Source organism: Emys orbicularis, chromosome 1, assembly GCF_028017835.1.
Source record: "Emys orbicularis isolate rEmyOrb1 chromosome 1, rEmyOrb1.hap1, whole genome shotgun sequence".
NCBI lineage: Eukaryota > Metazoa > Chordata > Testudines > Emydidae > Emys > Emys orbicularis.
This window is the reverse complement of record NC_088683.1, coordinates 341598412-341670500: the sequence shown is the minus strand read 5'-3', so window position 1 is coordinate 341670500 and position 72089 is coordinate 341598412. Positions and strand designations below refer to the sequence as shown.

General features: G+C 45.0%; 1 protein-coding gene across 2 annotated transcripts; it reads right to left on the bottom strand.

The window, feature by feature from the left end:
* Positions 1–39083: 39083 nt before the first annotated feature.
* CWC15 (CWC15 spliceosome associated protein homolog) lies at positions 39084–69341 on the bottom strand. Of its 2 annotated transcripts, none has more exons than XM_065412635.1 (7): positions 69299–69341; positions 67348–67486; positions 64844–64956; positions 63917–64005; positions 62795–62905; positions 44322–44440; positions 39084–39596 (listed from the first exon to the last, which is right to left on the bottom strand). In XM_065412635.1, exons 2-7 carry the CDS (start codon positions 67476–67478, stop codon positions 39467–39469), a joined length of 693 nt encoding a protein of 230 aa, XP_065268707.1. In that variant the 5' UTR covers positions 67479–67486; positions 69299–69341; the 3' UTR covers positions 39084–39466. The 2 variants fall into 2 exon arrangements, with proteins under 2 accessions (XP_065268707.1, XP_065268697.1); XM_065412625.1 differs by lacking the exon at positions 69299–69341 and adding an exon at positions 68824–68927 and having other exon boundaries at positions 39086–39596.
* Positions 69342–72089: the final 2748 nt, after the last annotated feature.

The following is a 72089-nucleotide window of genomic DNA, read 5'->3' as shown; positions in this document are numbered from 1 at the left end:
TGGTGCTGCCAGGGTAATGGGTTTAACGTGCCTCTGTACAGGAAACAGCTAATGAAAGTTTCAGCATAGTTCTACTTGGGATCCAAATTATAACTGCTTGCAGCCATGGAAATAAAAACCACTGGAGATAGATGATGGCACAAAAAGTTCCTCCTCGCCCCCTACAGAGAGTAATTTGACACAGTAATGAAGTAGCAGATGGATATCCATTAATATCTAGGTACCACAACATTTGGCCTGAACGGACCCTAACACCTCAAAGCCTCTTGTATGCAGGGGGAGGGGGAGAGGAAAAGGGGAGTGGGGATTACCACCCCCGGAAAAGAAATATTGTAGGGGATGAACTATGCTTCTGCCCCTGTGCATCAAGCTGGGTAGGGAGCAGGTAGGAGTTGGAGTGAGTGGGCCCCTGGTGCCAGTGCACAGTGTGGGGAGCTGGTCCTTAGCCAGGCAGTCCCTGTCCCTCTGTGGAGCATCCTCCAGCGAGTACCAGTGTCAGGCCCAGGTGGGTCAGCATGTAGGAATCCAGGGAAGCTGCAGCTGGGACCAGGCAGAGGAGCATGAGGGGCCAGAGCTGCCAGGAGTCTGGTCGGAGCCAGATCCGGATGATGTTGGGAGCCGAGTAGCGATACCACCCAGACCATGTAGCATGCTGAGGGGGAGCAGGAGCTGAGCACAGATCGGGGGAGTCAGGGATGGGACAGTCACTCCCTGCTCCTCTGGCTCTCCCCCCTCACTGCCCTTATCTTTCTCTCAGCCACCCGCTGCTTCCCCCCACGGCTTCCCACTCTCTGAGTATGCACCTTAGCCCCCCCCCCCCCACACACACACACCCTTCAAAGCTAGCTTCTGTCACCTCTGCATGTGTGTGTTTGTTCTGACAGACCATGGGAATTATGAAGGGCAGTTTTAAGTCTGGCAGGAAGGGAGCGATGAAGTGAGCAAGGAGGAGAGCAGAAGATGACAAGAGAGAGTTAACCTGGATCCAGGTCCTACCAGGTCTTGAAGGAGAGGATGAGGCGCGTAAATGGGATTCAGAGATGGGGCGGAGGGGAAACCAGTGAAGGGATTTGCAAAGGAGCCAGAAGAGTGTCATTCAAGCAAGATGATTTTGGTAGCAGCTTTCTGGATGGTTTAACTGGGGATGAGGCAGGCGCTGTGGAGGCCAGCGAAGATGAAGTCATAGCAATCCAGGTGACTGGACAAGGGTCTCAGAAAAGGAAGGGGCAGATTTTTGGAGAGGTTGTGAAGGAAAGACTGGCAAGATTTTGTGATAGTATCAATCTGGGGGAGAAGAAGAAGAAAATACCAAGGATGTGGGCCCACTGGGCAGAGAGGACCAAGAGCTGCCAACAGTGATAGGAAGGGAGGGAGGCGGGACAGTTTGGAAGGAAAGAGAAGCGCTCAGTTTTAGCCAAGTTAAGTTTTAGTTGGCAGTAGGACACCGGAGATCACATGTACGAGGAGCTGTCAAGATCCATGTTCTCTCTCCTCAGTGGGAGTGACCAGAGGCACAAGCCTGGATGGAGCAGAAGAGGTCAGGCGCAGAGAGGTAGATAATCAGCGTAGAGGTGGTAGCTGAAGCTGTGTGACCCAGGGCTAGAACCGTTGGTAGAAAAGGCCTAGATCCCACATACAAAGGAGGCTTAGTCCTGCTTAGTGCACAGATAGGAGCGCTCCAAAGAATCCCCCCACCCAGGTGCTACAGGAAGTGGTGCTGTGATTCAGAACAGAGCCTCAGTGTGATGCTGGAGGGGCTCACTTTTGCCTGAGGTGTAAAACTGGGTTCCTGAGCACTTAGCGTCATTAAAGGGATCCCAGTGACTTTTACAGGAGTAGGGGTATCTGCTCCAGTGTCCTGACAGACAGGGTTAATACCAGGTGCCTTTCTGAATTCACATGCTGTGGAAAGCTGGCAAAGGAGTTGGATGCAATTGTAGAGCCGGAATAAAAAATTTTATCCAAATAAATCCCCACAAACACTGTTGATTCAGAACCAGGGCCTAAACCTCCTTAGATTTCTATGGCTATTCTCTGCTTCTATCCTGCGGAGCAGAGCAAAAGCTAGAGCAGAGTTCAGGCTGCCTGCTATTCAGTGCTGTGTCTTAATCCTTGCCTGCCAAAGACTATAGAAGGATAGGAACAACCATGCCACTTTGCTGGGATTCTGGGATTGTCAAGTTTCAGTTGTATGGTGGCCTTAAAGGGACACACCATTACAAGAACCCAGGCAATGCACATTCTTACTATACAGACTGGTCCCCAAAGAAAGGGACAGTCGTGTGAAATCTTGGTAGCAAGAGATCCCCTCTTCACCTCTTTCCGCAATGTGAAAAACTTGAGGCTGTCATGAGCCTCTCCTTCCAATTACAACAGGGATTTCATCTGAGTGTCTCTTTTATTCTGCTCTCTAGTAACAGGGGTCAGGACGAGCCTCTGGGATTTGCTGTTCTTAGTGAAAAGACCATGAGAAAGCACTTTCCTGCAGCATTTCCAGATGTACACACCCAGCCCCCTTTTGGAACTATCCTGAGAAAGTGCTTTTCAGTGGAATTTCAAACAGTACACAGTCCAGCAGCAAGCGGCTGGGAAATCCACTGGGGAATGGGAGGGGATGTTAGGGCTGAATGGAAGGATAGGAATTGGCAACAAACACAGTTACGGAGGAAATGCAACCAAAAAAAAAAAAGTAGATGATTTTCTTTAATACTTTAAAATTGGCTTCTCCCTCCCTTTGAAGAACAAACAGTTCATTAATAATAATACTGTAACACACTGGTAGTGTATGTGCATAATTCGGCCCTCTAGTTACTGGAATCTGAACAGCTCAATTGCATGGAGCAGGCCCTATACTGCTAACTAGTAATGGCGATTCTCCTTTGTTAAAGAGGTATGTGATTGTGCTTCTGAGAACTGAGATCTTCCCCCACTCCTCCTGGGAAGATTCACATGGTGCACAGCATCATGACAAACATGAAATCCAAGGTGATAGTGGATTTGTTATCTGACTTCATACTTAGAATCAGAGATGGTCCAAAGCAGGTGACTGAAGCTAGACCCCAGAATCTTTGGAAAAAGTCACATCCAGATCTGAACCTTGCAGCTCAGCCTCATCTCTGGAAGATGGATCTAAGCCAGGAAACAAGATCTGAATTCACTCAAAATGTGCAGGTGGTTTTGGATCTAAACTTCTTAGTGAAGGCTCATCTTTACTTATAGAAGTTCTTTCATGTGCAGCTCTCAATGCACAGTACAAACACTAATAAACTAAGTGTCTCAAAGTAGGTATCATTATACCCATACTAAAGATGGGTAAACTGAGATATAAAGAGATGATTGAGGAATTGGCTTAAAGTCCCATGGGCCATCAGAAACAGAGTGAGAATTGGAGCCCAGGAGTCCATTGGCCCAGTCCATTGCTCTAACTACTAGATAACACTACTAGACCTCACTGCTTTAGATAGAGAGCTAGTTCTGAAACAAGGTCTAAGATGCTTGTGGAGCTGATTATTCTCCATATAGGCATCCCCACCAGAACTGACTCAGGTGGGAGTAGAATTGTCTTATTCCAGAGCAATCATATATGGCACTGTCCCTTCCATTTTGTAGTGTAATGGAAATATTAAATAATAATACAAAATAGTTATTAATTATTATAGCAGCACCTGAGGGCCCCAATGAGTTTGGGCCCCCACTGTACTAGGTGCTGTACAAACATACAGAGAGACGGTCCCTGTCTTGAACTTATAGTCTAAATCTTACAAGAGTCACATTAACACTGTAACATGCTTATGTTACATGCCACTGTGCAATGACCTAAAGAACAATAAAACTATTCATCCTATTCATACAGCCTAGGCCCTGCTAACTACTGTAAAATGGGGAAATATAATTATTAGGGTAGTGTATTTACTAGTGGATTGAACTGGGAGTCAGGAGACCTAGCTTCTCTTCTGATTCAACAACTGACCTGCTGTATAATCTTGGACCAGCCATTTCACTTTGTTGTGCCTCTGTTTCCCCATCTGTAAAATGGGCCTTATGATACATTTTTTTTAAAAAGTCCTTTGTGATGTATAGTTGGAAAGTGCTATAAAAGGCCAAAGTAATTGTGTTATTATAGCACAATGCAAAAACAATGGCCAGGATTTTTCAGAAGTGACTAGTGATTTTAAGTGCTGCAAAATTTGGGGTGCCCAACTTGAGATACTTGAAGGGGGCTGATTTTCAGAAAGGTGCATCCTAGAGGAAAAACAGGCCCCTTAAAGGTATGTCCAAGTGGTCACTCAGAAATAAAAGGCACCCAAAATCACTAGTCACTTTGGAAAAGCTTGGCAAATCTGTATATTGTGCCAAAATCCATGATATGCACATTGTGTACCAATAGTGCAAGCTGGTGAGCATGAAACTCAATTTGTGCCACTGAACCCATGAGAATAACAGCAAAAAAAAATATACTGGAAGTCTCATCACATTTTACATTATATGATTGTCCTAAAGCTGGGAGTGGACAAGATGGGACAGATCACTCAATGATTACCTGTTCTGTTCATTCCCTCTGAAGTACCTGGCATTGGCCACTGTCAGAAGACAGGATACTGGGCTAGATGGACCATTGGTCTGACTCAGTCTGTCCATCCTTATGTTCCTATGTTCAGTGTATACTGACACTTTTCATCACTTCCTCCAGCAGTAAAGACTCTACATTGGTGCTGAAGGCTTCTTCCCACAAGAGCCCTGCCAAGAAAAACAATCGCTTAAGCAATGGAAGCTAAATCAAATCTGCTATGACCTCCCTCCCATCGCCCCAGTCTATTGCATCCCCTCTCTTGCCCACCTAGCAGCAACTTGGAAGCTGCTCCTTCAGCTTGCTGAGCTACCATCCAGGTGCATGGGGCGTTAGAATCACCTATCCTAGGAGCACAAAACCAACAAGAGCTATGGCAGCAAAGAAAAGAAAATCATTCTATCATCTCTCTGCAAGCAAGCTGTTCCTTTTCTCAGTTCTTGTTATTTTCAATAGGGAGATGTTGCTATAGGCAACATGGCAATATGACTGCCTTCTGGCAATGCTGAATTAAGAAGGGAATTGCAAATTCGTCATAATATTAAGCACTTCCACAGCAGGGTCCATCCAAGGATCTCATAAGCGTTAATTTAGCACCCTGCTGAGGCAGATACATATGAATATCCCCTTTTGACAGATGGGGTAATGGAAGCACAAAGGGTCTGGACAACATTTTCCAACGGGGATGCCGGAAGTTAAGCCCTGAAATCCGCATTAAGGCTCCTAGATGAATGGCCTGATTTTCAGGTGTGCTGAGCCAGCCACAGCCCCCACTGCCACCCAAACTGTGGGGGCCGTTCAGCGCCTCTGAAAAGCAAGATACTTATTTGCCAAAATGGGGATTTAGTTGCCTACATTTAAGTGCGCAAGTTTAGAAAGTTTGTCTGAAGTGACTTACCCCAGATCATACAACGAATCAGTGGCAGAGCGGAGCATGAACTCAGGTCTCTGCCTCTCGGTCCTGGGCCATCTTTTACTTTTTTTTTTTTTTTTTAAATACGTGTGTCAAGGCTGTATCCCCACTTTGAACTTTAGGGTACAAGTGTGGGGGCCTGCATGAGGACTTCTAAGCTTAACTACCAGCTTAGTTCTGGTCCGCTGCCACCATTCCCTTCCCTGGGAAGCTTTGAGAAATCTTTCACCAATTCCCTGGTGAATACAGATCCAAATCCCTTGGATCTTAAAACAAGGAGAAATTGACCCTTCCCCCCTCCTTCCTTTCACCAACTCCTGGTGAATACAGATCCAACTCCCTTGGATCTAAAAACAAAGAAAAATCAATCAGGTTCTTAAAAAGAAGGCTTTTAATTAAAGAAAAAGGTAAAAATCATCTCTGTAAAATCAGTATGGAAAATAACTTTACAGGGTAATCAAACTAAAAGAGCTCAGAGGACCCCCCTCTAGCCCAGGTTCAAAGTATAGCAAACAAAGATAAACACTCTAGTAAAAGGTACATTTACAAGTTGAGAAAACAAAGTAAAACTAAGACGCCTTGCCTGGCTTTTTACTTACAAGTTTGAAATATGAGAGACTTGTTTAGAAAGATAGGGAGAACCTGGATTGATGTCTGGTCCCTCTCAGTCCCAAGAGCGAACAACCCCTTAAACAAAGAGCACACACAAAAGCCTTTCCCCCCCCAAGATTTGAAAGTATCTTGTCCCCTTATTGGTCCTTTGGGTCAGGTGTCAGCCAGGTTACCCGAGCTTCTTAACCCTTTACAGGTAAAAGGATTTTGGAGTCTCTGGCCAGGAGGGATTTTATAGTACTGTACACAGGAGAGCTGTTACCCTTCCCTTTATAGTTATGACAACGTGATTATTTCCTTGCAGGTTAAAACAGAATCATAAAAGTGTTGAAAACATTTGGAGATGTTCACGTTTTAGGAACCTGCTGTTCATTCTTAGGCATGTTACTTTTTATGCATAGCAATATTTGGTGCTCCGATTGCTGCTTTATATCTCAATCCATAGGTGTAAGTACCTTGGACTCCGAGCCTCAAAGATATTTAGGTGCCTAACTCCCATAGGGCCTAAATATCTTTGGGGATCTGGGCCTAAACACATGCATCCTTTTAAGCAGGTGAGTAATCCCATACGTAGGTATTAAATGGGGGCAATAATATGTGACTATATGATAGTCTATTAAGCTATAGTGACAGGATTTTGCGCACTATAGGAGAGCCCCAGAATAACCACCTCAGTTTAGAGTGAGATAGAAGGTTGTGTCTGAACACTATTGTCACTATATAAGTGACATGTTTGTGATGTATCTTTACATGTCTATGCATATCAGTACTTGGCTTCATTTGCCTAGGCTGCGAGAAACGTTCTGAGTGAGCTTGCATCTCAACACTAGGAGACAGAGCATTACAGTAAGTGCGACCCAACGAGATGAGAATTACAAACTGGGTTGCAGATGAAGGAAGATTACTGTGTCTGACATGGGATGAGCCAGGAACAGCATTAGAGGCTAGTCCAACACAAAAGGGAATGGCTTAGAGTGCAGACAATATGAAATAAAGAGGAGCAGAATTACAGCGCATTCCATGTAATGGCAATAGGCGCTAAAAAGTGTTTTCCCCCCAAAGGAGGTATAAAATTATATGGGAAATGATGTTAAAGTCGATCAGAAAGAAGCCATTGAAATATGCACTATAATGTGTGCACTACTAGGTGTCACTTGATTTACTGAGCTAATTTATTTCCTGACTACAGCCAGGCAAGACATTAGCTGAAACACCCACACATCTTTCCTAGCATGCTATAGGAATGGGCTAGGATTTTTCCATGTCCTCTGTGACTACTTCTCTAATGAATGCTATAAAATATTTTTTGAGTGCTGTACATTTACACACTGCTTTAGAAACACAAGGCCGAACAACTGCTGTCTTTACTTGGCCCAGCAGCCAAGAAAGAAAGTGAAGACTGAAGAAGACCTCAGGATTTAGTCCATACACGCGAGCTTCCAATCTAAGTGATGAGAAGACAGATAAATGCAAGCCAAGACATGACAGCAACTCAGGAAAGGGAGGCTGTGGAGTTACTGAAGTAGAGAAAGGAGAAGGCAGTAGTTAGATGGGGTCAATTTTTAAGAAGGGATTTGAAGTCAGAGAGGGAGCAGCTGAGGGCCTGGGCACTTCGCTCGTTGCAGGGGCCACCATGAAATAAGACTGGGAAAAGCAACAAAGGGAAGAACATAAGGAGTGAGTCGACTAGGGGGAAATCAGGGCAGAGACATAGTAGGCACAAGTGTGCAGGTGAGGATGAGGAGCATGAACTGGATGGATAAGAGGCAGGAAGATAATGCAGGGATTTGAGGGCGATGATGGGATCTGAGGAGGAGGAATGGAAGACTACTTTAGCAACAGTATTTTGGACATCCGGCTCCTATTAAACATATTTCATTTCTAGGTCGGCTTCCAAGACCAGAGGTATCTCAGAAATGCATCCTAGGCCACGTCAGCAGGACACCTTCCATTGACCCCACTGGGCTTTGAATCAGACCCATTGATCCTAATCATCCTTGCCAAAAAATGAATGGCTAAACCATGAAGTATATAGTAAGAGATATACATTAACATTTTCCATTTTGCATGTGCTGATGCAAGGCAGCTCTTGTTCATCGCCTACCAATGATAAAACAGGCTGTTTGTCTTAATGGTGGTATTAGAAACCATGTTACCCAAGTAAAGGGATGTCTAGTCAACATGCAACATGACATGGTGCTTATTCAGGCTAGCAGCTGTACTGTGTGATCTGAACAGTTGCATGTGCATTGGCCAAGAAAGATACTGAAGAACGTTGCTTGAGCTGGCAACAGACACTGGGTAGCTGCTGTATTATACATTGGAGTCCTTTGTTGAAGGCCATTCCACCAACGGTTTCTAAATATCTACAGAAAATATTGCATGAGTTTTTTTTCCTTAACAGCAGGGAAGACATGATTGCTCCCTTACATTGTACTGCAGCTGCTTGTGAAGTTAGAAATGGAGGGCAAATTAGCAATCTGAATGAGTCTCAAGATACTGAATTTTACCATTAAAGAGTTTAATACTTTGAGATATAGTCAAGGTATCAAACATTTGCTGCCCAATTAAACCAAGCTTTATTTGCTTTTACAACATTAACATCCAAGCTGCAGCATATGGAGAATACCCTGGTTGCAAGGAAGGAGACTGTGTGGCCTGTTGAATAGAGCAGTGGCTCTCAACCTTTCCAGAGTACTGTACCCCTTTCAGGAATTTGATTTGTCTTGTGTACCCCAAGTTACACCTCACTTAAAAACTATTTGCTTACAAAATCAGACATAAAAATACAAAAGTGTCACAGCACACTGTTACTGACAAATTGCTTCCTTTCTCATTGTTACCATATAATTATAAAATAAAGCAATTGGAATATAAATATCGTACTTACATTTCAGTGTATAGTATACAGAGCAGTATAAACAAGTCATTGTCTGTATGAGATTTTAGTTTGTACTGAATTTACTTGTGCTGTTTATGTAGCCTGTTGAAAACTAGGCAAATATCTAGATGAGTTGATGTACCCCCTGGAAGACCTCTGTATACCCCCAGGGGTACATGTATCCTTGGCTGAAAACCACTGGAATAGAGCTCTGGACTGGAACTCAGGGGAGAACTATAATTCTTTAATATATGGTAACAGAGGGTTATTGTTTTTTTGCAGGGCCTCATCTTCATTCAGTGCACAAGTTGAATGGTGAAGAAGGCGGGTTTGGCTAGCGAGCAAAGCATAGATCCAGAGGGTCTGCTTCATTTATCTGTGGCAGTTGGATGGTGTGCTCTGAGGGAAGCAGAGGACACACACTGGAGAGGATAAGCAATAACTAAACTGGTCACAATTTTTTTGGAAGGGGGGGGGAAAGATTTATAATTTTTTCCCCCAAAAAGCCATTTTCAAATATGATTTTCCCTGAAATTTTGTAGGCGGTATACAAATATCTTGTTTTTCCACCAAAAAATTTAGACTTTTTAAAGTTAAAAATGACTTTCATTTATGAAAACTTGGGATTTCAGTAATAATGACTTTTTAAATAATGTTTTTGCACAAATATTTCAATTAAAAAATCTTTAAAAAGGTGTTTTTTAAAAAAAAAGCAAAAACAACCAAACAAACCAAAACAAAAAATGGGTCTCTTTCTAACTCTCTAAAATGAATACGACTTGGAAATTACTAAAATTTTCACTTTTACCACTGCTTCATTCTTCTACCAGCTCTCGAAAAGACCCTTAGTAAGAGGAAAACTTTCCATGACAAGGCAACAGATTAAACCCAAAGGCGCAGAGAGCTCTGGAGCTGTATGGAATTCAGAAGGGCAAGAGGCTGACGCAGAGTTCCCTTGGGTCTCTTTTTTTATAGAGTGATTTGTTCAACTGTTTTAAAAAGAAAAATAAGCAGAAATAATGTGTTTAAACAAAGTATAAAAAATTGATGCTGTTCTTCATTTTTAAGAGGAGTTGTTCCATACAAGATAAAACAGTGCTGCGCAGAGAAGAGTTGGGAGCGTAATATGTAAATTAAAGCAGGGACAAGAAAACACATATAGTTTATAAATCAGCTTGTTTTCATTTCTCTCACCTGGGATCTCTAGCCTTTGCTTTACCCTTTTAGCTGTTGCACTGCTGTTTTTTATAGTCCACAATATGCAAGATCCCCTGATGCTAAACAATAAAGGGGGCCATTGTAAAAGGCAAACGCGACCCTCATGCAAGATTGTCTTCTCCTCCCCTCTCCCCCTATCTTCTGAGAACATACGTGGGGAAGATCTAATATAGAAACATCAAAGATCACAGCTGAACAGGGCCAAGTCTTGGCTTTAGACTTGAATTCTGACAGGTAATGCTACAAAGAAGCTAAAATGTTTTGGCTGTTTACATGAAAGCCTCCAGCCACTCATCCTGGAGTTGAGAAGAGGGACAATGTTATATTTCCAATTAGGTTTTCACATTCCCAGCTGTTCCGGGACTATGCTTATGACGCGAATCATGGAGGGAATAGCTTTTAGTTGATGGAATCGTGGTTACTCATCTTGGGGGCAATGGCTTTGAAAATAGCTGAGGTACTGGCAGATGTGGGAGGACAAATTACAAATAAAACACAAGGATGTGGGAGGACAAATTACAAATAAAAACTTGTTAAAACTCCCTAAACAGCTAGAAACAACAACAAAATTTAAAGCCAACATGTTGAAAATCAGTTTCTCTCTCAGTTTTCTGCCCATACCTACTTTCAGGCCCTTGGGCCCAGATCCTCAAAGATATTTGAGTAATAACTCCTATTGAAGCCAATGGGAGTTAGGCACCTAAGGGCTAGATTCACAAAGGGAATCATGTGCCCCAACTGTCTCTTTAGGTGCTTAAGTCCAACACTTTGGCACCACTGACATTCACAAAATCCCTGTTCAGCTGCCACTTAACACTGGAGGCACCTAAATTCCCTCAGCTCCTATGTTTCCACTGTTAAAGGCCCTGAGGAGCCTAAATTTCAATGGCTGGGCATGCACACAGCCACTTAAGTCCTGACCCCACTAAGCTGCTTGGCATTTACCTCACACCTGAGTCCCTGAGGGATTCACAGACTAGGTGTTCACGTCTGACCTGATCTGGTAGATGTTCTGAGAGCACAGCTACACCCACAGAAAATGGCTGCAGGAAGTGGGGGCAGTGGTTGGATCCCAGTGATTAAGGCACTCACTCAGGAGTGCTGGCTTCTGTGGATCCTGTTCAGAGGCACCTAGTTGGGCTGTGAATTGCACTATGTGGCAGGGCATCGAGGAGATAGTCATTGCAATGCCTAAGTACCCTTTGGGGCTTGGGGGATTTTGGTTTCCATTGTAACATTTGAAGGCCTAACTGACATCTAACGCATGGTGAGTAGTGCCACCTGCTCGGTGTTAGGAATATCAGCAGCTGTCACAAGGGAAACCTGGAAACTCAAGACTATGATGTTATGTCAAGTCAGGTCTGAAGCTTCTCCAGTTGCAATGTTTTGGCACCAGGCATTGTCCTGTTTGCTGGCCTGGGTGCAGGGGTGAAAGTAAGTTAAAGGACTTACCGGTACGCCAGAGTCCTGGGCAGGGGCGTGTCCTCAACCGGAAGAGGCGGGGCCTTTAAATCAAGTTTTAAAGGGCCCAGGGCTCCAGCTGTGGCTGGGAGCCCCAGGCCCTTTAAATTGCTACCCGAGCTTGGCTGCCGGAGCCCCAGGGTAGTGGTGGCAGGGCTCCGGCCGCTGCAGGGAGCCCTGGGCCCTTTAAATCGCCAGCCTGGGAAAGCCAGTCCGGTCTGGCACAGCATACCGGCTCCCTTTCACCTCTGCCTGGGTGTAACATCTAGACAGCAGCTACACATAAGAAAATTATTCTTAAAGAGAAAGACTAAGGTAGAAGGAGCTTAAGGCAAGGAACCATTTTGAGGCCCAGGCCAGTGCCTTAACCACAAGACCATCCTTCCTCTCAGCAGTTATGCTCTTTGTTAACTCCTTGTCCCTCGTTCAGGGCCTGATCCAGAGCTCACTGAAATCACTGGCTCCTCAATGACTTCCCCCACAGGCTGGAGCAGGCCCTCACTTTGGGCAGTGAAACTTGCTCTTTCCATCTAGTTTCTATTTTGGGTATTTTCCTTAGGGTGCCAACCCTGCAGGGGAATGTTCACAGTTACAAAAAGGAAAAGAAAAAAAAAAAACAGTTTCCATTGCCTTTGGTTTGTGGCACCCTCCTCCTTTTCTGCACGGGCATTTTACCAAGCCTGCATTCTGCATCTAAAACTTGACAGTTGTCCCTTTCTCATCCTACCAAGTGGTAGGTAGAAGTGCTCATTATAAGCGATGGTGTTTTTGATCAGTGTCTCTGCTGATAATGATCGCACTGGTTGGTCGCTGCAATAGAAAAGCACTTTCAGAGTAACCCATTCATTTAACATCCAGCTGTAGCTGCAGTCCTTAAAAAGAATGAATTATGGTAATTTAGCCATTTGCCTGTGGGTGGAGAAATGCACAGGGGAAGCCTCTGGGTGTGAAGCATTTTTCTTCCATTCCCTCCTCCTGTTTAAATTCTCCAGTGAAAACTTTGTCCACAACACGTCCATAAACAACTTGTCTTGCCAAATACACTTGGGGCTCGACTGTGGCGGTGATCCATAGATCACAGTAGGGAGCGACCAGAAACATGGTGCCCCAATCCAGGCTTTGGAACCGATTCTGATCTCACTTAGAGCCTGATCCACAGTCCGTTGAAGTAAATGGAAAGACTCCCATCAAACCCTTATGCCAGTGAAAATCAGTAGTGGGTACACTGAAGTCAGTGGAGTTATACCAGTGTGAGTGAGAAGAGAATCAAACTCATTGTGGAGGTACAGTGGCTCCAGGAACAGAAGTAGTTGATTGCTCCCAATGCAGGGCTAGCTCTGCTGGCTGGTGAGGCGCTCTAGGCAAGGCCTTGGCCCTATGTACCGTCTGGGGAAGCTAGTGCCAGCAGTGGCACGAGGCCCGTGTAATCCTTGCATTCAAGTGGATTCAAGATCTAAAATTGGTCCCAGCCCCTTTGCAGGAGCACAAGCAGAGGAAGGCTCCTTTCATCCTCTCTCCCCATGTCACCAGCCAGACCGGTCCATGTCCCCGGGGGTTTTCATTCTATACAGTATGTGCTATTAGCAGAACTAGATCAGCGAGACGTGCACTGAAACATTGTTAGTTATTACTGGGTACTGTGATAGCCCCCAAAGGCTCCCATTAGGAGCGGGGCCCTGCTGTGTTAAAAGTTGTACAGACACACAGGCTCAGCCAATTATTTGATTGTAATTTAGGTCAATGACGCTTAGAGCTACAGATTAGAAAATCCATAAAATGTGCCTTTCAACTAAAATAAAATTGTAAGATAATGTGCCAGCCCCAAAACGCTTACAAGCTATAGTCCTGATCCCTCAACGAGCTCTGTACAGGGGGACCTCTGTGGCTGCCTCGAGCCCTATTCAGAGAGATCCACTGGAAGGAGCTTAACATAAAATACAATGAGTGGGGGTAACAAGCAAAAGGAAGGAAAGAGGGAGGGGAAAGGTGATGGGAGTGCCTGGCAACATAGACTCATTCTGTGTATAATAGATGTATGGCATGAATGGAGAGAATCCTCTTCCTTTTGTATATGAATGGTAGGGAATTATGTCACATAGTTGGTGACAGGGTGCAATATATTGCACAGGGCTTTGGGGAACTACCATCGCTAATAGTGAATGAACATTATCCTGTTTCCTTTTCTTTCAGTGGAGGTAAAGACAAGGTAAAGACAATTTGCTTGTAAATTACTTGCAGCGACAGCCTTCAAGATTATGTCAGAGAAGCGTGAAACATGCAAGGAACTATCAGAAAGTATCACAGTCATCACATGTTCCTTTCCACATGAGGCAGATATGGGGAGAAAGAAGCAGCATCTCATCTAATTGGGGGGCGGGGATAGCTCAGTGGTTTGCGCATTGGCCTGCTAAACCCAGGGTTGTGAGTTCAATCCTTGAGGGGGCCACTTAAGGATCTGGGGCAAAATCAGTACTTGGCCCTGCTAGTGAAGGCAGGGGGCTGGACTCGATGACCTTTCAAGGTCCCTTCCAGTTCTAGGAGATAGGATATCTCCAAATTAACACTAAAGGACCTGGCCAACTATTGAGTTCATTTTTAAATGGGATGAAAAAAAGGGGGGGACTCCTAACTGATAAAAAAAATTCACTTGTAACTCCATCAGTTTCAGCAACAATTTCCCTGCCCACTCATGCTGTCTCTGCTCATACAAGAGCAATCTTCCTACAGATGGTGCTGAACAAAAACAAAACTCACTATCTAAACACCCAGGGACTTTACATCTATTGAAAACCTGAACCTTGGCTGCATCCAAATTTTGCAAATGAACCCTACCTTTTTTAATGGGCACAACCCCAAATCCAAACATGCCTGAACTTTAAGGAGTGCCAAATCCAGAGCAGGATCTGTACTTCGCAGCTTGCAGATCTGACTATGATGCAAGTTTCCTTGTCCAAATGGTCTCCATGGAGACATCAGGAGGCTGCTGTTTTTGCTCACACAAAAAATGACAAATTTCTTAACCTGCTAATTTGGTTTCAGAACAGACAGTGGGCGTAAGTCCTCCTACTAGCAGATGGAGACAGGAAAAAGTCAGGCTCTGACACCTTTCCTGCCGCACAGAGAGCTGGGCCCCCGAATCTGTTCCATTAGGGACTTTGCAGCAATCACAACTCAAGCACCTTTAAAAAAACCTTCCTCACCCTCAGGCCTACTATTCCCTCTGCCTTTCTCTCTCACTGGAATTCAACTCAGTGTCATTTTTGACATTGTGGAGCACCCGCCGCCTGCATGACATCTGTCCTCTAGCTTTCGTGACACTGTCCACTCCTGGGGCTCCTTGAAGCCAATGTGACTATTCACACGCTTCAAGTTATGCAGATGCTTAAGTGCTTTGCTGGCTTGAGACCAGAGTGCTCAGCAGCTTGCAAGATCAGGACCCCATCTTTGGCTCTCTCCTGCTTGTTGACCCCCTCAAAGAATTCTGCTAGCTTGGTGAGGCATGATTTCCCTTGACAGAAGCCATGTGGATACTTTCCCATGTTCATCTATATGTCAGACGATTCTGGGTTCGCATTTACAGCTCCCTTATTTCACAGGAGGAAGTAAAGTGGGTCGGGAGCTGGCTAGCTGGTTTTTCCTGTTTTAGCTCTCCCCAAGGTGAGAAACACCCGTCCTTCTCCATCCTTGTTATATATCACAAACAAGCATATAGCAGTTCAAACTGCCTCCCAAGACAGGACACAAATATGATCAGATACAAAATAGTGGTCCTAATCCACCGTGCAGGTTACCATCACAAATGATACTCACAAAAAACAGTTAAATCCAGAGTTTGGCACTAAACCACCCCACCCTCCACAAGCTCTCCTCTTCCACCACATCAATTAAAACTTCTTGTCCTTGCCTTCAAAGCACTGAACAGCTCTACCCCTCCCTACTTAGCCAGCCTTATCTCTTTCCTCATTGTTCCCCATACCTGCTGCTCTTCCAATAACGCCAGCCTTGATGACTCATTTGTCTGTTTCTCCCACAGTCCTCTCCGCACTTTGTTCCATGCTGCACCTTATGAATCCATCCTGAGTAGCCTTTCCTCAGAAGCACCTGCTCATACTGCTGTCCCTCTGTGCTTTCTCCTGAAGTTGTGCCTGCTGTTTGGTTTCCCCCTTCATTGCTTCCTGTCCCTGGAAGGTGCAGGGGTTACGGATTGGCCCCTTTTTTCATAGCTCCCTTTGAACTCTGTAAAATAACCATATAAATCTCAGAGAAACTGTCTCTACTCTGCTAACACAATAGAAAACAAGGTGGGATGTCTGGTCTGGCCAAGGAACCTGATGAAACTTTAGTAGCACAGTAGCTTGATGTTGGTTTATGTAAAACAGACATCGGCAAGAGATTCCTCATGCACGTTTAGGCCTTTGAAATGTAAGCTCCTTGTTTCTTTACTGTCTTTGAACGCAGCACTTAATCAAAGTTGCCAGGACAGTAGTTGAGGCAGCATATGTGTTTTTTCTACAAAGTATGGTGCAAGCAATCCATACAGACGCTCCCCAAGTTACGTAACCCCGACATACGCAAATCTGAGCTTACGGAAAAAGTTCTGTAAGCTAGAAATAGGAGGGTTGTTTTGTGTGCACATAATGGTCGGAGATACGTTTCTGACTTACGCAAAATTCGAGTTACGCAAGGCGTTCCAGAACTGAACACTTTGCGTAAGTCGGGGAGCATCTGTATATGTTTCTAATGAAACATGTTTAGTAATCAGTCTAAAAAGCAATAATAATTCCACGCCATATGCATGGATTTCCTTCCCCGAACAACTCCATAAAGCAATTCCCCCCTCCTCTTTCAAATCCTTCCTCAAGGATGATGGCTACAACAAATTGTCAATTAATATTAGGTAGGTAGGTGACCAACTGGGATCAATCACCGATATCAATATCTCGTTAGTTCATATTTTATAATTAACAACAAAAAAACTCTCAGTGTCTTGAAAACATCTAATTTCTCTGCATATAGCATTATTGTTACTGATTGTTTTCTATCTTTATTAATGGACAAAAATTAATAAAAATTAAGCTTTAATTTTTTTCTGTTAAAAATAGTGATTAAGAAGAGAGGGAAACTAAAGCTGAAGGAAGAGGAATAAATTATGGGCTAGATTCCTCCACTAATGTAAATTGGTATAGTGCCATTGTCTTCAAAGAATTTATCCTTGTTTACCCTAGTTGAGGATATGACTCGTATCTCCACATTTTCCTTCATATTTATATCCTGATCTTCCAAGTGCTCCTGTTCGCTGTTTAGATTGATCCAAGACTGAATTAGGTTACTGGTTTGAATTCCAAATTGATTTTCCATGATTCTTGCACAATAATCACCTCAAATTTGCTGGCTTGGTGAATGTTTTATGTCTAGGTTCTTATATTGCCTCCATCAGCCTTCATTCCCACCAGTAAAACTCATTTGTGGGAATATTGATGCAAAGGCCGTGAATAAAGTCAAAGTAAGTTTGTTTATAAATCTGAACAATCATTAATGGGTTTTTTAGTGTTATTTAGCCACTAGCCTTGGTAAAATGATGGCCATTTCCTACATGAGAGAGGTAGTTTGAGAAAAGATCTAGTCAGTTAATGAGTGTTACTGAGTCATTAGGCTGCCTCAAGAGTTGTTCATAGATTCCAAGGCCAGAAGGGACCATTGTGATCATCTAGTCCGACCTCCTGCATAACACAGCCCAGAGACCTTCCTCAAAATAATGCCTAGAGCACAGCTCTTAGAAAAACATTCAATGTTGATTTAAAACTTGTCAGTGATCAAGAATCTACCACAACCCTTGGTAAGTTCTTCCAATGGTTCATTCCTCTCAATGTTAAAAATGTACACCTTATTTCCAGTCCGAATTTGTCTAACTTTGACTTCCAGCCATTCTATTGCATACCTTTCTCTATTAGATTGAAGAGCCCATTATTAAATATTTGTCCCCCATGTAGGTACTTATAGACTATAATCAAGTCACCCCTTAACCTTCTCTTTGTTAAGCTAAATAGATTGAGCTCCTTGAGTCTATCATTATAAGGCATGTTATTTAACCCTTTAATCATTCTCCTGGCCCTTTTCTGAACCTTCTCCAATTTATCATAAGAATAGCTGTACTAGCTGAGACCAGTGATCTATCTAGCCCAGTATCCTGCCTTCTGACAGTAGCCAATGCCAGATGATTCAAAGGGAATAAACAGAACAGGGCAACCACCAAGTGATCCATCCGCTGTCATCCAGTCCCAGCATCTGGCAGTCAGAGGCTTAGGGACACTCAGAGCATGGGATTGCATCCCTGACCATCTTGGCTAATAGCCATTGATGGACCTATCCTCTACAAACTTATCTAATTCTTTATTGAATCCAGTTATAGTTTTGGCCTTCACAACATCTCATTCCACAGGTTGACTGTGCGGTGTATGAAAAAGTACTTCCTTTTGTTTGTTTTAAACCTGCTGCCTATTAATTTCATTTGGTGACCCCTAGCACTTGTGCTATGTGAAGGTGTAAATAACACTTCCTTATTCACTTTCTCCACACCATTCATGATTTTATAGACCTCCCTCATATCCCACCTTAGTCATCTCTTTTCCAAGCTGAAAAGTCCAAGATCTCCAAGATTTCTTTCTTAAGTGGTAACAGCTAATTTAGACCCCATCATTATATATGTATAGTTGGGATTGTGTTTTCCAATGTGCATTACTTTGCACTTATCAACTTTGAATTGCAGCTGCCATTTTCTTGTCCAGTCACCCAGTTTTGTGAGATACCTTTGTAACTCTTTGCTGTCAGCTGCGACTTAACTATCTTGAGTAATTTTCTCTCATCTGTAAACTTTGCCATCTCACTGTTTACCCCTTCTTCCAGATCATTCATGAATATGTTGAACAGCACCGATCCCAGTACAGATCCCGGAGGTACATCACTACCTCTGTCCATTCTGAAAACTGACCACTTAATTCCTACCCTTTGTTTCCTGACTTTTAACCAGTTACTGATCCCTCTTATCTCATGACTGCTTACTTTGCTTAAGAGCCTTTGGTGAGAAACTTTGACAAAGGCTTTCTGAAAATCCAAGTAAACTACACCCACTGGATCACTCTTATTGACATGCTTGTTGGCCCCCTCAAAGAATTCTGCTAGATTGGTGAAGCATGATTTCCCTTTACAGAAGCCATGTGGATAATTTCCCAACAAACCATGTTCATCTACATGTCAGACAATTCTGTTCTTCACTATAGTTTCAGCCAATTTGCCTGGTACTGCAGTTAGGCTAACAAGCCTGTAATTTCCAGGATTGCCTCTCTGGAACCTATTTTAAAAATTGGCATCACATTAGCTCTTTACCAGTAATCTGTTACAGAAGCTGACTTAAGCGATAGATTACGTACCATAGTTAGTAGTTCTGCAATTTCATATTTGAGTTCCCAGAGAACTCTTGGGTGAATACCATCTGGACCTGGCAACTTTTTACTGTTTAATTTATCAATTTGTCCCAGATTGAGGTTTTGGAACATTTCCTCAGATGTGTCACCTAAAAAGAATGATTCGGGTGTGGGAATCTCCCTCACATCCTCTGCAGTGAAGACCAATGCAAAGAATTCATTTAGTGTCTCCACAATGGCCTTGTCTTCCTTGAGTGCTTCTTTAGCATCTCGATTGTCCAGTGGCCCCACAGATTGTTTGGCAGGCTTCCAGCTTCTGATGTACTTAAAAAATGTTTCACTTTGTTTGAGAGTCTTTTGCTAGTTGTTCTTCAAATTCTTTTTAGGCTTGCCTAATTATACTTTTACCCTTGACTTGCCAGAGTTCATGTTCCTTTCTATTTTCCTCACTAGGTTTTATCTTCCACTTTTAAAAGGATGCCTGTTTTCCTCTAGCCACTTTTTTTACTCTGCTATTTAGCCATGGTAGCACTGTTTTGGTCCTCTTACTAGTCTTTTTAATTTGGGATATACATTTAATTTGAGCCTCTATTATGGAGGTTTTTTTAAACTTTCCATGCAGGTTGCAGGCATTTCACTCTTGTGACTGTTCCTTTTAATTTCCACTTACCCAGCTTCCTCATTTTTGTGTAGTTCCCCTTTCTGAAATGAAATGCTAATGTGGTGAGCTTTTGGTATTTCCATCCCCCACCCTCAAGGATGTTCAATTTAATTATACTGTACTATGATTCCTTTACCGAGCGGTTCAGCTATATTCATCTCTTGGACCAGATCCTATGCTCCACTTAGGACTATAACAAGAATTGCCTCTCCCCTTGTGGGTTCCAGGACTAGCTGCTCCAAGAAGCAGTCATTTATGGTATCTAGAAACTTTATTTCGGCATCCAGTCCTGAGGTGACATGTATCCAGTCAAATGGGGGTGCAGTAGTTAAAATCCCCCATTATTATTGAGTTTTCTATGTTTATAGGCTCTCTAATCTCCCTGAGCATTTCACAGTCACCATCCCCATCCTGGTTGCGTGGTCGGTAGTATATTCCTACTGCTATACTCCTACTATTCAAGCATGGAATTTCTATCCATAGAGAGTCTATGGTACAGTTTGATTCATTTAAGATTTTTTACTGTATTTGATTCTATGCTCTCTTTCACATATAGTGCCACTCCCCCACCAGCATGACCTATTCCTGTCATTCCTATATATTTTGAACCTTAGTATTAGTGTCCCATTGATTGTCACTTTTTCACCAAGTTTCTGTGATGCCTGTTATATCAATATCCTCATTTATTACCAGGATCCCACTTCAGACACTGATAAGGATGAAGTTTCTTGTTGCAACTATGGCAGGGCCATACCTGTCAGTACTGGGGAAGGTGGTTCAGACTTTGAAGAAACAGGAGTGGGGGATATCATTTGTGGCTTTTCCCTAGACAGTACCAGCCTCACTGATACCCTGATGTCCACATGGTGCAGAGGTGAAGGTGTTGGAAGCCCCGGCACTGGAAGCCCCGGCACTGGATGAGTCTCTTGAACAGCTGGCGATGGCAGCACCGAGAGATTCAACACTTCTTTCACAGCCTCAAATGCCTCAGGAATAGATGGTACCAGGAAGACATTCTGTGGTACCATGGCATGAGATGCTGATGAAGGTGCTTCAGGAGCCAGTTTTGACAGGCCCACACTGGGCTCTGGAGTCAACCAGCTCCCCTGTTTAGAGGCCTGCTCTGGGGAGTATTTCCTCTTTGACCATCCTCCCAAGGCTTTAGAAGAGTTCATCCTCTGAGTCTTTTGATGATCCCAGTACCAAGTCCGATTTCCAATGCCTCTTCTTCAGTACTGGTGACACCGATTTGCCTCTTGGTACTGGTAGCACTGGTGGTCTGCTGCTGACTGACGCCAATGAGCTTGGGATCGGATGGAGGCCATAGACACTGGGTGCCCTGTCTTTTTTTTTTAAACAGGGCTTAAAGCCACACTTGTCACTCACGCGAGCCTCCATGAAAAGCAGCTGGGGCGAGGGTCACAATGAGGCATGGCCTTGCCACAGGACAAGTTTTCTGTTCCATTGAAGTCAGTCCAATTAGTGTAAAGAGTACTGAAAATGTTATTGTCTGTTACCAGCTTGATACCCGGAAAGCACAGAATATCTCCAGTACCGGTACCCAGACAGGGTGCTGGAACCACACAAAACAAAAACAATTTAATTTTTTTACTAACTAACTACTGAACTGCATTAACTATACATGGGTATTATATACAGTTATGAAAAAAAGACTCGCAGAAGCAAGGACAGGGAGCTCCAATAACCGTCACCAGAAGGAAAGAACTGAGGGAGGGTCTGAGGCAGCACAGCCTTTTGTGCCTGTGTGGTGTGCGTGAGACAGCACAAGGATCCGTCAACCCCAATGGGTAGTGCAATCACTTGAAGAACACCGGTTTGGTATGACTAGCAGTGGCTGCAGAATTTTTGGATGTGAAAAGCCACGTTCGTGGACCTGTGAGCTAAGCTCACCACAGCCCTCCAGCACAGAGACATGAGAATGAGACCTGCACTGACAGCTGAGAAGCAAGTGGCGATTACATTGGGGAAGCTTACAATGCCAGATTGATACTGGTCAGTGGGAAATCATTTTGAGGTTAGAAATCCACAGTAGGAACTATTGTCATGTGAGTGTGCAGGGCCATTAATCTCCTCCTGCTAGGTAGGACTGTGATTCTCAGCAATGTGCAGGACATAGTGGATGGATTTGCAGCAGTGGGGTTCCCAAACTGCAGTGGGGCAATAGATGGCACACATATCCCTATTTTGTCACCCTCTCACCTTCCACAGAAAGGGCTACTTTTCTGTTTATGCAAGTGTTGGTGGATCACTGGGGACACTTCACTGACATCAATGTTCGCTGGTCAGGGAAGGTGTAGGACACTCAGATCATGAAGAACACAGGACTGTTCAGAAAGCTGAAAGCAGGGACATTCTTTTCCAACCAGTAGATTATTATTGGTCACGTTGACATAGCCTGCTCCTTGCTCATGAAGTCATACACTGGCCCCTTAACAACACCAATGAAAGATTCAATTACAGGCACTGCAGGTGCAGAATGACAGTTGAATGTGCCTTTGGTAGACTGAAGGAACACTGGTGGTGTTTACTTACAAGATTGGATCTCTGTGAGAAAAACATCCCAATGGTTATAGCTGCCTGTTGTGTCCAGCCTCTTCTCTCCACAGGTCCAGGAGATCCAATAGCTCCCATTCTAGTCCAGGCAGGAGTGTGTCTGGAGTGTGTAGCCGGCATAATCAGTTGCACACAACAATGGAGAGCTGCTAGGTGTGCTCGCCAAGCTGGGTAATCAGGAAAAAGCATTTCAAACATTTATGGTTTTTTTAAAAAGGATGCGGGAGTTAAAGAGGGTGGGGGGGGGAGGCTTCCAGCCTCCGGGCAACAGAGTTCTCAGTTGTGACCAGGGCCGGCTCTGGCTTTTTGGCCGCCCTAAGCAAAAAAAAAAAAACAAAAACAAAAAAACCTGCGGCGCGGCCAGAATGGCAAAGCAAAAAAAAAAACAAAAAAAACCCTGCGACGCGGCCAGAGCGCGGGTGCAGGGGGACTCCCTGCGCTGCAGATGTGCCCCGACTAGCGGGGGGAGGGGGAGGGAGTGGGGGGGAGAGAGAGGAGGGGGGCAGCCAGGGCTTCAGTGGGGTGCTGCCACGTGGCCCCGCCACCTGCCGGGAGGGCTCTGCGCCGCTCCAGTTGGCTGGGAGGGAAGGACGTGGGCTGCCCTGCCGGGCTTGCTGCAGGGCGCTCCCGTCCTCCACGCCGCTGCCCCCTACAGGACGGCTGGAGTGGAACACCACCAAAAAAAAAAGCGGCCGTGCCACCCTAGGATTGGGCGGAATGCCGCCTCCTACAAGCTGCTGCCCCAAGCACCAGCTTGCTCGGCTGGTGCCTGGAGCCAGCCCTGGTTGTGACCAGAGCTGTCAGTGTTGATCACTGTGGAAAAGCTGCTGGAGGACTGTTAGGTGAGTGTCTACACTCACATTGTGTTGACCTCAGTAAGTTGACCACAGCTCAAACCATTCGGGGAGGTGTTACTGCATCTCGCAAATGGGGCACTTACATGAGTGGGAGACATGCACTAGGTTTACACAAGGCAGCTTATGTCGACCTAACTTTGTAGTATAGACCAGGCCTTAGAGAGCAACTTTTAAAGAATGATCCCAAAGTGCCTTAGAAACTAACTGAGCCTGATTTTCCCTTCCCTTACAGCAATGTGAATCAACTCTAGTCAATGGAATTGCAACAGTGTAAATGAGACCAAAATGAGGACCGTTGACCTCAATAGGAGGGGAAGAATGCCTTGTAGGGTCAGATTTTCAAGAGGTTCAGCACCCGCAGCAAGAGGCAAATCTTTCCTAAATAAGAGGCGAGATGTTCTAGAGTGCTCAGATTGGAGCTCTTAAGAAAGCCTGACTGCAAGTGTGACATTGGGAGCTGCTGGGTGCTGAAAATCCAGCTCCAGTTTTGGGTGCTGAGCACAGTCCCACATGACTGTATAGCACTAAGGCCCATCATCTAGGGTGGGTTGTCCCCAGAGCTGGCTTCTATTCCCAGCTCTGCCATTGGCCTGCTGTGTCACCTGGAGCCAGTCATTTTACCTCTATACCTCTTCTCACCCTCTGTATGTCCTGTCTATTGCAAACGCTCCAGGGCAGCGTCTGTGTCTTACTATGTACAGCGTTTGGCACAAATTGTTCCTTATCTCAGATACAGCCTCTAGGTGCTACACAATAATACACTTTTCCCTGCCTACGTTCCTTCTCTCATCTCTTTTTTTCCATTTGTTATATTCTTCCCAATCTTTTCTCCAGACTTTACCCTAAATCTCTTTCTACCAGTCGTGACTTGGCACCTGCATCCATTCTGCCTCTTACGCTTGAAAAGCCTCCCATTTAATGGGATTCAACTCTCTCCCTCTCCTCTTTCAAATCCCTCCTCAAACCCTTTTCTTTTATGAAGCCTGATGGCATCTTCAGATGTTCTTGCAAAACACCCAGCCAAGTTCTCAGATTGATTTTCCTGGCAAGATGGATTTGTTGTTGTTATTGTTGTTGTTAAAAAAGGCACAGGAGGAAACTGCCGGCTGATGATACGACTGCAAACCAGCAAAGGCAGCAAATGAGACCTGCACCCAGCCTACAGCTGGATAAAAGGAAATGAGTTAAACACAAATGCACTATTATTTTAACAGTCTTCTACAAAAAGAAAAATATTAAAAGTGTTTTTTGGATAGAGCCTACTTAAGGGACCAAAAAGTATGCCTTGGACAACATATAATTTTGGTAACTAATATTAATGCCAAAGGAAACAGAATTTTCATGCTAGACCCATTAAACGCTTTTGTACCTTGTGGTTACAACTGAGTTATAAAGCAATTCAGCAAAGAAATACAAATATGTTTAGAACATAATAGGAAACAAAGATATTTGAAATAATTCCTTGCACTTGTTCTACTCAGGTTCTTATATGACCCTCATCATGATAGTATCCTAGCACCTTCCAGCAGTGCTTTGAGTGAGATGTGACATCTGTCAGCTGTGGTTCGGTCTTTTTCTCCCCCAATCGAAACTGTGGGTGTTTTTTCCTTCCCTATACGTACACAGCAACTTTTATCCAAGCATCTCAAGCTACTTCTCTGGCCTGTATTACCATAATATTCCAATGTTTCATAATCTTTAATGTATTTATCCTCAACACCTCATGAGGTAGGGCAATGTGAAGTGGGGAAGTGAAGGGCAGAGAAGCTAAGGCCCAGATCCTCAAAAGGTATTTAAGCTCCTAACTGCACTGATTTCAGGAGAAGAGCGGGGAATTGAACCCAGGTTTTCTAAATCCTTCACTTTATAAGCTTTAAATTGATGAATGCTGACATCTGTAGTATGGGATACGGTGTTCTTATTTTACAGGTGGATAAACTGAGGAGCCAAGAAGGGACAGATTCTGCTCCCCACCTGACCCATATTGAGTAGGCCCTTTGGTGAGCAATTAGTAAAAGGGGAGGGAGCAGAATCTGGCTCTAAGTGATTTGTCCATTATCCCGCAATGAGGGGTAGAGCTGGAAATTGAACCCAAGATTCCTGACTTATAATCTCCAGCTCTAACCACTAAGTAAAAATGCTTCTATTTTATTCATGACTTGCACAAACTGGCATGAAATATGTATTAATAAGTGATACATAAATGGACCCCATTGTACATTCAGAGTTCTTTAGCTCAAAGCTCTGGAATTCTCTAAAAAGTTCTTTTCCCTACTAAAAAGACAATACATTTATAGTAAAGCCAAAGGGCTGGTCTACACTGGGGGGGGATCGATCCAAGATACGCAACTTCAGCTACGCGAATAGCGTAGCTGAAGTCGAAGTATCTTGGATCGAATTACCTGGGGTCCACACGGCGCGGGATCGATGGCCGCGGCTCCCCCATCGACTGCGCCACCGTCGCTCACTCTGGTGGAGTTCCGGAGTCGACGGTGAGCGCGTTTGGGGATCGATATATCGCGTCTTAACGAGACGCGATATATTGATCCCGGATAAATCGATTGCTACCTGCCGATACGGCGGGTAGTGAAGACGTACCCAAAGTCTAGAAAAGCCAACATGATTTAAAGTTGGAGTCGGTAAAAGTACAACAGGATCTCAAGGCAAGTGAATTATTTCTTACGGAACATGATTCATCATCAACATCTCAAACATGTCTCCACTCTAGCACATTTTGCTGAAATGAGTTAATCTGAAAATGCTTTCGATTAGGAAAGATGTTTTCCATGGAACATCACCATCCCATAAATCACAACGCTAATCTCTCTCACCGTACTGACTGGAACAGGTCTAACAAACTGACAATTGTGTATTATTGTGAAGAAACTTTGCTGCAGAAAGTTAATTTAGAATAGTCCTTTAACTGGACCCAATGATTTTTTCCCTCATCTTGGAAAAAAGGAAATGTAAATCAACCTAATTGATTCTGTAAAGGTGATGAGCACTCTTGATCACCATTAGTTTCAGGTCAGATTCTGGTCCTGCTGAAGTCAATGGCGTTCTGTACTGGGGCATTAACATTTTTTTAAGAAACAAAAATTACTACAAAATGCCTTAGCTTGCGGAGCTGGGCCCAGATCCTCCCATGTATTTTGGCACCTATGTCCCATGGGAGGTAGGCACTTAAATACCTTGGAGAATCTGGGCCTTGGGGTTTAGTGCACAAGAATTTAATCTCAGGTCCACTTGTTAAATTAGGTCACAAGTGAAGCTGTGTGTGGTTGTGTGACAACAAGGGTCCAGACACTCCAAGGGGAGAACAGGGGGTTTGAACCCCAAAGAATAAGCAGAAAATCAACTGATTGTATACACTGTTATTGTGGTATTAAAATGTCAAGTAAGGTCTCTTATGAAAGCTTGTAATGTTCTAAATTTAATCATCATCATGATATAGGAATACAGGCTATCATCACAATATTTATGTATTTGTGAATATAGAGAACTGTGCTCATAAAGCTTTGGCCCCACTTCACAGCAGGACAGCAAGTGATGAGACAGGGAAAGGCACCTCTCAAGCCAGCTGTTTACATGAAACCAACAAGTACCCATCCAGTGTCCAGCCCAGGAAAGGATAATAGTGGACCATTAAAGTTAATGGAAAGACCTGAACACCCCAGCTCTCAAATCAGAGGATTTCCACACTCTGAACAAACATGAGTCAGCATGGATTAGGGGGGCGGGGAGGAAGAGAAAAAGCTTTTTAAAAGCAGGTTTGTGTCTGAGGTTTGGCATCCTGAAACTGAGGGACAGTCACTTGGTGGGTCCTCCCTATGGCTAGGGGAGCTGGGAAACTGTTCAAAGGTAACAGGTAACTTGTATTAGAAAAGCGATTTTGTCTAATATGGAAGTGTAAAGCCTGAGGTTGGTTCTCATATTTATTTTTATGTAACTGGTATGTGTTGGCTTTCCCTTACTATTACATTTTTGAATCTGTGGCTTTTCTATTAAATAAACCTTTTATTTTTTACCCTAAGCAGGTCGCTGTTGTGCAAACTGTGTGGAGACCAAAGTAAGTGGTTGTAGTGAGGGGGTGTGGTTCCCCACCGCCCCGGAGAGAGAGACGCCCCTCTGGACACCAGAGTGGGTGGAGCTAGTGAGCTCTGAGCCCGCCCCCCCAGAGGGTCAGACGGTGACCCGGAAGTATAAAGGCTCGACCTTACAGCTCACTGGGAGAGCAGCCGCCAGAGAGGCCAGATGCCTCTGGCCTAGGCCGCGACTGGGAAGCACCAGTGACCCACAGTCCATGCAAGGCCTGGCCCGACCTGCCCTGCACCAGCTACCTGGAGTTGTTGCCGGGCCTGCCCTGCACCAGCTACCCGGAGGAGTTGCCGGGCCTGCTTCTCGCCAACTACCCCAAGGAGCCCATGGTGCTGGACCCCCCGGAGGACACCACTGTGACTCAGGAAGTAGCCTGGGGGCAGCCGACCCTAGTCTGGCTGCAGCACTGCCAGAGCCTATGTCAGTGTGTTGCGGCCAGGATCCCCACTGACGCAGCAGCGGGTCTTCTGCCGCTGCTAGGGCCCCGGGCTGGGACGCAGTGGAGTGGGAGGGCCTGCGTCCCCCCTGCCACCCAACTTGTGGGTGGCAGTCTCCCCCTCTCCCAGGCTCTTTGGAGGCTTAGGCCTACTGTTGTTGCTCAGCCCTGCCTGAGGGCCTGAGCTCTTGACTCATTCTTGCCCCGCCCTGACCTAGGGCCCCGGCTTAACTGTACTTATTTCTGCCCCCACCAGGGCCGCCCAGGGAGGACTCCCACGGCCAAGCTAATTCCCCTATACATAAACAGAGTGTAGTGAGGCGGTGTGTTCCCCGCCACCCCGGAGAGAGACGAGCTCGGGCTAACCTCTCTACAGTGGTGTTGGTTTCACACCGTCTGGGCTGATGCACCAGAGGAGAACGGTCCAAGTTTCTGGTACTTGAACTTGGGGAGGATGGATTCGGGGAGACTCAGGACCAGAAGGGCTGGTGGTGTCACCATGCAAGGAGTAAGTAGGGTGGTGGAAGACAGGGCGAGATCTTGTACTTGTGGGCAGGCTACTGCTGTCAGGGGTCTGAACCAAAGCTGCACAGCATAAAGGCACCCAAGGTTACAGAACCCCTTACTGGTCTGTGTGATCCCCAAAATGTCACAGGTGTGTCTCAGCCTAGGCCTTAGTCCACATGACAAAGACTGACATATTTTAGCACAATTAATCTTTGTAGGAGAGGCTGAGCCCTGAGATGGCAGGGTTGACTCAGCTCAGATTTCACATGCACTGGAAGAGCTTTGGGGGACATCTTGCCTGCGCTACGCCTGTGTCCAACTACCAGAGTGCTCTCCTAGGGCCACATCCAAAGCCCATTAACATCAATGGAAAAATTCATATTGACTTCGGTGGGAATCAGATTCTTATACCCTCACTTTCAGGAGAGCCAATCTCAGCTAAAATGAAAAGAGAATACCCGATAGCTTAGCTCCAGGGAATGATCTAAATGGCAACTAGGTAAGCAACAGCACAGCATATACTGCTTGACTAGTGCATACCACACACATTGAACCAATATCACTCATGACTTACACACCATTGAGTTCAATAGGGCCACTACACAAGCTGGAATTTGACACCTCAATTTCAACACAAGCAAAAAATGAGCACACTGACTGACAAACACTCACCGATACTTCCTCTATTTCCCTTTCCTACTCACTTTCCTACTCTGAGAAGTGCTGTCTTGACCGTCACTCATTCAGACACCCGTTTCTGAGTAGTACTGTAAAATAAATTTCAGTAGTAGAAGATGTTTCAGTGATCTCACTCATAAAGGACACCCAGATCATAAACAAGAAGAGCCTGATTTTCAGGGGGAAAATAATTGATAATTGAAGAACTAGGAGGAAAGATGGTCTTGTGATTAAGGCACTGGAGTGTGACTGTGGAAATGTGGGTTCTGTACCCAACTCTACAACACACTTTCAGTGAGTCCTTGGGCAAGTCATTTAATCTCTCTGTGCCTCAGCTCCCCACCTGCCCATGCTCTGTCCTGCCTAATTTGACTCTTCAGGATATAGCCTGACTTTTACTCTGTATTTGTCTTGTATCCAGCCCAAGAGATCCCTGATGTTCGCTGGGGCCTGTAGGACTATAATACAAATAAATAATCCATCACATCCTCACTATTCAGCTGATGTGTTTTGAAGCCAATGGAAATACCCCACAGATGCATTAGACAGTCTGTGGTTCTCTGTTTCATTTTCCCCACATTGATGTAATGCTTATTTCTCTTCTGATTTAGAGACTATGTCTTAGATTTGATGGGAGCGCAGTAGTTGCACGGTGGGTGATTCATTTTGTTTAGATTCAGCTAAATTTTCTTTTTGGATATAGCTGTGCTGCACATTTTGGAATTCCCAGCCCAATTTTTTGAACCACTGGGCAGAAGCCATGAAGAAAAAATCCAACTCCTTACACAAATATATATTGCTCTCACATATGTTTAAACATATTTCATGCACAACTATGAATTGAAACAATGAAGTAAGAACTATACATTGCCACTACTTCATTTTCAACTATACAGTTATTTCAAGTCAGATTTCCTCAAGCACATGCAAAGCACTCGTCCTCATCAAGGACAAAGACAATGAAAAGTTTTAAGTTTAAAAACTAACCTCTTTGACCTAGTTGTCCAAGAACAAAAAGTCATTGGGTACAATTTTCAAAAGCTCCGTAATCATTTTCAAAAGTAATGCAGGCATTTAGAAGCCCCAGACATTCATTTTTTGAACAGGAGTGACTCAGATGCTTTCAAAAATGACTCATCTACCCGCCTCTCCCCCCCATAAAACCCCAGGTACGTAATAAACACTTTCCTTGTGAAAATACGCTTTCTTCAAAATCTTCTGATTCTTGCTCTGTTTATCATTCTTTATAGTATACAGAATTATTTAAGGCTATGTTGCCATCTAGGTAAAAAAGGTGTTCAGTAGCTCAGGATTTCAGCAGGCCAACCAAAGCCAAGAGGGGGAAAAGGTGAATTTGAAATCAGAGTTTACTTCTTCAGGGATAGTCCCTATATTGTCGTTTCCGGCCAAATTCTGTTATGTATGGGAAGAAGTGTTTATTATGATGGCACTAGCTCAGTCTTTTGTAATTTTTCCTCTCTTTTAAAGGGGAAGTGAGGACTTCCATGACTGATCTTATTTCTTTGAGAATATATTTTATTGGTGTTCACCCCCACCCCCAAGCTGCAAACTGTCATGCAAACTTCTTTATTTTTCCATATTGTAAAGCACCAAGCACAAGGATGGGAAGTCATACAGATGATCCCTTGAAATGCAATCCTGATTTTTCAGTATTGCAGTACAAAACTAATAGACTCCAGCCTCAGTCATACCCACCAGGAATAGCTAGAGGAATACACGTTGAAGATCTGAAGCTCTTTTCTAAGCCCTGGTCTACTCTACGAGGTTAGGTCGAATTTAGCCACGTTAGGTCGATTTTATAAGCAATGCGTCTACACAACCAACCCCGTTCCGTCGACCTAAAGGGCTCTTAAAATCGACTGCTGTACTCCTCCCCAGCAAGGGGAATAGCGCTAAAATCGACCTTGCTGGGTTAAATTTGGGGTAGTGCAGATGCAATTTGACGGTATTGGCCTCTGGGAGCTATCCCAGAGTGCGCCGACGTGACCGCTCTGGACAGCACTTTCATCGCCAATGCACTAGCCAGGTACACAGGAAAAGCCCCAGGAAATTTTGAATTTTATTTCCTGTTTGGTCAGCGTGGCGAGCTCAGCAGCACAGGTGACCATGCAGTCCCAGAATTGCAAACGAGCGCCAGCATGGAGCGAACGGGAGACACTGGATCTGATTGCTGTATGGGGAGAATAATCTATGCAGACCAAACTCCGATCAAAAAGAAGAAATGCTAATATATATGCCAAAATCGCACAGGGCATGGTGGAGAGACGCTACAACAGGGACACACAGCAGTGCATGTTAAAGTTAAGGAGCTCAGGCAAGCCTACCAAAAGACAAAGGAGGCAAAAGGTTGCTCCGGGTCAGAGCCCCATACATGCCGCTTCTATGATCAGCTGCATGCCATTCTAGGGGGGGACCCTACCAGTACCCCACCACTATCCGTGGACACCTGCAAGGGGGGAGTCTCACGCAACAGAGAGGAGGATTTTGTGGATGATGATGAGGAGGAGAATGCACAGCAGGCAAGCGGAGAATCTGTTCTCCCCGGCAGCCAGGACCTTTTCATCACCCTAGAGCCAATACCCTCCCAAGGCGGGATCCCCGACCCTGAAGCCGGAGAAGGCACCTCTGGTGAGTGCACATTTGTACTACACTACAGGGTTTAAAAGCAATTGTGTTTAACATTTGATTTGCCCTGAAGAATCGGGATGCATTCGCGGCCAGTACAGCTACTGGAAAAGTCTGTTAACGTGTCTGGGGATGGAGCAGGAATCCTCCAGGGACATCTCCATGAAGCTCTCCTGGAGGTACTCAAAGCCTTTGCAGATGGCTTCTGGGGAGGGCTGCCTTATTTCGTCCTCCACGGACGACACTTTACCACACCACGCCAGTAGGAAGTAGTCTGGAATCATTGCAGCACAAAGCATGGCAGCGAATGGTCCTGGGTTTTGGTCGCACTCAAGCAACATTCCGTCTATATCTTTCTGTGTTAGCCTCAGGAGAGCGGCATCATTCATGGTCACCTGGTTGAAATAGGGGAATTTTTGTAAGGGAACAGTTAAAGGACCCCGTTCATGCTGGGCTGTTTGTGCTTGCCTAAAAGGGATCATCCCTGAGAATAGCCATGCGGTGGGGGGCGGGGTGAAGGGATCATCCCAGAGGGGTGTGCTGCACATCCACCCAAAAACCACACCCCTCCTTTTAAATGGCAAACCCAACTGGCATTGCTTGCTATGGGAAAGGAGGGCGCTGCAGTTTGAAACCATTCCCACATGTTATGAAAGTGGAAGAAGCCATCCCCACGTACCCTTTGGCTTACCATGGCTGCCTGGAAACCGAATTCTGTTGCCCAGACGTGTGTGATGTGTCACCATACTGGCAGGCGCTCAATATAAAAGGCAAAATGCAACTTTGTACCTAAAGCACATGTGCTGTCTGCTGTGAATTGCTTAATTCACTGTGAAAGAGTTTCCCTTTTGTTCTCAGAAATGTATCTTCTTAAATTCTACTCTCCCTTTTTATCCCCCCACAGGTGCAAATGTTTCTATGCTCCCCCTATCCTCTCCGTCCCAGAAGTTATCGCAGATTAGAAGGCGAAAAAAATGCACTCGCGATGACTCAGAGCTCATGCAGTCCTCCCACACTGATAGGGCACAGCTGAATGCATGGAGGCATTCAGTGACAGAGACCAGGAAAGCATTAAGTGAGCGTGATGAGAAGAGGCAGGAGGTGATGCTGAGGCTAATGGGGGAGTGTAGTGGGGTGGTCACACGCTCCGGCCTTAAAGAGCTTAAAACAGCCCAGGAGAGGGCTGTGGCTGCCAACAAGCAGTTCCCAGGCTGATTGGGGAAGCAGGCTCAGCTGGCCCTTATAAGAGGGCAGTGGGCCATGAGCAGAGTTAGTCGCTGTCTCTAGAGGGAGAAGGGCCTGGCTGCTAGGAAGCTGAACAGGGTACCTGAGTGGGCAGGGCTGGGGAATAGAGCTGGGGAGCTCCCGCCCAGAAAAGCCCCAGGCTGCGGCCTTGTTAAAGGCCAGAAAGGTACTAGGGTGCAAGGGTGCAATCCAGGGTAGGCAGAGGCAGCCGGTCCAAACCCCCCTTGCCTATGATGAGTGGCTTTTACACTGCAGTCTGCCCCAGTGAGCGGGGGCTAGATGGTGACTGGCAGTAACCCAAGACTGAGGCAAGGTGGGGAGACCCAGAGAGCGGGTGTACTGCCAGGGGGCAGCGCCCGAGGATGAGGGGCACCGGGTCCGGGAGGGACACGGGGGCCAGTGGCAGCGAGGCACCAGCCTGCAGAGGATGCTCCGGGTCAAAAGAGCTAATTCCCAGGAGGACCGACAGGAGGTGCCACAGGGGTGAGTCTCACCCAGTTACAGGGAACAAACGGACATGCTCAGGCATCTGGTGGAGCTGCAGGAAAGGCAACAAGAGCACAGGACCCTCCTCCCCCCCCTGCATCCACTGTATAACCGCCTTCCCTCCTCCCCAAGTTCCATATCCTCCTCACCCAGACACCCAAGAACGTGGGGGCGGGGGGGAGAGAAAGGCTCCGGGCACCCAGCCACTCCACTCCAGAGGATGGCCCAAGCAACAGAACGCTGTCATTCAAACAGTTTTGATTTGTAGTGTGGCTACAATAAGCAATGTGGCCTTGTCCTTCCCTCCCCCCTTCTCCCCCCCCCCCCGCTACCTTGTCAGTTATCTCACTTTTTTTTAATTAATAAAGAATGAATGCATGGTTTCAAAACAATAGTGACTTTATTTCCTTTGCCAGCTGTGATCAAAGGGGGAAGGAAGGTTGGCTTACAACGAATTAAAATCAACAAAGGGGGCAGGTTTGCATCAAGGAGAAACACGCACAACTGTCACACCGTAACCTGGCCAGTCATGAAATTGGTTTTCAAAGCCTCTCTGATGTGCAGCGCACCTAGCTGTGCTCTTCTAATAATAATAATAATTATTAATGGAGATATCCTATCCCCAAGAACTGGAAGGGACCTTGAAAGGTCATTGAGTCCAGCCCCCTGCCTTCACTAGCAGGACCAAGTACTGATTTTGCCCCAGTTCCCTAAGTGGCCCCCTCAAGAATTGAAATCACAACGCTGGGTTTAGCAGGCCAATGCTCAAACCACTGAGCTGTCCATCCCTTCTAATCGCCCTGGTGTCTGGCTGCTCAAAATCGGCCACCAAGTTATTTACCTCAACCTCCCATCCCACCATAAACGTCTCCCCCTTACTCTCAGATATTATGGAGCACACAGGAAGCAGCAATAACAATGGGAATATTGGTTGCGCTGAGGTCTAACCTAATCAGCAAACAGCGCCAGCGAGCTTTTAAACGTCCAAAGGCACATTCTACCACCATTCTGCACTTGCTCAGCCTATAGTTGAACTGCTCCTTACTACTGTCCAGGCTGCCTGTGTACGGCTTCATGAGCCATGGGAGCAAGGGGTAAGCTGGGTCTCCAAGGCTAACTATTGGCATTTCAACATCCCCAACGGTAATTTTCTGGTCTGGGAAGTAAGTCCCTTCTTGCAGTTGCTCGAACAGCCTGGAGTTCCTAAAGATGTGAGTGTCGTGCACCTTTCCCGGCCATCCCATGTTGATGTTGGCCATCCCATGTTGATGTCGGTGAAACGTCCCTTGTGATCCACCAGTGCTTACAGCACCGTTGAGAAGTACCCCTGGCGGTTTACGTACTGGTTGGCAAGGTGGTCTGGTGCCAAGATAGGGACATGAGTTCCGTCTATCGCTCCACCAGTTAGGGAACCCCATTGCAGCAAAGCCATCCACTATGACCTGCACATTTCCCAGAGTCACTACCCTTGTTAGCAGAAGGTCAGTGATTGCATTGGCTACTTGGATCACAGCAGCCCCCACAGTAGATTTGCCCACTCCAAGTTGATTCCCAACTGACCGGTAGCAGTCAGGCATTGCAAGCTTCCACAGGGCTATCACCACTCGCTTCTCAAGTGTCAGGGCAGCTCTCATCTTGGTATTCCTGCGCTTCAGGGCGGCGGAAAGCAACTCAAAGTTCCAGGAAAGTGGCCTTACGCATGCGAAAGTTTCGCAGCCACTGGGAATCATCCCATACCTGCAACACTATGCGGTCCCACCAGTCTGTGCCTGTTTGCCAGGCCCAGAATCGGCGTTCCACTGTATCAACCTGCCGCCATGATGTCCCAATTGCCACATCCTGTGCTTTCAGGAATGTCTGTGTCCATATCCTCCTCACAATCATCCTTGTACTGGCGGCTCGTAGCCAGGTTCTGCACATACTGCAGGATAATGCGTGAAGTGTTTACAATGCTTGGAAGAGCAGCGGTGAGCTGAGTGGGCTCTATGCTTGCCGTGCAATGGTGTCTGCATGGGTAACCCAGAAAAAAAGGCGCAAAACAATTGTCTACCATTGCTTTCATGGAGGTTGGTAGGGAGGGAGGGGAGACTGATGACATGTACCCAAAACCACCCGTGACAATGTTTTTGCCCCATCAGGCACTGGGTTCTTAACCTAGGATTCCAATGGGCAGTGGAGACTGCGGGGACTGTGGGATAGCTACCCCACAATGCACCGCTCTGAGAGTAGATGCTAGCCACGGTATTGAGGACGCATTCCACCAACTTAATGCGCTTAGTTGGGACATACACAATCGACTGTATAAAATCGCTTTCTAAAGAGTGACTTCTATAAAACTGACCTAATTTCGTAGTGTAGACATACCCTAAGCTTCAACACATCCCTTCAAGTTTTAATCAGACAGCAGCTCTTTGAAGTTAAGTGCTTCAAGGGAATGTCCCACACCTCAGCAACTGCTTGACCCTGCACTCAGAACCAGTTTGCAGTACTAACAAGTAAGATTTTTTAAGGTATGCTAGTGTTAGAGGAGAAGAAAAAGCAAAGAGAAGAGTTCAGCAGTTTGGTTGATGACTCCCAAGATCTTTCTGTACAAGAATAGCCAGAGAAAAGGCAGCCAGTGCACATGGATTAGAAGGGTTCCCCATGAGACATTTGAGGTTAACATCTAGATGCATCAGACTGCCTCAACTCCAACATTTTTCCCAAAGCACAACTGAAAATAGCTATGTCAACAGAAATAGTGATACAAATTTTTAAAGAAAAACTACCCTCACCCAGGCTCCCAGTTTGGAGTGTATGCATCAGACTTTTAATGTGTAATTAATTCTTTTAAAGCAACCAGCACTTGTTTACCAGGAGAAAAACTCAACCAAGGACACCCCCTCATTTTCTCTGAGGGAAAAGAAATGGCTGATTAAACATTTTGGCAGTAAATGTATATATTCAGATCATAACAGACTTCATTAAGCTTCTATTTCTGCTTTGTATATCACCAAACAACCAAAAATGTATTCTCTAAATCAGAGCTTGAAAGAGATACAGCCAACATGAAATCTAGTCCATTTTTAACAAATGACTTGAAAGTCTATTTATAAACACAATAGTCCCATTGTACTAGGTGCTGGTTCCCTCCACCATTGCCCTGTGAAAAGACTCAAACACAAAGAAACGGTGACGCTGACTATGCACAAAATGTTGCCAAATGCACAAGGTAAACCAACTGAAAAGATTCACCTCTTCCAGTTACAGCCATCCTAGGTGTTGCTTACAAGAAAAAATAGGTAAAACAATTCAGATAGGAGTGCTATTTTTTAAATTGACAATGTCCATTTAACTGCAGAACATAAGCTGTATTCCATTCTACCTCCAGGTGCAACAGAGCTGCCAACTATGCTGGTTCTGTGTAAAGTTATTTGTCAAACTAAGCAGATGTTCCTGGGAAAAATATCCAGGGAGCAGATGTGTACAGTAAAAAGGTGCCATTTTCTTTTCTTTTTTTTAAATTGTGGCCACAATGGAGCTTTTTAATGCATGAATTGGATCAACTTTGCTTCCTGCATTTTAATACTAGAAAGGATAACAGAAAATTAAGCCACTGAATCAGTGGTGAAGTAATATTTTACGTTTATATAGTGCTTTTCGTCCTGCAGGAACACAAAGTGCTTTACAAACTGGATACCTCCGCATTGTTAAAGGTGCCGAATATTCAACAACTGAAGACCATTTAGAAATACGGCCTCAAACTCCTTAACTTTTTATTGTGCCTGGCTGTTGTAGGATTTCCAAACAATGGGTCATGTTACACAGCACATGGGGCTGAAAAACAGTGTTAGAGATGGAATTTCAGCCTAAAAATCTGCAAATCCTGGCTTTTGTGGTTTAGTTGAAACACAAACAAAACAATAAAGCCTATTTTAAAAGTAATGCTGAAGAACTAACATGCATCCAGGGGCAGATTCTCATCTCCATTTCTATAACCCTCCTCTAGAATTATGGGGAGGGGTCACTGAGAAGGTAGATACTAAATAAGTACACATACATAATTATAAAATTTCAGAGATTAATCTGATTTTTATTTCTATTTGTATATAGGATAATCTAATGTAGCTACAAAGCTCACGGAACAAGGGTCCTTTGGCAGCTTAAAAGTAGTAAGTCAGTATAAGAGATCACTCTTCTATACACAAAAAGGGCTACAGTGTTTCAAAGAGCCATAAAGGGAAGAATATAAAACTTATACATTTCTACAAAGACACTGAACTAGCTATAAAACCACATCTTAAGGATTTTCTTTCCCTAACGTATTTACTTACTCACTTTTGGCTTAGCTATATTATATATCTTGTAATATTGCCTAGAGTTAAGTATTTTTGTTGTTGCGATGACATCATCATTTTGTTAGGTCAGATCGAAGCAACAGCTGGCTTCTCCACTGCCACATTTTGCCAACTAACTGCTCTTAACTCAAACCTTGACTTTTTAATGTGTGCTCATTAGGAACTATGGCTGATCTCCTGCTTCCAAAAAACCATCATAATTGCCAAAAGACAGATAACATGAGCAAAATCAGTAAGTATTCTTTCCTTAATTCCAAGTGAAATAAGTTTGTCTCAATATGGCTTTTTAAAGTGCATATCAAATTCCCCGTTCTATGTATGTACTGACATTACTTGTTTAGATAGTTTAGCCCTGACTGGTTCATCTTGTCTTACCATAAAAAAAGGGAAAAATACAAAAACTAATGGAATTGCCTAGGGAATACAAATATGCTTCAAATACAGTAGTTTAACAGGATACCATTTAAAAACCAGCTATAACAAAAAGACTGAAATATCTGTCCTGAAATTTCAAAACCCCTGACCATCACTTTGAAAATATGCAACTAATTTTTAAGTAAGATACTGTGAGCAACATTGGTGCTATAGAAACAACAGGGCTAAATGGCGAGATATAGCATGGGCAGGCAACTAGGCAAAAACTCTACGTAAAGGCACCTTAAATCCTTCCTGACCTGTAACAACTGCTATTCCATTCTAAGATCTCTCAAGTAGAGATTGCAAATCATGTTATTGTATATGGAGGTTTTGAAATGAATACTAATGGTGAGTAGGAAACCACTGAACATTTTCACTTGTGACCTAAATCAGGATTTGAACTCAGGTATCCAGAGATAAAAGGACGGTATTTCAATCCAATGTGTCACTCAGCCTCCTTTTGTATATGTATCTCAAATGTGACAGTGATAACAAAAGAGAATAAAATCCTTCTGATAGCTGAAGAACATTGTACAGACTGTGATATCCTCTGAATTAACAGAAAAGTTCTCCCACATATATTCTGAGTTTTGTTCAAATTCACTTAAAAAAAAAAAAGTTTAGTGTGATGACTGGGTTGGGTGCCACCTTCACTGAAAACATAGTCCTGAAACTAGATTTAAAGATTGCAGGATTGGGCTCTTCCAACCTTGCATCCATGTGGCTCTGACTGCAAGACTGGGGTTTAGGAACACAAGATTACATAGAATGGAATTCCCTGGCTAGAGGCAGAACACCACTTCGTCGCACACCTGCTGGATGCTCCTTGTGGCAAGGCAGTGAATCAGGTTGAACTCATGATATAGATGAAGACAGAATTTTTAACAGCCTGGAGCTATCCAGTCAGACCACATCCTTAACTGGTACATCAGGGAAACACTCAATATTTAAAACGTCAGATAGGGAGTTCATATTGGATTTCAACTAGCCAATCAGAGGAAGGAAGATAATTAAATTTCATGCATAAAAAGGCAACTTCAATACTCTCTTCTAGCATGTAGAATTTCACTTACCTTTAAGCATATGAAAATTTACATAACCTGCATAAATTACAAATCTCCATATTACATACAGGTTGTTTCCCAAGAAACAGTATTTAGACAAAGTATTTATTGCAAACCAGTCTCTCTTCCAACATTTACATGAAGGCCATTAAAAGTAAATGCATATCCACTGAATTAAACAGAAACAGGATGCTGGAAAAGGATAAAACACTCCAGATACAAGGCGACAATTAAAAAGCTGTCAATGACCTTGGAAAAGCATTTGGAAATTCATGGCAGGAGACAATTTTCAGCCATTATTTTTTTTTGGGGGGGGGGGGGTACACCACAGAGGGGAAGTCACCTTGACCCTTTGAGTCTTTCAGCAATGGAGCACATAAAACTGTACTACTTGATGTATTTTTCCATGAACTTTTTGTGAAATTCAGATCGCAGAGTATCATTTACAAATCTTTTGTCCTTTTTCATGTCATCTATTCCCTTGGCACAATTCTTGAAGACAACATCGTCATCCCATCTGAAAGAAAAACAAAATATTTAGCTGTACGGTTAAAATTTACTAAATGAAATTAAGGCAGAGCAACTTAAATACTTGTTTAAATAGTACTTTGTAGATTTCAGAAGATCACTTTCTTTTTAGAAAAAAACTGTTCTTAACACACACACATCTGAACTGATTTTAAAAAACCAAAATACAATTAGTGTGTGTGTTTTTCATACAAACTATATCCTAAAGTTTTTTGCAGTGTTGTTGTATCCATACTGGTCCCAGGATATTAGAGAGACAAGGTGGATGAGGTAATATCTTTTATTGAACCAACTTTTGTTCATGAAACCAACAAGCTTTTGAGCTCCAAAAGAGCTCTGTGTAGCTCAAAAGCTTCTCTCTTTCACCAGCAGCAGTTGGTCCAATAAAATATATTACTTCACTCAGTTTCCTACAGGTGGTGTGCTGTCAGGTGGAGCTCTTAACTGCAGCACAGCATGAGTTCTGCAGAGGAAAGGTGCTGCTCAAAGCCTCTGCCTCTGGGGCAGTCAGTATTTTGTTTACAGAGGCAGGGTGATTAAGATAAGAAAGGGCTGGTAACTAAATTAAGGATCTGGAAGTCATTCATGAGTCTAAATAACAGAAGTACTTGTGGCACCTTAGAGACTAACAAATTTATTAGAGCATAAGCTTTCGTGGGCTACAACCCACTTCTTCGGATGCATATAGAGTGAAACATATATTGAGGAGATATATATACACACATACAGAGAGCATGAACAGGTGGGAGTTGTCTTACCAAGTCTGAGAGGCCAATTAAGTAAGAGAAAAAAAACTTTTGAAGTGATAATCAAGATAGCCCAGTACAGACAGTTTGATAAGAAGCAAGTGTGAGAATACTTACAAGGGGAGATAGATTCAATGTTTGTAATGGCTCAGCCATTCCCAATCCCTATTTAACCCTCTCTGTATGTGTGTATATATATCTCCTCAATATATGTTTCACTCTATATGCATCCGAAGAAGTGGGTTGTAGCCCACGAAAGCTTATGCTCTAATAAATTTGTTAGTCTCTAAGGTGCCACAAGTACTCCTGTTATTTTTGCGGATACAGACTAACACGGCTGCTACTCTGAAACCTGTCATTAATGAGTTTGTAAAACAAGAATCTCTCTGCAGGGAGTGAAGGGTATTGAAGAGAGAAGGCAGCGGACTCGAAATACTGCCAAGCCCTCTGAGCCCAAGATAACATTCAGAAAAGAGAGAGACGTGAGGGGCGTAGGTGAAAAGAAGGGGCCAAAAACAAAGGAAGGGACAGCAGTGGTATAGAGAAGTTCCCACTCTACTTGTAGTACTTATGTGGCCCCATCACCATAGTATTTGAGCGCCTCACAACGCCTAACCTATTTCTCCTCACAGCCCCTTGGTGAGGTAGAGCAGTGCTGTTCTCCCCATTGTACAGATGGGGCGCACAGGCACACACAGACTAAAGGCCAGATTTTCAAAGGTGTTTAGACACCTAGTGGGATTTTCAAAAGCACCTAGAAGATTAGGTGCTTTGTAAACCGCACTAGATGTATAGCTCCATCTTTGGGTGCCTAAAAACCTTTGGAACTCTGTCCCTAAGGCACTGGCCTGAGGTCATACAGAAAGCCCAAAGGGGAGGTAGAACCCAGGTCTCTCAGGGCTAGCTCCTTATCCACTGGACCACCCTCTCTCTCTGCTGCACACTGGGGGGGGAGGAAAAATAAAAAGAGAGGACTCTGATAGATGGGAGCAAAATCAAGACCAGTTCTATGAGACTCCAGCAAACCGTCCCAGTCAGTTGGGAAGGATGTCATGGTTGACAGCATGAAAAGCAGCACAGAGGTCAGGAACAATGGAGAAAGAGAGAATGAGAGTCAGATGAAAGATCACTTAACCCCCAAGGGGAGGCAGGTTCTGCCCCAGGCTGGGTTGTTAAGAAATGGCTGCTGTACAGTTTTACATTTTATCTGAAAATCATTTTGTTTTGTCATTTTTGGTTTTTGAGTTTGAGAAAAGGAAGGAATGAGAAAGTGTCATATGAGTATCAGATGTGTTTATGCCTCAAAATCTTAGGGTTTTAGATGTATCCAGGCCAATTCCACAAGAACAGAAATTGCATCCAGAGTCTATGAAGTTGACGATTATGGTTATGATTTGTATTATTCATTGGGCACAATCTGTGTGCTCAGCACCGGTTAGAATATGCCAGAAAATGTAGTCCCTAAGCTAATGCATATAAGATGTGTAGCCCTGGATAAGATGGCTCAGATATTTAAGTATTAAGTGTATAGTTATTGAGCACATATTAATATTTATGAGTGGAGGTGCTGATCGCAATAAAAGTTTTACTTGATTACGGATCAGAAGATTTAACCCTTCAACTTCCTTTCAAGAGGAGGAGTGCTCAGAGCTCCTGTGCCTGTTTATTTTCCTTTCCTGCTTGCAGTGGCCTTGCTATACCTCAGAAGCATAGGCGCCGACTCGTGGGTGCTCCGGGGCTGGAGCACCCACGGGGAAAAATTGGTGGGTGCTCTGCACCACCGGCAGCTTCCCGCCCCAGCTCACCTCCGCCTCTGCTCCGCTTACTCCCCTGAGCGCACCGCGTGCCCGCTTTTCCCCCCTCGCTCCCAGCGCTTGCCGCCGCAAAACAGCTGTTTCATGCAGCAAGCGCTGGGAGGGATGGGGGAGGAGCGGGAACGTGGCGCGCTCAGGGGAGGAGGCGGGGAAGAGGCGGGGCGGGGATTTGGGGAAGGGGTACAATAGGGACAGGGAGGGGCGGTTAAAGTTGCCCCCCCATTAACATCTGAAATGGCGCCCCGACCTCACCCACATTATCTCTCTTATACCCTAAAGTCTTTACTGTGTTAAGTAACAGTAAAAAATGAAAGTATTATTATTAAATCCTATTTATTAGGGAATGCTTAAGAACTAAAGAAAATAGGGCTTGTCAAGGCTGAATCTCCACTCTGTCACTCTGAGTGCAGAAGTTGGGGGGGGGGGGGGCGCGCAAGGATTTTAAAAATTAATACTTGCCACTCCAGGTTTGTATTACACTCCCAAGGTTACAGCTTCTCTCTGACCTTAGCTTGGTAAACACTGCCCTCACTCAAATGCAAAAAAAACCAAACCTTTTGAACCCAGGAAGGAGCACTTGGGAATTCCTCCCTGTGGGGTTATCCTCAAGCCCTTTCACCCCCCCCTCCGGGGAAGAGCTGAGAAAGAAAACAAAGGAGATTAGCTGTGGCTATCAGCTAATCAAACAACATGCACAAACCTCTTAGGACACCAAAAATCCAATCCTGTTCTTAAAAAAAGTAAATGTTATTAAAACAAAAAGGAAGAAAATACATCTGGAACTTAGGCACTTGCTGGATTTTAAAAGAGCAATTCCAAAAATTAAGCACCCAAACTAGCTTCTTGTGGGTTCAGCTTAAAGGTTACAAGCAAACAAAAGCATCTGGGGTTAGCACAGAGGAGATCCGCAAGCCAAAATAAAGAATAAACCTGATCACCTTTATCTAAACGTTCCCTATCTTCTAGGTATGGAAGATAAATTATCATATCTGGTTCAAACCTTACACAGCATTCCTGCTTATAGCATTGCTGCTCTGCCCCTGCTTCTCTGGAGAACAACAGACAAAGGGAAAGTTTCTTTCCTATTTTAAAAAGTTCTAGCCTTCCCATTGGCTCTTTTGGTCAGGTGCCCACTCCTTTTCTTTAACCTGTGGGCTTGTTAACCCTTTACAGGTAAGCAAGCAGAGAACAGCTACCAAGAAGGATTTTACAGCTAACTGGCTGGCTGGGTGTCTATCAAAGGGAGCTACACCTCCCTTCATTTATCACAGGGTTCCATTGTTCTAGGCATTGTACAAATGAAGAGCAGCAATCGATCCCTGCCTCAAAAAGCTTACAAACGAAATAGACAAGACAGTCATAGGATGGACGCAGGATGAGACTAATACACAAGCAGAGTGAACAATGTGATGGCAAACAGCATGTTAGTTCTACAATTAAAAAAAAAAAGATGTGTTTAATGAGGAGGGGATCAGCTAAATGGAAAGAAAAGTGAAGGGACAGGAGACAAGACAGGGAAGAAGAGGGTAAGATGTGGAGTGAAACTGAAGTGAAGAGACGGAGGGAGGGCGAGGGCTGGAGCAAACAGCCAATCAGCACAGGAAAGAGAAAGTCCAGTCAAAACTGTAGAAAGTTCTCTGAATGTTCAGAGGTCCCTACTTTTGAGTAAAGCTCGTAAACCCCTCATCTATTCCCTATTTTAGTTAAATGGAATACTACCCAGAATATTTCCTAACAGAAACCGTACTATAATCAATAGAAAACGAACCATAAAAAAAAAGTGCCAGCACAAAAAATTTCACTAGTCACTCACACCAACGATCCAAAGTAGATAGATGTGTTTAGAAAAGTGTAACAATGAGTCTGCGTATGAACTCTCGCCACATTGCTTCTTGTAATCATATTGTGCTGTGGATGGTAACGCAAGGCAATTAAATTGTCAAAGCAATTCTCTTTGCCCAAAAAGAACCAGGGTGGTCTATCTGGAAAAAAACACAAAACTACCATCCTCATGTTACAATGTCTTAATTTCATGTCACACTGTTGACGCAAGGCTTGAGTGGAGAAATAAAATCAATGGCAGTGATACTAGTTTAGCTGCTTTACAGACTGCTGGAGCTCCAGGAAGGGACACATGTATATTGAGCATAGTACCTTCTCTTCACTTTGAAGTTTGCCTGAGGCTGCACTGGGCCTGTAAGATTTAGTAAAGGGTTGCCACTCAGGATGTTTTCCATTCGAATCCTCTCTTCTTCAGCCTTTTGCTCTTGCTCCTGACAATGAGAAAATAGATGCACGTATTTATTAGTTTTTGGTCATCTTTTCAAGCTCATTTACAGAGAAGACAATGATCATTTTGCTGATAACTCCCACACAGACAGCTTCAACTCCTAGCTCAGTCATCCCTTCCAGCTGATTTAAAACAGTTGTGTGTGTGTGGAAAAACAGAGGAAAAACAAAGGGTGAGGCAGAAACTCTGAAAAGCTTAGCATTGTTAATCTACTGTCATCTAGCAAAGCTGAACCCTGCATTACTAGCCTTTGATGTTCTAAAGTTTACAATTAGCACCCCATAATACTGGCACGTTATAGGTTATGTATTTTTTGTATTAATAAGCAAACTACCTGATTTTCTTCATTCTAAATTCTATTTAACCTCACATGAGAAAACGTTCAGCAATATTCATTAGATAAGCGGAAGGTGTTACACGCTGTTGAAAACAAGCTATTGTTTTCTACCTTGAGTGATCTCTCAGCCTTTTACCATCACTGAGTCTATTTCCTTCTGCGATACTGTACAACACTGAATAATCTCATGATACCCAAATTTTAAGAGTTTCGCTGTCCAGGGTCTCCCCTTACCCTGCTCCCCAACAGCACACTGTAAAACTTCTGATTAAAACAGCGAGAAACCGTATCTGGCATAAAACTGGTTTCACTAACCACTTTTAGGAGCTATCTTAACATCCAGTCACTTAATCTATTCCAGACTTCAAGTTATGTGTGACATTTCTGTCTGCATCAACAATTTTTTTCCAGAAGCTTTCAAACATGTTACCAGGTTCACTCTTTGATATAAACACCGGGGGGGCGGGGAAGACTGCTTTCTTACTTGGACGACTGAATATAAGCATATATGTTTACATGCTAAAGTATGGTCTGGAATCAGTCCAGTTTAAAAAAATATTGCATTCAATGCTATAGAACTGCTACATGGACTAAAACCAGGGCTACTATGATATATGTATCATAACTGGTGTTTCTTTTGAAACTGCAAAAAATTCATGGATCAGGGCACTATGGGGACCCAGAACAGGAAATGCTTTTCTTGATAGTAGAATTTAAGATTTTCAGCACTATAAACTATACTGATGCTAACCAGAGTTCGCAAGCTTTAAGCACTCAATCACCGTGAAAGAGTGCATTAATAAGTCCTACCTACTTTACTTTTTCATGTTTGTGGATTGAACAGATAAGTGGAATATTTCTATAAAAGAGGCCCAAGAGGCCTTAATAAGTACAATAGTAAATCATTCTTATAAACATTAGGCAGTTCTAATGTAGAATTTGCAAGATTTCTATAAATTTTACTATGCACTTAAGGTACACTAGCCTGTTTCATGCAGAGAATAGAGTGTGTGTGGGTGGGGGAGTGCTTTTGGGACACTGAAATTATCAGCATATAGAATTTATAGACCAGCTCACTGATCAAAATTTTGCCTCTTTAGTTCAGAATACACAAAAAAATGATTTTTCTTAGGGCTTGGCTACACTTGTGAGTTAGAGCGCATTAAATCAGCCCCGGGTGCCCTAACTCATGACACGTCCACACTGGCAAGGCATGTAGAGCGCCCGGACTCTGCGGCTGGAGCGCTCCTGGTAATCCACCTCCACAAGAAGCATAACGCTTGCTGCGTCCCGGCTGGAGCGCCATGGTGCCAGTGTGGACGCCCTGATCTATTAATGCACTCTGATTGGCCTCCAGAAGTGTCCCACAAGGCCTGTTCTAGCCACTCTGGTCATCACTTTGAACTCTACTGCACTTCCCTCAGGTGACCAACCGTCAGACCCACCCTTTAAATTCTCTGGGAATTTTGAAAATCCCCTTCCTGTTTGCTCAGCCAGGCATGGAGTGCTCTCAGCGAATCTTTCCAGGTGACCATGCCTCCATGCGCCAGGTGATCCCCAGTATGGAGCAATGGCGAGGTGCTGGACCTCAGTGTTTGGGGAGAGGAAGCTGTCCAGTTCCAGCTGTGCTCCAGCCGTAGGAATTATGATACCTTCGGGCAGATATCAAAGGACATGATGGAAAGGGGCCATGACCAGGAAGCACTGCAGTGCAGGTTAAAGTGAAGGAGCTGCGGAATTCGTACCGCAAAGCGCGCGAGGCAAACTGCTGCTCTGGTGCTGCCTCTGCGACCTGCCGTTTCTACAAAGAGCTGGACGCAATACTTGGGGGCAACCCCACCTCCACTCCGAAGACCACCATGGACACTTCAGAGCCCAGTTCAACAAGGCAGGAGGAGGAGGAGGAAAGCGTGAGCGAGGGTGCTGAGGAGGAGGGGGACAGCCCGGCATCCCTAGATGCATGCAGCCAGGAGCTGTTTTCAAGCCAGGAGGAAGGCAGCCAGTCACAGTGGACGGTGCTTGGGGAAGAACAAACACCAGAGGAGGTGCCCGGTAAGCAGCTTTTATTTTGGGAAGGAAGTTGTTTGGTGCAGGCTCTTGGGGTGAGGCGGGTTAGGGCTGCATGCATGCCTAGATGCGGAATAGGACATTGATGTGCTCTCTCACATCGTGGTAATCTGCCTCAGTGATCTCTTCAAAGGTCTCATGCAGAAGCTGGGCAATGCGCTTGCGCAGGTTCCTTGGCAGAGCTATTGTGCTCCTTGTCCCAGTAAGGCTGACATGTCCGCGCCACTGTGCCATGAGGGGCGGAGGGACCATTGCTGCACACAGGCAAGCTGCATATGGGCCAGGGCGGAAGCCGCATTGTAGTAGAAGACCCTCCCCCCTGCATCCCAGGTCACCCTCAGCAGTGAGATATCTTCCAGGACGAACTCATCCTGTGGAAAATGTGGGTACAGTGTTCAGTACAGGGGCCCGCTGCAGCTGTTGGCTCGCCCCAAGGCACAGAACCCCAGAGGACAGTACGGCAGTGCAACAATCAGTCCCCCTTGCACCTGTGCCTACTCACCATTTTGGGGCTCCTGTGGGTTACGTGCGCTCGCTTTGGGACGGGCAATTTCTGCTATTGTGTACACTGTGCTTGTCTTTAAGTACAGCCGAATCATTGCTCTGTCTGGTGTGAACAATGCTGCCTCTGTTAAGTGTTGCATTTTGGCTTTACAGATGCTACCTTGAGATCCCAGCCGTCCTTGTTATCAATGGCCGAAAGACTCCAAAGAATCAGGAAGCGTCCGCGAAGAAGCAAAGAGGACATGCTGCATGAAGTCATGCAGCAGTCCCTTAATGAAAATCAAAAAGTGTAGGAGTGGCGGGAGAGTGAAAGGAGGGTCTGCCAGCAGAATGCGGATTGCTGGCACCAAAGCATGGAGCAGCTGCTAAGCATCATGGAGCGCCAAACGGACTCGATACAGGCGCTCGTAGCAATGCAGGCGGAGCACTTCCGTGCTCCCCCCCTCCCTGCAACCCTTGTCCCAAAACTTTTTCCCTTTTTCCCTTGTGCCCCCATGTCATTGCCAACCCCATTTCCCCAACATCCGGGTTCTTATCGCCACCAGCTGCCTCCAACACCTGTAGCTTCACTACCCAGCCCTGCAAACTACGACCCTTACTCACTTCACTCAACCCCCATCACCATGCAGTATAGCCATCCTGAAGTGCAGCACTCAGACAGGAAGGCGGAGTATGATAACAGGACATATGCATTGTCCCGTTCCCCTCCCCACCCCACCCCACCCCCTTCCCTCAGCCCACACAGCACAGATGTGTCATGACCTTTCTGTTTCCCAAGCAGTTGCGTTTCTTTTCAATAAATGAATTTTTTGGCTTTGAAAACATTCTTTATTATTGCATTAAGTAAAAGATACCGTAGCCCAGAAAAGCAACAGGCACTGCAAGTCAGTGCATCATATATCGCAAACACAGATTCCTACTAACACTGGAACCACTGCACTTCACTCCCATGCAGGGCACCAAACATTACTGGTGGCTTTCAGCCTCAAATTGCTCCCTCAAGGCATCCCTAATCCTTGCAGCCCCGCGCTGGGCCCCTCTAATAGTCCTGCTCTCTGGCTGTTCAAATTCAGCCTCCAAGTGTTGAACCTCCGAGGTCCATGCCTGAGTGAATCTTTCACCCTTCCCTTCACAAATGTTATGGAGGTCCCCAATACTGGCTGATTCTAAATGTTATGGAGGGTACAGCATACGGATATAACCGTGGGGATGTTGTCATCGGCCAGGTCCAGCTTCCCATACAGACAGCACCAGTGGCCCTTTAAACAGCCAAAAGCACACTACACAGTCATTCTGCACCGACTCAGCCTGTTGTTGAACAGCTCCTTGCTGCTGTCAAGGCTCCCTGTGTAGGGTTTCATGAGCCACGGCATTAAAGGGTAAGCGGGGTCTCCAAGGATCACAATGGGCATTTCGACTTCCCCTACGGTGATCTTCTGGTCTGGGAAGAAAGTCCCGGCTTGCAGCTTCCTGAACATGCCTGTGTTCCGATAGATGCACCTTTCCTGACCAGCATGCATTAATGACAATGAAATGCCCACGGTGATCCACAAGTGCCTGGAGAACCATAGAGAAATACCACTTCCAATTAACGTACTCTGAGGCTAGGTGGGCTGGTGCCAGAATTGGAATAGGCGTCCCATCTATCGCCCCTCCGCAGTTAGGGAAATCCATTTGTGCAAAGCCAGCCACAATGTCATTTACATTACCCAGAGTCATAGAATATCAGGGTTGGAAGGGACCTCAGGAGGTCATCTAGTCCAACCCCCTGCTCAGAGCAGGACCATTCCCAACTAATTCATCCCAGCCAGAGCTTTGTCAAGCCTGACCTTAAAAACCTCTAAGGAAGGAGATTCCACCACCTCCCTAAGGGCTAGTCTACACTTACCGGGTAGTTCGACGGCTGCGGATCGAAGTTCCGAGTTCGATTTATTGCGTCTGGTGTGGACGCGATAAATCGAACCAGGAAGCGATCCCCGTCGACTGCGGTACTCCAGCTAGACGAGAGGAGTACCGCGAAGTCGACGGGGGAGCCTGCCTGCCGCGTGTGGACCGCGTCTGAACCGCGGTAAGTTCGAAGTAAGGTATGTCGAATTCAGCTACGTTATTCACGTAGCTGAATTTGCGTACCTTACTTCGACTTGGGGGGTAAGTGTAGACCAAGCCTAAGTAACACATTCCAGTGCTTCACCACCCTCCTAGTGAAAAAGGTTTTCCTAATATCCAACCTAAACCTCCCCCACTGCAACTTGAGACCATTATTCCTTGTTCTGTCATCTGCTACCACTGAGAACAGTCTAGATCCATCCTCTTTGGATCCCCCTTTGAAACCCCACGGTTGAAAGCAGCTATCAAATCCCTCCTCATTCTTCTCTTCTGCAGACTAAACAATACCAGTTCCCTCAGCCTCTCCTCATAAGTCATGTGCTCCAGCCCCCTAATCATTTTTGTTGCCCTCCGCTGGACTCTTCCCAATTTTTCCACATCCTTCTTGTAGTGTGGGGCCCAAAACTGGACACAGTATTCCAGATGAGGCCTCACCAATGTCGAATAGAGGGGAATGATCAAGTTCCTCGATCTGCTGGCAATGCCCCTACTTATACAGCTCAAAATGCAGTTCGCCTTCTTGGCAACAAGGGCACAGTGTCGACTAATATCCAGCTTCTCGTCCACTGTGAACTGCAGAACTGCTGCCTAGCCATTCAGTCCCTAGTCTGTAGCAGTGCATGGGATTCTTCCGTCCTAAGTGCAGGACTCTGCACTTGTCCTTGTTGAACCTCATCAGATTTCTTTTGGCCCAATCCTCTAATTTGTCTAGGTCCCTCTGTATCCTATCCCTACCTTCCAGCGTATCCATCACTCTTCCCAGTTTAGTGTCATCTGCAAACTTGCTGAGGGTGCAATCCACACCATCCTCCAGATCCTTAATGAAGATATTGAACAAAACTGGCCCCAGGACCGACCCTTGGGGCACTCCACTTGATACCGGCTGCCAACTACACATGGAGCCATTGATCACTACCCATTGAGCCCGACGATCTAGCCAGCTTTCTATCCACCTTATAGTCCATTCATCCAGCCCATACTACTTTAACTTGCTGGCAAGAATACTGTGGGAGACCATAGCAAAAACTTTGCTGAAGTCCAGGAGTAACACATCCACTGTTTTACCCTCATTCACAGAGCCAGTTATCTCGTCATAGAAGGCAATTAGGTTAGTCAGGCATGACTTGCCCTTGGTGAATCCATGCTGACTGTTCCTGATCACTTTCCTCTCCTCTAAGTGCTTCAGAATTGATTCCTTGAGGACCTCCTCCATGATTTTTCCAAGGACTGAGGTGAGGCTGACTGGCCTGTAGTTCCCCGGATCCTCCTCCTCTCCTTTTTAAAAGATGGGCACTACATTAGCCTTTTTCCAGTCATCTGGGATCTCCCCCGATCGCCATGGGTTTTTAAAGATAATGGCCAATGGCTCTGCAATCACATCAGCCAACTCCTTTAGCACCCTCGGATGCAGCGCATATGGCCCCATAGACTTGTGCTCGTCCAGCTTTTCTAAATAGTCCTGAACCACTTCTTTCTCCACAGAGGGCTGGTCGTCTCCTCCCCATACTGTGCTGCCCAGTGCAGTAGTCTGGGAGCTGCCCTTGTTCGTGAAGACAGAGGCAAAAAAAGCATTGAGTACATTAGCTTTTTCCACATCCTCTGTCACTAGGTTGCCTCCCTCATTCAGTAAGGGGCCCACACTTTCCTTGACTTTCTTCTTGTTGCTAACATACCTGAAGAAACCCTTCTTGTTACTCTTAACATCCCTTGCTAGCTGCATCTCCAAGTGTGATTTGGCCTTCCTGATTTCACTCTTGCATGCCTGAGCAATATTTTTATACTCCTCCCTGGTCATCTGTCCAATCTTCCACTTCTTGTAAGCTTCTTTTTTGTGTTTAAGATCAGCAAGGATTTCACTGTTAAGGCAAGCTGGTCGTCTGCCATATTTAGTATTTTTCTACATATCGGGATGGTTTGTTCCTGCAACCTCAATAAGGATTCTTTAAAATACAGCCATCTCTCCTGGATTCCTTTCCCCTTCACGTTATTCTCCCAGGGGATCCTGCCCATCGGGTTCCCCGAGGGAGTCCAAGTCTGCTTTTCTGAAGTCCAGGGTCCATATTCTGCTGCTCTTCTTTCTTCCTTGTGTCAGGTTCCTGAACTCGACCATCTCATGGTCACTGCCTCCCAGGTTCCCATCCACTTTTGCTTCCCCTACTAATTCTTCCTAGTGTTTGCAGCTTAGCAATGCTGCTGACACGCAACAGTTTGCTCACTTTTTGCCCTGCACGGACAGCAAAGCTAACAGGAATAACAAACTTTTCAAGCTTATTTTGTGTCTCTAAAAATCAACAGTCAAGACTCTGAATACAAACAGGGAGCAGATCTGTTGAAAGGCAATGCCAGTTTTAGTCAGTTTGCAGAGTAGAACTAGTAGTAATAAGTTGGCAGTAATCAATTTATGGCACTCAACGGCTCAGAAGTTGTTCTAGGTTGGATGACATTTAAATATATTTGAACAGCTTTAAGATGCAGGCTAGTTTTAAAGATGGGGCTTGTAGATTTTATATTGTTTTACTTGGCTATGTCCTCCCACTCAGGCACATTTTGTAAAAATCACCTACTGTATTTAATGTTCTGGAACCATGATGTTAAAAAAATTGACATTTTAAGTACCACAATGAATTATGCCTTCTCTACCCTTAGTTATACATTTCAGCCCAAGCTGCAGAGTCCCCTCTGCCTACAGCCAAAAAAGGTTTTCACTGAGTTTTAGAATTTTCCATATTAATCTTCCCCTACCCACTCCCTGTCTGAAGGTTACAACTCTCCAGGCATTTGAGTGTGGGTTGTTTCAAATCAAACAGACCCAAACAGAATCTTAGCTGTCTCAGCTTCACACCTCTGGGATATGATCAGACCCAGGAATAAGCAGCTCAGAGATTGCTCCAAAATCCATATTGCTCTTCTTGTGTGTCAGTACAAAGACTTATTATTGGGGGAGGAGGGATAGCTCAGTGGTTTGAGCATTGGCCTGCTAAACCCAGGGTTGTGAGTTCAATCCTTGAGAGGGCCACTTAGGGGATCTGGGGCAAAATCAGTACTTGGTCTTGCTAGTGAAGGCAGCGGTCTGGACTCGATGACCTTTCAGGGTCCCTTCCAGTTCTATGAGATAGGTATATCTCCATATATTATTATTATATTAACAGATGCAACAAACTGACAACAGAAATAAGCTTTGGGAGGGAACAGTATAGCTTTATTCACCCCACCCTAACCCCGTAGGCAAGGGCCTCTGAACAGTGTTGTGTCTATATTAGCAAACTGCACAGGTGTAATTCACCATGGGTGCAGCTCTGCTGGTGGTAACTGTAGCATAAATAGAGCTCTGCCTTTTTTACACCTGTCATCTAACATGACTGAGCAGAGTCCAAAACTTGAGTTTTGTGTTCTTTTCCTGCAAAAGTTGAGGCCATCACTAAAACTCAGAGCAGAGCAAAGAGCTACAGTGATTCCGCTTTAGGCACTAGTAAAGACATATTTGGGTATAGGCTAAACATTTAGTGAAATAAAGCTTGGGGAAAACAAACATAAAAGCCTGAACTCTGGCCTCAGAGAAGTGCAAGATGATCTTATTTCAAAACAGTTTTATATCCAGCTGACAATTTGAAAGTGTTCAACAATACTTTTTAATCATTTTAATTTACCTTTTAAGGAAGTGGTTGACACTTGACAGATACTGGATCTTTGATTCATGGACCCCAAATCAATGTTTAGTTTCAAAATTAACATGAAACCTGCTAATTATACATTGCAATTACACTAAGTATATAAGGCACATTTAATTAATGCTTGTATGGTTTTGAATACGTTGAAGAGACTATCAAATTGAATAGATTGCAAAAATAAGATACATTCGTTTAACATTCATGGATATAAATTTGATTGGTCACTTCAGATCTTGATAAGAAGCTAAGACCTGAAGACCCAAAACTTGTGTTTGAAAGGACGGAAAGGAGGGGAGGACTTCTATACTGATTCGGTTACTGAAAGTGTTCATAGTTCTTATTAGATGTTCGTCTGAGTGACAATATGTTTCAGTATGATCATTGGTCAAATTCTGGAACCATAAGCCAAAAATAGATTGGAAGGCTTTCATATTGAAGTTGACACAACCACAAAAAGGAACACAGTCAGGTATGCTCCTAAAATAGAACCTGTCAGAAAATGCATAGAGAATAAAAAGAGCCAGATTTCCCTGCCTCCTCAAATGGAACCAAATACACCTCTATCTCGATATAACGCAACCCGATATAACACGAATTTGGATATAATGCGGTAAAGCAGCGCTCCGGGGGGACGGGGCTGCGCACTCCAGTGGATCAAAGCAAGTTCGATATAACGCGGTTTCACCTATAACGCGGTACGATTTTTTGGCTCCCGAGGACAGCGTTGTATCGGGGTAGAGGTATATATTACTGTATGCAGGAGTTGGACAAAACAATGATGGGTATGACTGATATTTTTGGATCACATCTTCCAGTCATCAACTGCAGTCTACAAGTTGGTGCATTTACAAATGCAAGGACAGAAGACAATATGGCAGTACCTCTTCCATCCCATTAAGTGCAAGTGCAAGGGGATTGGGGCTCATCGGGATGGGGGTTTGAGTGCAAGGAGCTCATTAGGGGGTGCTCTGGGTGCAGGAGTGGGGGTCTATATGCTGGGGGTGGGACTCGGCAGGGGAGGGGTCCGGATGCAGAGGGTGAGGCTCAGCGGAGTGAGGGTTCAGATGCAGGGAGCTCAGTGTGTGTGAGGGGTTCAGCTTGGCAGGGAGGTCTCAGTATGGGGGGTCCAGATGCACAGGGGTTGGGCAGATGGGGGAACAGCTCCCGTACAGCAACACCTCCCCCCCGGCTGAGAAGCGATGGGGGCAGGAAGTATGGGGGGGAGGGAAGGAGGGAGATACAGAGCTTCCTGCAGCCAGGGGAAGTTTCTAGGGGTGGGTCTGACCCAGCCCCAGCTGCTCCTTGCAGGGGAAGATGAAGCCCCATCCTCCTCTGCCCCCAGCGCAGCCAGGACTAGCAACTGAGCCCGTCGCAGGGTAAGAGTCACCAGTCAGGATATCCCCAGCCCTGCAACAGTGATTGACCTCTCCACCAACTGCTCTGGGTACCGGAAACAATGCGTCTGCATTGCTGGGGAGGGGTGTGTGATCACTCTTGAGGCTTCCCTTTGCTTCCCCATCAGAAAGTATTTTTCTGCAGGGAAGCCAAGAAATATGCGGGGGACATAAATTCAGAGCACACACAATTCCCCCAGGAGTAAGAGTATTGAGCATCTCCTTGAGGAGATAAAAAAATGGAAGGAATGGTACAGTAAATCTAAGCTTCAAGTCTGAAATGTCAGCGTCCCAGAACTATGGGTTCAAATCACAAGACTAAAGGCTTACACCCTTGTTTAATGCATAACTTGAGTTCTCCCACTGTATGTGGGTCTTTCGGATGATATCTTAAAAACTGAGGTTCATTTTGTTCTGTGGGGACAATAAGAGTGAGCAGGCATTTACTCAGGGTTAAACCTTCCTTTTCCTCACCAGTGTGCAATGTGATTTTTGCCATTTGCTTATCTGATGTCCTCCACTCCAGAGGTTCTCCATTTCAGCAGTGAAGCTATTTAATTGTGTATGTAAAGTCTGATCCTGCAAACATTACTCCTGGGGGAATTCTGCGCTACTGTGCGCACATATAATTAATGAGCCCTGCATATTTTTGATTTTTTGCGCAGGAAAAAGCTTCTGCCAAAATTTTGCTGCAGTTCCGCCTTTTGCCCATCAGAGGGCGCTGTGGCGCAAGAACAGCAGCAGCTCCCAGCAGAAAATATGGAGATATGCCTATCTCATAGAACTGGAAGGGACCCTGAAAGTTCATCGAGTCCAGCCCCCTGCCTTCACTAGCAGGACCAAGTACTGATTTTGCCCCAGATCCCTCTAAGTGGCCCCCTCAAGGATTGAACTCACAACCCTGGGTTTAGCAGGCCAATGCTCAAACCACTGAGCTATCCCTCCCCCCATAACTTATGCAGTTCCGCCTTTTGCCCACCAGAGGGCACTATGGCGATAGAACAAAGTAGCAACTCCCGGCCAGCGAGGGAACAGAAAGAGCCTGCCTTCTTCACAGCGGACCAGGTCAGGAGACAGGGTCTATGGGGAGACAGACAGCGTGGGATGCTGGGGGATCAGACAGGCTCATAAGGGCTAGTGGGGGAGGACAGATTGGGGCAGGGGCTGAATGGGAGTGGAGGCACAGGGCCCCAGAGGGGAGGGAGGTGCAGAGCCACATGATTATGGGGGAAGGGGTGCAGAGCTACATAGGGACAGATGGAGGGGTACAGGGCCACATGGGGATAGGGGGACTGGGTGTCTGACTGGGGGTGCAAGGACACATGGGGTGCAGAAACACATGGGGACAGAGTAGATGTGCCTGACTGAATGGGAGAGGTCAGGGGTCAGCCAGGGTCTGCATGGGGGAAGCTCCCTAACAATCCCTCCCCGCCCCCCAAAAAACCTGTTCCATACTTTTCCCACCTATACCCAACAACCTTACAAGTTCACACCTTTGCACTGCTTCTGAGGGGTGCAGGAAATACGGTTCTGTATTGTAGTTTAAATGAATGATTACTCAGAGTTCTGTATTAATATGCCTAGTAAGGAATCTATTTATCAAAAAATATTTCCTGAATCTTTTTTGTTGTCTGTATTAGAATCATAGAATCACAGAACTGGAAGGGACCTCGAGAGATCATCTAGTCCAGTCCCCTGCATTCAAGGCAGGACTAAGTATTATCTAGACCAGGGGTGGGCAAACTTTTTGGCCTGAGGGCTACATCAGGTTTCTGAAATTGTATGGAGGGACCGTTAGGGGAGGCTGTGCCTCCCCAAAACATCCAGGCGAGGCCTGGCCCCCACCCCCTATCCGATCCCCCCTGCTTCTCGCCCCCTGACGGCCCCCTCGGGACTCCTGCCCCATCCACCCCTCCCGTCCCCTGATCGCCCTCGGAACCCCTGTCTGACCCCCGCCGCCCAATCCAACCCCTCCTTTCATTCCTGATTGTCCCCCTGGGACTCCTACCCCATCCAACCACCCCTTCTCCCTGTCCCTTGACCACCCCCGGAACCCCTGCCCCTGAATGCCCCCTGCCACCCCATCTAACCCCCCCCCACCCTTCCTGACTGCTCCCCCGGAACCCCTGCCCCCATTCAACCCCCCGTTCCCCGCCCTCTGACCACCCCGCCCCCTATCCACACCCCCGCCCCCAACCACCACCCTGAACTCCCTGCCCTCTATCCAACTCCTCCTGCTCCCTGCCCCCTTACCGCGCTGCCTGGAGCCCCGGTGGCTGGCAGCGCTACAGCCGCGCTGCCCAGAGCACCGAGACAGGCCGCGGCTCTGCAAGAGCCCCACTGCCCAGAGCATTGCGCTGGCAGCCTGGCGAGCTGAGGTTGTGGGGGAGGAGCAGCAGCAGGGGAGGGGCCGGGAGCCAGCCTCCTGGGCCAGGAGCTCAGGGGCCAGGCAGGAGGGTCCCGCGGGCCGTAGTTTGCCCACCTCTGACCATCCCTGACAGGTGTTTGTCCAACCTGCTCTTTAAAATCCTCAATGATGGAGATTCCATCACCTACCTAGGCAATTTATTCCGGTGCTTAACCACCCTGACAATTGGGAAGTTTTTCCTAATGGCCAACCTAAAGCGCCCTTGCTGTAATTTATCCTCAGAGGTTAAGAACAACAATTTTTCCTCCCTCCTCCTTGTAACAACCTTTTACGTACTTGAAAACTTATGTCCCCTCTCAGCCTTCTCTTCTCCAGACTAAACAAATCCAATTTTTCTATCTTCCCTCATAGGTCATGTTTTCTAGACCTTTAATCATTTCTGTTGCTCTTCTCTGGACCTTCTCCAATTTCTCCACATCTTTCCTGAAATGTGGCACCCAGAACTGGACACAATACTCCAGTTGAGGCCTAATCAGCACGGAGTAGAGCGGAAGAATTACTTCTCGTGTCTTGCTTACAATACTCCTGCTAATACATCCCAGAATGATGTTCGCTTTTTTTGCAACAGCGTTACACTGTTGAGTCATGTTTAGCTTGTGGTCCACTATGACCCCCAGATCCCTTTCCGCAGTCCTCCTTCCTAGGCAGTCATTTCCCATTTTGTATGTGTGCAACTGATTACTTAGGAAGGAACAGAGTCCTTTTACTTCAGACCATTCTCCAGTTTGTCTGGATCATTTTGAATTTTGATCCTATCCTCCAAAGCACTTGCAACCCCTCGCAGCTTTGTATCGTCTGAAAACTTTATAAGTGTACTCTCTATGCCATTATCTAAATCACTGATGAAGACATTGAACAGAACCGGACCCAAAACTGATCCCTGCGAGACCCCACTTGTTATGCCCTTCCAGCTTGACTGTGAACCACTGATAACTACTCTTTGGGAATGGTTTTCCAACCAGTTTTGCACCCACCTTATAATAGCTCCATCTAGATTGCATTTCCCTAGTTTGTTTATGAGAAGGTCATGCGAGACAGTATCAAAAGCTTTACTAAAGTCAAGATATACCATGTCTATCACTTCCCCCCTATCCACAAGGCTTGTTACCCTGTCAAAGAAAGCTATTAGGTTGGTTTGACACAATTTGTTCTGGACAAATCCATACTGTTATTTATCATCTTATCTTCTAGACATACTTGCTGACAGGTATTTTGAAATAAATGACCAAAAATAATTGAAACTGGTATGATTATATTGTTATTTTGACAAATAAAATATGCAGAATTTTGCAGAATTTTAAAACATTCTGCGCAGAATTTTTAATTTTTTGGTGCAGAATTCCTCCAGGAGTAAATCATGCATGCAAGTAACTAACTACTCACATGTGTCATCACACTGAAGACAGTGGAATGACTCACATCCATGAAGTTTGCAGCATTGGACTATGGTTTGTAAAACATTTTGATAGTGTAGAAGATGTCAGGTACTCCTGACATGCAAAGTCCTTCACAACCATAATCATAAAATGTCAGCTCCCCTGAGGTAAGGAAATATCCTTTTACAGGTGGGAAATTGATGCAGCAGCTACCCTGTGCCCTCGAGATCGATGCTCATAAGAATAATCTTACTCCCGTGCAGAAGTGGTGGGCAGGTCAGTCACTTTTATGGAAGTGTCATCGTCCTCTTCTCAAGACCCCTTGGAAGCAATCTCTGAGGTTGGGATCCACCTGGGGGGCAGGGGAGACTTGGTGAATTATGGATGGGGAGTGGGCAGTCCCTCCATGTGTGGGGCCAGGGCTGGATGTAGGGAGTCAGTTGTCCACTCATAGGCCCCCCCAGTTTCCACAGGAGAGTACACTACAGCCTGGGGCTGAATTTCTCCTCATGAAGCTCACTTCCATAACAGGAAACCCACTGTTTCAGTGGGTGGCCTAGAGGGCAGCAGTGGCTCCAAATGCTTCCAGGAAGTGAGGGAATAAGACAATGGGAGCTAAGCCAGTGAAGAGGGCATGCACCGAATTCGGGGTTGGAGAGGAAAGCTAACCCTCTCCATGAACCAATGTGGTAGCTGCGAAAACAAAGTTTTCACTCCCCTTTGTCCACTTCTTTTAGCAAAACAAGATGATCCATCCTAGAGATTTCTGGACTCCAAATCCCTTACTTCTGCTTCCTCTTAAATTAAAATGGCTACTTTATCTTTTCCTGATCTTTTGCAAGCTTTCCATTTAATCCATCCTAAGTGCCGAAGGATAGGAGAACACTTGGATGGAGAACGTGCTTTTTTGTTTTTAAATTTAGCAATCTACAGAGATGTTTATCTTTACTGTTGCCATCATAATGAAGCTCCTTAACTTGATCTCACTAACAGGCTTTCTGTGCCTCCAATGACAGTAAGAGGGAACCATATTTAAATTATCTCAATTTATATTATTTCGTAATATTCTGCAAATCATGACTTTTATATACAATTTTGATTAGTATGGACTTAATTTTCAGGCTAGCGCTATAACATTTTTTTTCAAAGTACTCTGAAGTCATCAATATTTACTTAAAAATGCTTTTATGCCTACATATATGATAATTTTCAGCCACTGGCTGAGAGACAGTAGCAAAGAACAGACATCTCCTTCCCACTAAAATATATAGCAAGTGTGTGATAACATGTACCACCAGATCCAATAATACTTACTTAGCATTTCTTCTTAGGAGGAAACACTGATTCATTTTAGGTCACTGTCTATACATGAATTGTTACACACTGACTTATTCTCAAAAAGAGGATTACAGTGAGGATAAAGAATATTAACAGTTAAAAAAAAAAAGGACAGCAAAAGCCAGATGAATGTTGTGCTATATACTTCACAGCTTCAAGTGCCCTCTAGTGGAACATTAAGTGTACCTTCAGAAATTTAATTCCCACACCCCCATATTTGTATATTTAATATAAATCTAGAAATACACTTCTATGCACAGCAATTCCAAACCATTAAATTCCCAATGCAAAGCCATCTGTATATCAGTGTGAACAAACTAAACTATTTAATAGACAGAATTATAATTCAAACTTTCAGTCCAATTGAAATTATAAGTTTTCCTTGCAAGAAGAGCCTTTTCTAGGATCACAGAAACAGCAGTCTCTTCATACTACTGCGAAAACAGATACACTGAACTCACTGTGTTTAAATAAGTTTTAAAGCAGGACAATTCTGAGGTAAGGCTGCCAGGCTGTTAAATAAGTCCTGCTAGGCCAAGTTACTATAGCAGAGCATAGTTTCAGATTACGGGCTATCATTACATATGGTACATGCTGCAAATCCTAGGCACAGAGGTAAGAGAAAGACACTTTCAAGTACATTTTTAATTTTAAAAATGGACTAGTTTGGTAGGCTCAGCAGCAGGTATTTGGAATATCAATAGTAGAACCACAGCTCCAAATCTAACCAGGGCTGATTCACCCCTTCAACTTTCATGATAAAAGAAATCGGCCATTAGTATATTGTTTATATTGCCGCGGGCCTTATGAAATGCTCTGATGGGCCATGTACAGCCCGTGGGCTGTAGGTTGAGCATCCCTACTGTAACATGCAAAGCTAGTTGAGTTAAAGCTTGGGGGGCAGCCTAGGCTTCAGCATGTGCAAAACTGGTCAAATTGAAGATTACAGTGCCTTGTTTATACCAGACCTTCAAAACGTAGAGCATTCTAACACCACATCTTTAAATTCTGTTAAGCACAGAATTTGGGACACCATTCCAAACTTCTGGACAACCATGACCAATGGTACGCAACTGAAAGGTGGCATTACACGAGTATAGGTAAAGTGGATGAGAGGCACCATAAACTAACAGATTTGCATTTCTTATTTCCCTGTTTATAATACCCTACATAAGCTTGAAAATAGTTTCCTGTGCTATCAACACTAGAGGCTAGAGTCTCAGCTGTATCCAGTGAGAAGAAAGGCCACAAAGGACTTTCTGGCAGGTCCCCAATTCTGGCTGATTCTAAATTGGCTGTGGCATAATAGGCTGTTCTAGAATACCTCAGTGGACAATAACCCCCCAGAGACATGTTTGGCAGCCAGAGATTACTGAACACATTGCATTCCAGTCAAACCTCTTCCCCATCCCTTACACCAGGGGCTGATGATGAGGGTGGCATAGAAGCCAGCTATGCCAACTCTAAGTTCAAATGAAACTGCACTGAGTGGCCTTATAGAGTTGTATTGTACCCGTGTTGGTCCCATGGTACTAGAGAGAGAAGGTGGGTGAGGTAATATCTTTTGTTGGACCAAGTTCTGTTACCTGAAATCTGTTATTTACAGCCAGGCACTAAGATACCATAGAATATGCTCTAAGGAGAAAGTCCGGGATATAGACCTTAATACACTCAAAACTGCCTTCACTAAACAAAGACATTTCACCAGAGAAGTAGATCACATAATGGAATGGGCCACCCAAACACCTCGAGAGAACCTGCTTCAATACAGAAACACACCCCTTGTCACCTACCACCCCACACTGGGGTATCATCAAACAACCACCTCCATACTTGATGGGGACTCCCTCCTGAAGTAAATCTTTCCTGAACCCCCTCCTTTGGCCTTCAATTGACCAATCTCTCCAAGCTCAGCATCAGAAGCAACTCCCCACAGACCAGAATACACCAACCATGGGGTGGCCAACCTGTGGCTCCGAAGCCACGTGCAGCTCTTCAGAAGTTAATATACGGCTCCTTGTATAGGCACCGACTCCGGGGCTGGAGCTACAGGCGCCAACTTTCCAATGTGCCGGGGGGTGCTCACTGCTCAACCCCTGACTCTGCCACAGGCCCTACCCACACTCCACCCCTTCCCGTCCCCTCCCCTAAGCCTGCCATGCCCTTGCTCCCTCCATCCCCTCTCCCCCCAGAGCCTCCTGCACGCCATGAAACAGCTGATCGGGAGGTCGGCGGGCCTGCCGGTGGGTGGGAGGTGCTGGGGGGGAGGGGAGGGGCTGATGCGGGGTTGCTGACATATTACTGTGGCTCTTTGGCAATGTACATTGGTAAATTCTGGATCCTTCTCAGGCTCAGGTTGTCCGCCCCTGCACCAACTCAACGTGGAACCAGATCCTGCCAGAACAACAGATACAAAACCTGCAGACATCTCTCCACTACTACAATGATCAACGTCCCCAACAACACACCTTTCAAGATCCATGGGTCCTACACATGCCTATCACAACATGTGATATACCTCATCCAGTGCACTAAATGCCCCAATAGCAAGTATGTGGGTGAAACCAGACAATCACTATGCTATCAAATGAACTCACCCAGGAAAATAAGACAAAAACACCACATTGCCTGTGGGTGAACACTGTTCACAAAGCGATCACTCTATATCTGACCTATTTATTGGTCCAGTAAAAGATATTACCTCACTCACCTTGAGTGGCCTTAGTCAAATCTCCAGAAGTACTTATCAAAACCATAATATAGTTTGGCAAACTGGCAGTCTTTAGCCAAGAACCACTTGGCATAGGAACTGAAAGGTTGTTAAGGGATTAAGTACATTGGTTTGCACAGTACCCCATCCCATGCCTGGCTCTAACTGCCGCCATTGGCACTTCCCTTTAATGGAGTACTAAGTTCCCCCCATAAAAAATTTTAAATAAGAAATTTATTCCTGGTAAATGTCCTTTTAAAGGGCTACTGCAGTATTAAAATGTGCTTCTTACTTGTTTTTAATAGTTCTACACTCTATCACTTTCAGTGTGGTTTCTAGTATATTGTGAACTGCATTTTTTTAAAATTAATTTTCAAGCAAAGAGCCCATTTAACTGGTGAGATTTTACCTTTCGGGCCTGTTCCTCAGCTCTCTCTTTTTTGATTTTTTCTAGTTCAGCCAGAAGAGCTGCAGTATCGTCATCACTCTCTTCATCAAAATCCTCATCCTCATCATCTTCCTATCAGGAGGAAATGGTGGGTTGGTTACTTCATTCCATTTCATAAAACCAGCTGTCTATTGTGAAAAGTATACATTTACTCTGGAAAAAGAAATTACACAGAACCAAATATTTTGCCCAAACGTTGTAAAACCAGGACTGCCTAAGACAGACTAGAATTTGCAAGAAGTGGATTCCTGAAGTGTTTTGGAGGTTGCAATGACAGCAAGTAATACAAATTATTCTTTTGTCCTTGAACATTAAAAGCAAGGCACAAATGGATGCATTTGTTCTTATCCAGACTATGTAATTCATTACTTGCATCCAACGGCTACGCAGTTGGCATGCTCATACAATTACTGACTCCAAACAATCATTTCACTTGTACCTCAACCTCCCTCACTCCTTGTTTGATTTTAATTCATTAGTTGTCTCTAGTTGTATGCTAAAATTGTAAACTGTTTGGAGCAGGAACTGTCTCTTTGCTAAAGGAGTGTATAGTGACTAGCACAAGATGGCCTTGAATGGAATTTCCAAATACTACTTAGAAGCAAAATTAATATTGTGCTATCGAATATGCCACATGCACCCAGAGCAGCACAAAATTTTAATACTGTTACAAAATAATGAGAGTAAGAGTGTGGAACATCAGCATCAGAAACTCTAGCTACCTAGGTTTTGATTAAATTTAAAGCCACTTCTTTCCCAATAACTTTTGGAAGGAAGATCCTCATTATCTACCACCCAGAGCCTTCTATTCTACCCCCCTCCCTTAGCTTCCTAGCTACTGCCAGGGTTGTGTGAAAAGTGATTTCTTCAAACTGCTGTTAGAGTGTGAAAGCAGGGTCCTCTGAACAATTCTACATTCCACCAAACTCCAGGTACAGTAACTTGTTAAAGAAAGAGACCAGATGTGCTGGAACGATTATCTGGAGGTCTGGTCCTTAACAGATCTGTGAATGTAATATGTACCACTATTGAGTACCCTAAGGAAAAGCAAGAGATCTGAGGAGGAGAACTGAAAATACATACATCAGTGAGTGGATCATCTGCATCAAGGTTTGCTGCAGGAATCTGATCTAATCGAGGTTTCTTAGACACCGAAGAGGACGTGGTGTGCTCTGAGAAGTTAAAAAAGGAAAATGTATGAACATTTGTACAAGTTAATAAGATCGACAGTAAAGCAGAATCACCAAACTTCACCCTGCAACATCTAACTTCTGGAATCAAATGACTTGATGTCTGAACTGACCTCCCCTGCAGAGACATCCCATGGCAGTGGAACTGGCACCCCAAAAACTCAAGAGGTTCATTTTGTAGAGTTTCTTCTTGTCATTTTTTGAAGAGGAAAGGGAGCCATTAGAGGTGGCTGCACTGCACCCTCCCAACTCCACAGATCCCAAGGAGACAGGAACCCTGAGTCTTGCATATGGGCTGCTTCTAAACATTGGCAGCCTGGACCTTATCAGGACAGCTTTTGCAGCCCATAGAGTTTGAATGTCCCCATTTTCTTACCACAAGTGTTGTTTAAGTATCTAGATACATTTTAGATGATCCACACAATCAGTAGTGCCTACATTTTCACATACATCAGCACTACAGAACACAAAGAGTTATTTGAAATATTAATTTCAGAGGAATTCTCCATTATCCACTAACGATCTCACATATTTTGTAATGCATTATTTGTCTCGCCAAGGCTAAAAAAAATCCACAAAATGTGTTTCCCCCAAGCAGTACAAGAATAAAAGCTCCTTCAGTACTGTCATGAACTGGCAACATATTTGTAACAGTCATGCTTTAGTGGCTGGCCCACAAATGATCCGTGTTTTACTATTGGTGACGAAGGTTCTCCTTTAGCTCAAGTAGGTTGTGGATTCTATTCCCATGATATCCTGACAGAAGTGCATGGATTCATTACAGGATGTAATTTTCTGTTTAGTAGAAGTTTCATTTCACCTCTTGCGGGTCTGTCTCTGTTCTTTTCTCTTACAGCAACTCGTTCTCTCTCCTCCAGTTCTCTTCTGAAGTCACGATTACGCACCTCCTCAGGGGCATCCTGAGTGGTCTGTCTAGAATAGGCAATGAGAAAAAAAGTAAGAAAGGGAAGGTGAAGTAGACAGTTCCCAGTTTGTAGCATTTGACCCCGTGGGCCTGAAAGTTCTGGAATGACAAGCTAGTTACCAGAAGTCAGAATGATTCTGCAGAGCTATACAAAGAGGATGAAACACCACTCAAGGTGCATTCCCCCCATCCTTCAGTAACATTAAAACTTCATCCAGTTTCCAGTGGCTTCCAAATGGATTTTAAAGACATCACAGAATTTCTGTAAAAATAGGGACTGACCCTATCCATTTCTCTTAGGTACTTCTAAGACACCTAGTAGTGTATTATACAAGCATCACGTCCTAGCCAACATTCACCAGGACCTGACATTCTGGCCGACATTCTCTGACAGTTATAACATCCCAAGATCAAGACTAAAATGTGTTTTCAGTTAATCCCAGATAGATGTATCAGATGACTATAGTTTATCCTTGCAGAGAGATGGTTTATCCACCTGCAAATTAGATGATTCACTAACTTGTGTTCTAGAAGAACAAGCAAGTGGGAAGAGGGGGCAAATGGAATTAATAGCTTCAATAAAATATTACAGACACACCATGCATATTTAAGAGGTCTCAGGCAAGAGCAACAACTCATTCATATTTGACACACATTAATGCAAGCCTTTTCCAGGCAGTGTTGAATTTGCTGTGGAAAACTTTAAAAGAATTAAAATGAATGAAGTGAGCAATAATTCATTTCACTCCTCTGTTCTGGAAATAAGTGTACACAGTGCCTGGACGAAACCCAGATTCAAGCAGCTATTAATATACTGTGTGCACAAGTCTGTTTTTATGGTGAAGTAATTTGCTCATTTTCTTACTGTATAAATAACAATCAGGAATTGCAGATCCCATAACTGAGTGGCTTGTTGCTGATACAGCCACAAGAACCCCAAATACAACATATAATTCAAAACAGAACAAGGGAGACTAAAACATTGCAACAAGGTTCAATGATGCAGTGCTATTTAACAAAGCCATCCTTCAGATCAGCTGTAAAAGAACAGGGACATAATGAAGACACTATTAAAAAGCACCCAGAAGATTTGTTAAAATATTCAGTGTATGTGCTTATGCATGTATTTTCCCCACTGCTACTTCTCTGAGAAAGTGGAAAACCAGTATGACACATCCTACTTGTCTTCTATTTAAAGGGACAATATTAACTTTAAAAAAACATATTTGTCTGAAAATGTCTTCTATAATATTCTTACAAACACCTAAAATTTTAACTAAAAAGTAGAGAAACACCTCCATTTTTATACTGTGCTTTTGACAGCATTTTGTGTACAGTTTTGTTATATTTCCAGCATGCTTCATTTCCCACCTATATGAGTCTTGCACACAGCAAGAGAGATGGACAAAGCATTTCAAAATGTAATGAAGTGAGATTGAAATTTAATCTCTTAAAAAAAAAAAAACCAGTTAAAGGTAGCTGATATTACACTTGTCTAAGTTCCCCTGACCCATCACTGCAAATTTTTGTTATTTTACAAATTGACACTGTCTCTTTAAATTTTGAGTTTCTATCTCAAACAGTATCCAAAACTTGCCATTTCTTCCTCCACAACATATTGAAGATCCAAACACTCCTCTGTCCCAACTGTAAACAGATCATGTCATGAATGAATTATTTCACACACTGATTACTAAAACGTCCTCTTCTGTAGCCTGTGTGACATCCATGTTGCTCACCGCCAACTCTTCCAAAGCACAATTATAAAAATGATCTTTCTTGCCCAATGTGACTTAATTATTCCCCACCTTTGACTTTCTCCACAGGCTCCTTTTTGCCCAATGTGTCAATTTAAAACCTCTGTCCTGGCTTGTAAGGCCCTATAGAACCCCTCCCCTACATACATCTCTTATTCCATCTTTTAGCATGCCTCCCATCAGCTTCTTTGCTCTGCAAATACCAGCCTTGGTGATGATTATGATAATGATGAATGAGACATCATCTCCTCCTCCTCCCTCCTTCACATGACCCTGTATCTTTTCCCTTACGCATAGAATGCTCTGGTCAATACAGTTCACCCTTTTCTTATTCAGGCTCCTTCTAAAGACTAATTTATGTTGTGGTGCCCACAAGAAACAAGCAAATAAATACTATAATTACTTCCAAAACATCCTATTTTCAGTATCTGCTCTTCAGACTGGAAACTCTTCTATCCTTCCATCACTGCACCCTCACTGTGGCAGGTGCAATGCCCTCATTTTGGGCCTGTATGGTGCTAAGTACATTATCAGTGTTTAACATGTAAATATTATCTGTGATATTTCTCTTTCAGTAGCAGTGCAAGTCTGAGAATAATTCACTGTACACCATGTTGTGCAAGAAAAGAAACTGGCCTTTACCTGTATTTAATTTTAGTATGAGAAGGAAGATCTCTGCTGGAATATTGTTTGGAGAGCTGACTTAAATCTCCTTCTCCTTTTCCTCTTCCTCCTCTTGCAGGTTCAAATGTTGGCCTAGCTGCTGTTGTCATCTTAATTACTTCAAGATCAAATGCAAAATATGGTAATTACCACTAGTCATAGTGAAAGACATTAATTGAAGAAGTACATTACTCATGGAATTATAGCAGCAAGCACAGCTCTTGCTACAGTTAAAGAGTGTAAACTACAACTTGGCAAACAGTGCTGCATCCGAGACACATTTTATTTAACTGAATAACCTATTCAGATTTTCATTAATCTGTCAGGAAGGGAAGGGGGAAAAGAAACACAGGACATGAGATTATCACATACATAGAAAGCTCCTTTCAAGAAGGACAAAGTATTATAAAAAGTCAATACATTTCCATTTTTTCCTTCTCAAAAATATGAGTCAATAGCACTCAAGTCAAATCACACATGCAAATTAATCTATAATGTCTATAAATGGAATTAGTCAAAAGTTACTGTTTATCTCAAATGAGACACACTGATAACATGAAAATCTTTGCTATTAGCTTTCTTTCATTTCTCTCAACACAGGGCTATCATCAATGGCATGAGCAAGCTCTCTATTCTACATTTCCTATTTTGTAGATCTGCCTTTCTAGACCTTCCCATCTCATTTCAACTCTTATCCAAACATTCAAAGAGAGACAATTCATAATCTCTCTATATACATTTGTACAAGCAGGAACATTACGTTTAAGTGTTTTCATAAAAAGTGTCCAAAACTTTTTATACATCACAGACCTATCTTGATTTGTCCAACATGCCCTGGTGCATGTAAATATTAGTTTTTGAGCACTGCATCTTCTTTCTCCCTGGAAGGCAGTATAGCCCAGTGGCTAGAGCACTGGGACTAAGGAGGCTCAGTTGGCCTACTGGGTCACCTGAAGCAAGCCACTGCCTTTTTCTGTGCCTCACCTTCCCCATCACTAATATGTGGATAATGATACTGACCTCCTTGGTAAAGAGCTTAGATAGAAAATGTTATATCAGAGTTAGATATTAGCAGTACCCTCACACCCTTCTATTGCATTTTATTTTAACTGTGGAATGGTGTTTAACCTCCACTTATGACACAGTCCGCATGAAAAGAACTGTGTAAAATGTCATCATTGAAGCTAAAGTCTCCACTACGGCAAAACCATTCCCTGCCCCTCCTCCTCCACCGCTCCCCCAAATCAACCCCCGCCCCTTCCTCTCCAGCACCCCCCCGCCCTCTTCCGTTAATGACACCCCCCACTCCGCCACACAGCCCCCGTCAGCAGAGCCCCTACACGGCTCCCCTCCCCCAGAGCCGCCCCCAACATGGCTCCCCCCATCCGTGACATGCCCCCTCTCCCGGCCCCAACACCCCCTTGCCCTCAGGAGCACCCAGACGCCAGGACTTACCTTAGACACAGCGGGTCCCCCCGCGCCACCGCCCCACTCCGCTCCACTCCCAGGCCAGCTACGCGCGCGGCCAGCCCCTAGGCCATAACTCCTCCGCCTTCCCACAGGCCCCCGCGCGCAAACCATAGACACGCCGCAACGCACGGACCGGCTCGGGGAAGCACCATAGAGAGGGCAGAAGAGGCGGGGCTTACTCCTTCTCTGCGAGGGAGTTACGTTACGTGACTGCGCGAGCGCTGCTCCGCCATGATGGTTACCGAGGCGGAAGTTCCCTCGCTCTGCGCCGGGAGTAGGTGCTGTGGTTCTATTGTCGCCCGCAGCCCTGTACCTAGCTAACGATGGCGGCGGCGGCGGCTTCTCCCTCAGGGCCGCAGAGAGTCTGAGGCCCCAGCTCAAGAGGGGGCAGGGTCCGTGAATGGGCACAGGGAGCGGGGAGCCGGGCGCCCAACCCGTCGCGGATAAAATGTGGCCCCACCTCTGAAGAAGCCGGAGCTCGAGCCCCGCCTCGTCCTGTCTCCCCTGCGGCCGGTGCTTTTCCCGTGGGCTTGTCTGGCTTAGCTTGGGGGGGCGCCGTTCACTTCATGCCCTGACGCTCAGCCCCTCAGAGCCCACCCCCACCCCCACCCCCAGCCATAATACAAATAAAAAATGACGACACGTGAAAACAAAATAAGGCACCAAAAAAAAGGGGGAGACATCATTTGAATATTTTTTAATTTACCAAATATTTTTCACATCTCTTATTTGCTTATATTGGGAGCTCTCAGCTGAGAGAGTGTCACGGTTTGGTCCGATAGGGAGGCGCATACAAATAAGTTGCGAAAATGATCAAATGCCAAAAAACTGACAAGTGTCTAAATTTGAGGCCCCCTTTGAGCTTGAGGCCCAGGCCCTCCTGCTCCCCCATTGGCCCTGCGACAGTTACTGCGGCAGAAACGTTCCCAAGGGCCCCCTCCTACCAGCCTGCTGTTAATGGCATCATCCACCGGGGGTCCCCAGTGCTAGTGTGCCAGACTCAGCCACAGTAACCGGATCATTGTGGCCAGGTAGCGAAGTTTATATGATCTTAGGGTATGTCTACACTACAGGATTAATTCGAATTTATATAATTCGAATTTAGGAAACCGATTTTATAAATTCGAATGTATTCGGCCACACTAGGCACCATTAATTCGGTGGTGTGCGTCCAAGCTACCATAGTAGCATCGATTTCCAGAGCGTTGCATTGTGGGTAGCTTTTACATAGCTATCCCATAGTTCCCGCAGTCTCCACCCCCCTTGGAATTCTGGGTTGAGACCCCAGTGCATGATGGGGCAAAAAACATTGTCGCAGGTAGTTCTGGGTACAGCCTCCCCCTCCCTCCCTGAAAGCAACGGCAGACAACCATTTCGCGCCTTTTTTCCTGAGTGAACTCTGCAGACTCCATTCTGCATCAAGCATGGATCCCGTTGTGCTCCAGAACGCAGTCTTGAACATTATAAACACCTCGCGCTTTCTCGTGGAGTTTATGCTTACACAGGACCAGAAAAAAGAGGCGAGGAGGAGGAGGAGGCGGCGATTGCAGCGCAGCGACCAGCGTGATGAGGACATGGACACGGACACAGAATTCTCTGAGACCGCGGGCCCCGGTGCTTTGGAGATTATGATGTTAATGGGCCAGGTTATAGGCTTTGAACGCCGATTCTGGGCCCGGGAAACAAGCACAGACTGGTGGGACCGCATAGTGTTGCAGGTGTGGGACGATTCCCAGTGGCTGAGAAACTTTCGCATGCGTAAGGGCACTTTCATGGAACTTTGTGACTTGCTTTCCCCTGCCCTGAAGCGCCAGAATACCAAGATGAGAGCAGCCCTCACAGTTGAGAAGCGAGTGGCGATAGCCCTGTGGAAGCTTGCAACGCCAGACAGCTACCGGTCAGTCGGGAATCAATTTGGAGTGGGCAAATCTACTGTGGGGGCTGCTGTGATGCAAGTAGCCAAAGCAATCACGGAGGTGCTGCTACGAAAGGTAGTGACTCTGGGAAATGTGCAGGTCATAGTGGATGGCTTTGCTGCAATGGGATTCCCTAACTGTGGTGGGGCAATAGATGGAACCCATATTCCTATCTTGGCACCGGAGCACCAGGGTACCCAGTACATAAACCGCAAGGGGTACTTCTCAATGGTGCTGCAAGCACTTGTGGATCACAAGGGACGTTTCACCAACATCCATGTGGGCTGGCCGGGAAGGGTTCATGACGCTCGCGTCTTCAGGAACACCAATCTGTTTAAACGGCTGCAGCAAGGGACTTACTTTCCGGACCAGAAAATAACCGTGGGGGATGTTGAAATGCCAATTGTTATTCTTGGGGACCCAGCCTACCCCTTAATGCCATGGCTCATGAAGCCATACACAGGCAGCCTGGACAGGAGTCAGGAGTTGTTCAACTACAGGCTGAGCAAGTGCAGAATGGTGGTAGAATGTGCATTTGGCCGTTTAAAAGGTCGCTGGCGATCCTTATTGACTCGCTCAGACCTCAGCCAAACCAATATCCCCATTGTTATTACTGCTTGCTGTGTGCTTCACAATCTCTGTGAGAGCAAGGGGGAGACCTTTATGGCAGGGTGGGAGGCTGAGGCAAATCGCCTGGCTGCTGATTACTCGCAGCCAGACACCAGGGCGATTAGAAGAGCACACGATGAAGCGCTGCGCATTAGGGAAGCTTTGAAAACCAGTTTCATGACTGGCCAGGCTACAGTGTGAAATTTATGTTTGTTTATCCTTCCTGAAAACCCGCCCCCTTTATTGACTCATTCTCTGTAAGGAACCCACCCTCCCCCTTCCCCCAGCTTGCTTTCAAAGGAAATAAAGTCACCATTGTTTAAAAATCATTTATTCTTTATGAATTGATTATAAAAAGAGGGAGAGAACCTGAGTGGGGTTTGGGAGGAGGATCAGCGGGAAGGAAAAGCCCAGTAAAAAAAGGTTAAGAAAATGGCAGCCTTTTGCTTGGGCTGTCCACTGGGGTGGAATGGGAGGGTGTACGGAGCCTCCCCCCCCGTGTTCTTACACATCTGGGTGGGGAGGCTATGGAAAATGGTGAGGAGGTAGGGGGGTTATACAGGGGCTGTAGCGGCACAGAACCTGAGTGGGGTTTGGGAGGAGGATCAGCGGGAAGGAAAAGCCCAGTAAAAAAAGGTTAAAAAAATGGCAGCCTTTTGCTTGGGCTGTCCACTGGGGTGGAATGGGAGGGTGTACGGAGCCTCCCCCCCCGTGTTCTTACACGTC

Bases quoted from the DNA above. Each gene is read 5' to 3' on its own strand.
- CWC15 (XM_065412635.1), bottom strand. From the start codon at position 67,478: ATGACAACAGCAGCTAGGCCAACATTTGAACCTGCAAGAGGAGGAAGA. The intron at 64,006-64,843 runs GTGAAATGAAAC...TTAACTTCTCAG, and splicing joins CAGAGACAGACCCGCAAGAG to AGCACACCACGTCCTCTTCG. The intron at 62,906-63,916 runs GTATGTATTTTC...TCCTCCTGATAG, and splicing joins CAGATGATCCACTCACTGAT to GAAGATGATGAGGATGAGGA.